Here is a 72,089-nt window from a genome sequence, read left to right on the forward strand (position 1 = left end):
TGAGGACATACTCAAGGAGTTCCCAACGCTCTTCACCGGCCTGGGAAAGCTGAAGGGCAAAAAGTTCAAGCTGCACATAGACACGTCTATACGGCCGGTAGCCCTAAGACATCGGAGGGTGCCGTTCAACCTGCGCCCCGCAAGTGGAAGAGGAGTTGCGGAAGCTCGAAGAGCTGGATGTCATTGAGAAAGTCTCCGGCCCCACTCCCTGGGTGTCCCCGCTGGTCGTGGCGCCCAAGCCCAAGCAACCAGGGGCCATCAGACTCTGTGTGGACATGCGGCTGCCCAACACAGCAGTGATGAGGGAGCGGCACATCACCCCCACGATGGACGACATCGTGGCGGACCTCAACGGGGCCAAATGGTTTTCGAAGCTGGACCTAAACGCTGGCTATCACCAGCTAGAACTAGACCCCAGCAGTCGGTACATCACCACGTTCTCGACCCCTGTCGGCCTCCGGAGGTACAAGCGGCTGAGTTTTGGTGTCTCCTCCGCGGCAGAGGTGTTCCAGAACGCCATCCGAGAGACTTTGTCCGGTTTGCAGGGCGTAATCAACCTCAGCGACGACATCTTAGTCTATTCCAACACTCTGGAGGAGCATCACGCACACCTGCGGGCCACACTGTGGAGACTGACAGAGTGTGGGCTGACGCTACACAAAGCGAAGTGCTCGTTCTACCAGGACAGTGTGGACTTCTTTGGATACACGTTCACTCGAGAGGGACTGCTGGTAGATACGAGAAAGGCGGAAGCCATCCGAGCGGCACCCACCCCGTGCAGTCCCACGGAGGTAAGAAGCTTTCTTGGGATGGCTACATATTGTGGGCGGTTCATCCCCAGGCTAGCTGCGATGGCTGAACCACTACGGGCCCTCACGCGCCACGATCACCCGTGGGAGTGGACCCAGGCGGCCAACAAGGCATTCCAAGAGATCAAAGAGGGGCTCCTCGACAAGACAATCATGGCCTACTTCCACCCCCGGAGGAAAACAGAGTTGGTGGTGGATGCCAGCCCGGTGGGCCTCGGTGCTGTTCTCCTGCAGGAACATGGGTACGAAGTATGAAAGCCGGTTGCGTACGCCAGCAAGGCGCTTACCGACACTGAGACGAGGTACACCCAGATAGAGAGAGAAGCGCTGGCCATCAAATGGGCCTGCCAGCACTTCCACCTGTACCTGTGCGGACAGGACTTCACCGTCGTGACGGATCACAAGCCGTTACTTCCCCTGTTCACGGGGTTGTCGAGGCTGGCACCACCGCGGATCGAACGCTGGGCCGTGCAGCTCCAGGCGTACCAGTTCAAGGTGGTCTATCGGCCGGGGGCTCACAATCCTGTGGACTACTTGTCCCGGCATCCGCGATCAACCCTCTCAGCTGCCACCCCGGAAGACACGTGCAACACAGAGGCTTTCGTCAGCATGATATCGCAAGGATCCTGCCCTTAAACTATGACCCTGGAGGAGATCGGTCAAGCCACTCGTAAAGACCCTACCCTCACCCGCGTCCGCCGGGCGCTAGACAGCAACGGATGGGCCCGTTTCCTAGATGGGGTTCGAGCCTTGCGACCAGAGGTCAGTCACGCTCGACAGCAACTGTGGCAGGCCAGGAGTGAACTCAGCATAGGAGGAGAAGGAGTTGTGCTGAGGGGACGGCTCATTGTAGTCACAGAAAGCCTCCAGCAGAAAATCCTGGCGCTTGCGCATGTAGGCCACCAAGGAATGGCCAAGACTAAGGCCCAGCTGCGGGACAAGGTGTGGTTCCCGGGGATGGATGTGCAAGTGGACCAAATGGTCCGACAGTGCCACGCTTGCACGATCACCGGAGGGGATCCGGCTCCAGCTCCAGTGATCACAGAAGAAGCGAGTCAGACGCCGTGGACCCATCTCAGCATCGACTTCGGGAGCTTCCCGGACGGCAGGCACATGCTGGTCATGGTCGATTCCTTCTCGAAGTTCCCGATAGTGGAGGTGATACCGTCCACTGCATTCCCGCTCGTCAAGAAGGTTCTGGATAGAACATTCGCAACGATGGGGTTGCCCGAAGAAGTCAAGAGGGTTAACGGGCCCCCATTCCAGGGGCGGGAGTTCCAGGAGTACCTGGCAAGTTTGGCGATCCGACACCGGAAAATCACCCCCCTCTGGCCTCAAGCCAATGGGGAAGTGGAGCGGCTGATGAGGACGCTCAATCGAGCATGCTCAATCGAGCGCTGCAGATCGCAGTGGATAACGAGGAAGATCTGGAAGCAGCTCTAGATCAATTCCTGGGAGTGTACCGCCAGACCCCCCACAGCACCACCAAGTGCGCTCCTGCTCAAATCCTGTTCAAGCAAGCCCCACGAGACAGCATTCCGGCGGATCCAGGCTGGGCCCCGGTGGAAAGAGATGGGGTGGCCATTCAGGAGCGGAGGTAGGCCACGAACAGGAAGGCTAGCGAGGCCCGTAGAGCCCAGGACATCATGGTCCGAATTGGAGACCGTGTGGTCATCAAAGATCGGCACCCCGGATGGAAGTTCCGAACTCCCTACGAGCCTGAAGTGTGGACGGTGACCGAGGTGCGAGGGACCATGGTCACGGCACAGAGAGGACACCAGACCATCACCAGAAATGTGTCAAGCTTCAAGGTGGTGCCAGAAACAGTCACGGATGGCGAAGGGCTCGAGTCACCAGGGGTTGTGACGGAGAGTGGTGCCCCGGTGTCTCCCGGCGGGGGGGTGTCACCTCTGCTAGGCGGACAGCCGGCGTCCCCCGGTGGAGAAGACTATCAGAGACTAACTGATTGGGGTCCCGATGCAGGGGCTTCTGGGGTTATCCTGCCGGACAGGTCTCCCGACCCCTCCACCAGGAGTCAACGATATGAACTACGCCCTAATCCTGCACCCAGTCAGAGACTAAAAGACTATGTATATACTTCCCCATGACGAGGTGTGTGAGGGGACAGTTAACTAAAAGAAGAAAGGGATGTAGAGAGCCACCCGGGCTCTCTTATACAATGTTGCGCTAAAACACGCATCCACACACCCCTCGGGGCGGGCTCGTCCCGAGGGGATAAATAAACGTGGGCAAGACCGCACGTGGTCTTTTTGAGCGGCCCAGTAATGCATACCAGTTTCACGTGTCCTTTAATTAGCATTCCCTAATTAACTGAGGCCGAGGCCTGCCGCGCTACACCTTCCAGCGCAACTTGTGGGGTTTCGATGCTCCAACGGGTCCTTCGTCACTTCGAACTGCGAGCTGAATGTGGATCCAATGTGGAAAACGGAAGCTGGTTCATTTAATTCACTGTGCTTCTGCTTGCGCGTGGAGCATTATGGGAAATGTGGTCCAAACCAAAAGACGTGTTAATTTGGAACAGGACGAACAATTGCCCATATAAATGTGCATACGTGTTGGCTTGCACAGATTGGGCCACCATGATTAAGACCCGATGTTTTTCAAAAAACGGGCTAATGAATACACACAATGTAAAAATCCCATTTTCCCGTTTATGTTTATGAATAGGAGCTCCGCTCAATCTAAAAAGGATCTGTTGTATCCTAGATTCATGTGTAATTGGAGCCCATATTTTTGGCTTCATAGGTGAATGAAGCTCCGTATGTCAAACACCAACCATCAACCAATGGTATCATTTTCATGTGTGTGGCAGGTAGAGGAACCAATGATACAATCGCCAGCTCAGGGGGCACCAAATTCAGGTGGATGTCAATGGTTCCTCTGCCTAATTTGTACATCTCTGAAAGTTCATTTAGCCCATCAATCGCTGTACAGGATAAAAGATTAAAGCGCCAGAAGCTTGGTCACCAAATCCTCCCTTCTGAAATTCCGCCCTCCGAACTTTTAAGTAAGTGTATGCCGGCATTTCATTTCCATCCAGCATCATATAGCCCCACATAAAAGTGTTAGACTAATGAGGGCTTGTTTGTGTCTCCGTTTCCAGGAAGGGGTTCCTGAAATTGAGAAAACAAACGGAATAACTCTCTATGAGAGTGTTTAACCACCACACAGAAAGTAAGATATGCTCCCTTTGATTGATTTTTTTCTGATATTCTACCTAGCTACATGTGGAGTGTTATTCATGGACATTCATTTGTTGATTTTCAGAGTCATGCTAACAGCATATGCTAGATCGGCTGATCTAGTGTAATTGAGGTAAGCATAAGAAGCCTGGAGAGGCTGAGAGTTTAGAGAGATGTTGTCGGTTTAATTGAAGTATGATCACAAAGATTTTTTGTATTTTCTCCTTTTGCAGCCCGTTGGTCCTGAGGATAACCCTGGCATTTGAAGGGGTTCGAAACACGTAGCCCTGTGTTTTGGCCATAAGAATGTTTTGATTTTGTGTTTATTTTGTTTGATTATTATATATACATACTATTTGAATCTGGATTTCTTTGGCCGGTTATGCAAAATATTTAATTTGTGGTTTTTTAAGGATTATTGGTGTGTAGTGGGATTGGTTGTTGTGCTGCTGGAGTGTTTGGTGATTGAATGATTTGTTTTACGAAGACTAATGTATGAGGAATGAATGGAGACAAGTGCGATGTAAGTGACTTGAAGAATGGTAGAGAGAGGTGTAGTTGAATTGGTGTTTTGTGATATGGGTGGTGTTAAAAAAGTATTTTAATGTTCTAGAAATCCTTATCTCAAATTTCATTAAAATGTGATGTGGATAAATAAACTTTGATTAATTCAGATGGAAAAAGAGGTCTTGAGACAACGTTGTTTGATTTCAATGTGCTGCCTTTGAAAAATTGTTGAACAAGTATCAGCACTGGCAGTTCTGTTGTTTTTTTGCAGTTGATGGAGGGCACTACTTTTGCTTTTAAGACTTTCAAGATCGGTTCAGCAGTCGGGCTGTGTAGTCTTCGGTTGAGACTTCTCAGACTACAGATAATACCGGCCCCCTTACTCCTTAAATGTTTCAGATGTGCTGCTGGTTTGGCCACTTCCGAAAGCCTGAGACCCAAATAATTATAGCTTTTGCAGGTTCTGATTTGCAGGTCACCTAGGCGCCATTGAACTCTCTTCTTTCACTGGTACTTCCTAAAGATTATTATCCTGGTCTGCTCCTGATTCACCAGCAGGTTATTCTTTTGATTAAATTTGTGAGGCGCTTCTAAGGTTTTCTGTAGGCCTGTCCTAGTGTGATCCATGATAACAAGGTCATCAGCATATTGGAGAATTTGGAGACTCACGTTCCCCAGCTTTGGTATGAGTAGATTTGTCCCCTCCAGGGCTTTTCACAAATCGGCTGTGTAGATATTAAAAAGTTAAGGGGCAAGAACGCACCCTTGTTTGAGGTCATTGTTGGTTGTCGTGCAAAGTGTCAAGGTTCTTTAGTACTCACTATGCCGACACTCCCAGGAGCAGAATGAAGAGATTTTTCAGATTCCAACAACAGACCTTCCCACAGTCACAAAAGGAAACTAGTGGCCGTTCGAACCCTGTCGGGGGAAAGGGGATTGGGACAGAGAAGAGACTGCCTGGCTTCCTTGATTTTCCACACTGCTTTCTACTTCCTTCTGTAAGCTCTTTCCTTTCTTACTTTCTCTTTCTCTTCTTAACGCTAAATGTGGAAATAACTGTAACAGAAAGCACACCGTTATAACTTCTCTTGCATCCCCTCCCCCAGTCTCTCTTAACACCTTTTCTCTCCTTCCTTCCTCACCCAATTTGCCTTAGGCTTTAGCTCCTCCTCTATTCTTCTATGCAAGATATTTACATCTGTGTCCTGTATTTACAAACAAACCCAATTATTCTCAATTACTGGTAATGTTTGATTCTTTAATTCATATAGTTCTTTCACACACTCTTTCTCTTCCTTACTTGTTTTCTTCTGAAATCTTCTTTTAATTTCTCCCATATGTGTTTTTGAGTGCCTTCCCAGCCGACTGGCCAGTGGAGAAAAAACAGGAACTGAAGTACTGGTTGGTGAGTATTTAACAATAGTTTTCTTATTAACTAAATTCCTATTTAAATGCCCTAAAAACCTATCTAACTGACGCTACGTGGTGCTCTGACCTACGCCTAAGCCTGGCATGAAAAACAAATCTATTTCCTGACTAACTGAATACCAAATACGAACGTCTACTCTCTGAAATTCCGTTGGTGAAGTGCGCGGTTTGGAAATCAACCGACACACTTCACAGCTGATCTAGTCCTCACCCCCATTTCCAGGTGCACGAAACTAGACCGGCGAATGCCAATGCTGTTCTCCCTTTTGGGAATACCCGGTAGACTGCTTTGTTGCGCACCATGATCACCCGTGGGTGATCTTTTCAGGACAGGCTCTTTCAAGGATACGGAGGCGCATTGGAAATTATGAACTCCCTTCCTCCGAACCCTGACACAAAGTTGTAGTTCTACATGTTTTTCAGAGAAAGGAGAAGTCCTGCGGAGCAGTAGCATTACATGTTTTTCAGAGGTAGTAGCAGTCCTGCGGAGCAGTAGTCCATCATGCTTTTCAGAGGTAGGAGCAGTTCTGCAGAGAAGTACTGCAAGATTTTCAGAGGTATGAGCAGTCCTGCAGGGGAAAAATACTGCTTGTTTTTTAGAGGTAGGAGCAGTCCTGTAGAGCAGTAGTACTGCATGTTTTTCAGAGGTAGGAGCAGTCCTGCTGAGCAGCAGTACTACATGTTTTTCAGCGGTAGGAGCAGTCCTGCGGAGCAGTGGTACTACATGTTTTTCAGAGGTATGAGCAGTCCTGCTGAGCAGTAGTACTACATGTTTTTCACAGGTACGAGCAGTACTGCAGAGCAGTAGCCCCACATGGATTTCAGAGGTAGGAGCAGTCTTGCAGAGAAGTACCGCATGTATTTCGGAGGTAGTAAAAGTCCTGCAGAGTAGTAGTCCCACAGATTTTTCAGAGGTATGAGCAGTCCAGCTGAGCAGTAGTATTACATGTTTTTCACAGGTATGAGCAGTCCTGTGGAACAGTAGTCCCGTATGTATTTCAGAGGTAGGAGCAGTCCTGCAGAGAAGTACTGCATGTTTTTCAGAGGTAGGAGCAGTCCTGGGCAGCAGTGGTACTTCATGTTTTTCAGAGTTAGGAGCAGTCCTGTGGAGCAGTAGTCCCAAGTGTTTTTCAGAGGTAGGAGCAGTCCTGCAGAGAAGAAGTACTGCATGTTTTTCAGAGGTAGGAGCAGTCCTGCAGAGCAGTGGTACTGCATGTTTTTCAGAAGTAGGAGCAGTCCTTCAGAGAAAAAGTACCGCATGTTTTTAGAGGTAGGAGTAGTCCTGTGGAGCTGTGGTACTACATGTTTTTCAGAGGTAGGAGCAGTAGTCGTACATGTTTTTCAGAGGTATGAGCAGTCCTGCTGTGCAGTTGTACTACATGTTTTTCAGAGGTAGGAGTAGTACTGCTGAGCAGTAGTACTACAAGTTTTTCAGAGGTAGGAGCAGTCCTGCAGAGAAGAAGTACTGCATGTTTTTCAGAGGTAGGAGCAGTCCTGCAGAGAAAAGGTACTGCATGTTTTTCAGAGGTAGAAGCAGTCCTGCTGGGCAGTGGTACTACATGTTTTTCACCAGCATGAGCAGTGCTGCTGAACAGTAGTCCCACATGGTTTTCAGAGGTATGAGCAGTCCTGAAGAGAAGAATTACTGCATGTTTTTCAGAGGTAGGAGCAGTCCTGTGGAGCAGCAGTACTGCATGTTTTTCAGAGGTAGGAGCAGTCTTGTGAAGCAGTAATACTACATATTTTTCAGAGGTAAGAGCAGTCCTGCAGAGAAGAAGTATTGAATGTCTTTCAGAGGTATTAGCAGTTCTGCTGAGCAGTGGTACTTCATGTTTTTCAGAAGTAGGAGCATTCCTGTGGAGCAGTAGTGTTGCATGGTTTTCAGAGGTAGGAGCTGTAGTCCCACATGTTTTTCAGAGGTAGGAGCAGTCCTGTGGAGCAGTAGTACTACATGTTTTCAGAGGTAGGAGCAGTCCTGCTGAGCAGTGCTACTGCATGTTTTTCAGAGGTAGCAGTCCTGCAGAGAAGAAGTTCTGCATGTTTTTAGAGGTAGGAGTATTCCTGCAGAGCAGTGGTACTACATGTTTTTCAGAGGTAGGAGCAGTCCTGTGGAGCAGTAGTGCTTCATGTTTCTCAGAGGTAGGAGCAGTCCTGCTGAGCAGTGGTACTACATGTTTTTTGAGGTAGAAGAAGTCCTGCAGAGATGAAGTACAGCATGTTTTTCAGAGGTATTAGCAGTTCTGCTGAGCAGTGGTACTTCATGTTTTTCAGAAGTAGGAGCAGTCCTGTGGAGCAGTAGTGCTGCATGTTTTTCAGAAGTAGGAGCAGTCCTGTGGAGCAGTAGTGCTGCATGTTTTTCAGACGTAGGAACAGTCCTGTGGAGCAGTAGTGCTGCATGTTTTCAGAGGTAGGAACAGTCCTGTGGAGCAGTGGTACTACATGTTTTTCAGCGGTAGGAGCAGTCCTGCAGAGATGAAGTACTGCATGTTTTTCAGAGGTATTAGCAGTTCTGCTGAGCAGTGGTACTTCATGTTTTTCAGAAGTAGGAGCAGTCCTGTGGAGCAGTAGTGCTGCATGTTTTTCAGAGGTAGGAGCTGTAGTCCCACATGTTTTCAGAGGTAGGAGCAGTCTTGCTGAGCAGTAGTACTACATGTTATTCAGAGGTAGGAACAGTCCTGCTGAGCAGTGGTACTGCATGTTTTTCAGAGGTACGAGCAGTCCTGCTGAGCAGTGGTACCTCATGTTTTTCAGAGGTAGCAGTCCTGCAGAGAAGAATTTCTGCATGTTTTTAGAGGTAGGAGTAGTCCTGGGGAGCAGTGGTACTGCATGTTATTCAGAGGTAGGAGCAGTCCTGTGGAGCAGTAGTGCCACATGTTTTTCAGAGGTAGGAGCAGTCCTTCAGAGAAAAAGTACCGCATGTTTTTAGAGGTAGGAGTAGTCCTGTGGAGCTGTGGTACTACATGTTTTTCAGAGGTAGGAGCAGTCCTGCTGAGCAGTGGTACTGCATGTTTTTCAGAGGTAGGAGCGGTCCTGCTGAACAGTAGTCCCACATGTTTTTCAGAGGTAGGAGCAGTCCTGCAGAGAAGAAGTACTACATGTTTTTCAGAGGTAGGAGCAGTCCTGCTGTGCAGTTGTACTACATGTTTTTCAGAGGTAGGAGCAGTACTGCTGAGCAGTTGTACTACAAGTTTTTCAGAGGTAGGAGCAGTCCAGCAGAGAAGTACAGCATGTTTTTCAGAGTTAGGAGCAGTCCTGCTGAGCAGTGGTACTACATGTTTTTCAGAGGTAGGAGCAGTAGTCCTACATGTTTTTCAGAGGTAGGAGCAGTCCCGCTGAGCAGCAGTACTGCATGTTTTTCAGAGGTAGGAGCGGTCCTGCTGAACAGTAGTCCCACATGTTTTTCAGAGGTAGGAGCAGTCCTGCAGAGAAGAAGTACTACATGTTTTTCAGAGGTAGGAGCAGTAGTCCTACATGTTTTTCAGAGGTATGAGCAGTCCTGCTGTGTAGTTGTACTACATGTTTTTCAGAGGTAGGAGCAGTACTGCTGAGCAGTAGTAATACAAGTTTTTCAGAGGTAGGAGCAGTCCTGCAGAGAAGAAGTACAGCATGTTTTTCAGAGGTGGGAGCAGTACTGCTGAGCAGTGGTACTGCATGTTTTTCAGAGGTAGGAGCAGTCATGCTGGGCAGTGGTACTACATGTTTTTCACCAGCATGAGCAGTGCTGCTGAACAGTAGTCCCACATGGTTTTCAGAGGTATGAGCAGTCCTGAAGAGAAGAATTACTGCATGTTTTTCAGAGGTAGGAGCAGTCCTGTGGAGCAGCAGTACTGCATGTTTTTCAGAGGTAGGAGCAGTCTTGTGAAGCAGTAATACTACATATTTTTCAGAGGTAAGAGCAGTCCTGCAGAGAAGAAGTATTGCATGTCTTTCAGAGGTATTAGCAGTTCTGCTGAGCAGTGGTACTTCATGTTTTTCAGAAGTAGGAGCATTCCTGTGGAGCAGTAGTGTTGCATGGTTTTCAGAGGTAGGAGCTGTAGTCCCACATGTTTTTCAGAAGTAGGAGCAGTCCTGTGGAGCAGTAGTGCTACATGTTTTCAGAGGTAGGAGCAGTCCTGCTGAGCAGTGGTACTACATGTTTTTCAGAGGTAGGAGCAGTCCTGTGGGGCAGTAGTGCTTCATGTTTCTCAGAGGTAGGAGCAGTCCTGCTGAGCAGTGGTACTACATGTTTTTTGAGGTAGAAGAAGTCCTGCAGAGATGAAGTACAGCATGTTTTTAGAGGTAGGAGTATTCCTGCGGAGCAGTGGTACTACATGTTTTTCAGAGGTAGGAGCAGTCCTGTGGGGCAGTAGTGCTTCATGTTTCTCAGAGGTAGGAGCAGTCCTGCTGAGCAGTGGTACTACATGTTTTTTGAGGTAGAAGAAGTCCTGCAGAGATGAAGTACAGCATGTTTTTCAGAGGTATTAGCAGTTCTGCTGAGCAGTGATACTTCATGTTTTTCAGAAGTAGGAGCAGTCCTGTGGAGCAGTAGTGCTGCATGTTTTTCAGAAGTAGGAGCAGTCCTGTGGAGCAGTAGTGCTGCATGTTTTTCAGAGGTAGGAACAGTCCTGTGGAGCAGTGGTACTACATGTTTTTCAGCGGTAGGAGCAGTCCTGCAGAGATGAAGTACTGCATGTTTTTCAGAGGTATTAGCAGTTCTGCTGAGCAGTGGTACTTCATGTTTTTCAGAAGTAGGAGCAGTCCTGTGGAGCAGTAGTGCTGCATGTTTTTCAGAGGTAGGAGCTGTAGTCCCACATGTTTTCAGAGGTAGGAGCAGTCTTGCTGAGCAGTAGTACTACATGTTATTCAGAGGTAGGAACAGTCCTGCTGAGCAGTGGTACTGCATGTTTTTCAGAGGTACGAGCAGTCCTGCTGAGCAGTGGTACCTCATGTTTTTCAGAGGTAGCAGTCCTGTAGAGAAGAATTTCTGCATGTTTTTAGAGGTAGGAGTAGTCCTGCGGAGCAGTGGTACTGCATGTTATTCAGAGGTAGGAGCAGTCCTGTGGAGCAGTAGTGCCACATGTTTTTCAGAGGTAGGAGCAGTCCTGCTGAGCAGTGGTACTACATGTTTTTCAGAAGTAGGAGCAGTCCTGTGGAGCAGTAGTGCTGCATGTTTTTCAGAGGTAGAAGCAGTCCTGCAGAGAAGAAGTACTGCATGTTTTTAGAGGTAGGAGTAGCCCTGTGGAGCTGTGGTACTACATGTTTTTCAGAGGTAGGAGCAGTCCTGCTGACCAGCAGTACTGCATGTTTTTCAGAGATAGGATCAGTCCTGTGGAGCAGCAGTACTACTTGTTTTTTAGAGGTATGAGCAGTCCTGCTGAGCAGTAGTACTACATGTTTTTCACAGGTATGAGTAGTCCTGCGGAGCAGAAGTCCCACATGTATTTCAGCGGTAGGAGCAGTCCTGCAGAGAAGAAGTTCTACATGTTTTTCAGAGCTAGGAGCAGTCCTGTGGAGCAGTAGTCCCACATGTTTTTCAGAGGTAGGAGCGGTCCTGCTGAGCAGTTGTACTGCAAGTTTTTGAGAGGTAGGAGCAGTCCTGTGGAGCAGTAGTACTGCATGTGTTTCAGAGGTATTAGCAGTTCTGCTGAGCAGTGGTACTTCATGTTTTTCAGAAGTAGGAGCAGTCCTGTGGAGCAGTAGTGCTGCATGTTTTTCAGAGGTAGGAGCTGTAGTCCCACATGTTTTCAGAGGTAGGAGCAGTCTTGCTGAGCAGTAGTACTACATGTTATTCAGAGGTAGGAACAGTCCTGCTGAGCAGTGGTACTGCATGTTTTTCAGAGGTACGAGCAGTCCTGCTGAGCAGTGGTACCTCATGCTTTTCAGAGGTAGCAGTCCTGCAGAGAAGACTTTCTGCATGTTTTTAGAGGTAGGAGTAGTCCTGCGGAGCAGTGGTACTGCATGTTATTCAGAGGTAGGAGCAGTCCTGTGGAGCAGTAGTGCCACATGTTTTTCAGAGGTAGGAGCAGTCCTGCTGAGCAGTGGTACTACATGTTTTTCAGAAGTAGGAGCAGTCCTGTGGAGCAGTAGTGCTGCATGTTTTTCAGAGGTAGAAGCAGTCCTGCAGAGAAGATGTACTGCATGTTTTTAGAGGTAGGAGTAGTCCTGTGGAGCTGTGGTACTACATGTTTTTCAGAGGTAGGAGCAGTCCTGCTGACCAGCAGTACTGCATGTTTTTCAGAGATAGGATCAGTCCTGTGGAGCAGCAGTACTACTTGTTTTTTAGAGGTATGAGCAGTCCTGCTGAGCAGTAGTACTACATGTTTTTCACAGGTATGAGTAGTCCTGCGGAGCAGAAGTCCCACATGTATTTCAGCGGTAGGAGCAGTCCTGCAGAGAAGAAGTTCTACATGTTTTTCAGAGCTAGGAGCAGTCCTGTGGAGCAGTAGTCCCACATGTTTTTCAGAGGTAGGAGCGGTCCTGCTGAGCAGTTGTACTGCAAGTTTTTGAGAGGTAGGAGCAGTCCTGTGGAGCAGTAGTACTGCATGTTTTTGAGAGGTAGGAGCAGTCCTGTGGAGCAGTAGTACTGCATGTTTTTGAGAGGTAGGAGCAGTCCTGTGGAGCAGTAGTACTGCATGTTTTTGAGAGGTATGAGCCGTCCTGCTGAGCAGTTGTACTACATGTTTTTGACAGGTAGGAGCAGTCCTGTAGAGCAGTAGTGCTACATGTTTTTCAGAGGTAGGAGCAATAATCCTACATGTTTTTCAGAGGTATGAGCAGTCCTGCGGAGCAGAAGTCCCACATGTATTTCAGCGGTAGGAGCAGTCCTGCAGAGAAGAAGTTCTAGATATTTTTCAGAGCTAGGAGCAGTCCTGTGGAGCAGTAGTACTCCATGTTTGTGAGAGGTATGAGCAGTCCTGCTGAGCAGTTGTACTGCATGTTTTTGAGAGGTATGAGCAGTCCTGTGGAACAGTAGTCCCGTATGTATTTCAGAGGTAGGAGCAGTCCTGCAGAGAAGTACTGCATGTTTTTCAGAGGTAGGAGCAGTCCTGGGCAGCAGTGGTACTTCATGTTTTTCAGAGTTAGGAGCAGTCCTGTGGAGCAGTAGTCCCACGTGTTTTTCAGAGGTAGGAGGAGTCCTGCAGAGAAGAAGTACTGCATGTTTTTCAGAGGTAGGAGCAGTCCTGCAGAGCAGTGGTACTGCATGTTTTTCAGACGAAGGAGCAGTCCTTCAGAGAAAAGTACCGCATGTTTTTAGAGGTAGGAGTAGTCCTGTGGAGCTGTGGTACTACATGTTTTTCAGAGGTAGGAGCAGTCCTGCTGAGCAGTGGTACTGCATGTTTTTCAGAGGTAGGAGCAGTCCTGCTGAGCAGTGGTACTGAATGTTTTTCAGAGGTAAGAGCAGTCCTTCAGAGAAAAAGTACTGCATGTTTTTCAGAGTTAGGAGCAGTCCCGCTGAGCAGCAGTACTGCATGTTTTTCAGAGGTAGGAGCGGTCCTGCTGAACAGTAGTCCCACATGATTTTCAGAGGTAGGAGCAGTCCTGCAGAGAAGAAGTACTACATATTTTTCAGAGGTAGGAGCAGTAGTCCTACATGTTTTTCAGAGGTATGAGCAGTCCTGCTGTGCAGTTGTACTACATGTTTTTCAGAGGTAGGAGCAGTACTGCTGAGCAGTAGTACTACAAGTTTTTCAGAGGTAGGAGCAGTCCTTCAGAGAAGAAGTACAGCATGTTTTTCAGAGGTAGGAGCAGTACTGCTGAGCAGTGGTACTGCATGTTTTTCAGAGGTAGGAGCAGTCCTGCAGAGAAAAGGTACTGCATGTTTTTCAGAGGTAGGAGCAGTCCTGTGGAGCAGCAGTACTGCATGTTTTTCAGAGGTAGGAGCAGTCCTGCGGAGCAGTAGTCCATCATGCTTTTCAGAGGTAGGAGCAGTTCTGCAGAGAAGTACTGCAAGATTTTCAGAGGTATGAGCAGTCCTGCAGGGGAAAAATACTGCTTGTTTTTTAGAGGTAGGAGCAGTCCTGTAGAGCAGTAGTACTGCATGTTTTTCAGAGGTAGGAGCAGTCCTGCTGAGCAGCAGTACTACATGTTTTTCAGCGGTAGGAGCAGTCCTGCGGAGCAGTGGTACTACATGTTTTTCAGAGGTATGAGCAGTCCTGCTGAGCAGTAGTACTACATGTTTTTCACAGGTACGAGCAGTCCTGCAGAGCAGTAGCCCCACATGGATTTCAGAGGTAGGAGCAGTCTTGCAGAGAAGTACCGCATGTATTTCGGAGGTAGTAACAGTCCTGCAGAGTAGTAGTCCCACAGATTTTTCAGAGGTATGAGCAGTCCTGCTGAGCAGTAGTATTACATGTTTTTCACAGGTATGAGCTGTCCTGTGGAACAGTAGTCCTGTATGTATTTCAGAGGTAGGAGCAGTCCTGCAGAGAAGTACTGCATGTTTTTCAGAGGTAGAAGCAGTCCTAGGCAGCAGTGGTACTTCATGTTTTTCAGAGTTAGGAGCAGTCCTGTGGAGCAGTAGTCCCACGTGTTTTTCAGAGGTAGGAGCAGTCCGGCAGAGAAGAAGTACTGCATGTTTTTCAGAGGTAGGAGCAGTCCTGCAGAGCAGTGGTACTGCATGTTTTTCAGAAGTAGGAGCAGTCCTTCAGAGAAAAAGTACCGCATGTTTTTAGAGGTAGGAGTAGTCCTGTGGAGCTGTGGTACTACATGTTTTTCAGAGGTAGGAGCAGTCCTGCTGAGCAGTGGTACTGCATGTTTTTCAGAGGTAGGAGCAGTCCTGCTGAGCAGTGGTACTTCATGTTTTTCAGAGGTAAGAGCAGTCCTTCAGAGAAAAAGTACTGCATGTTTTTCAGAGTTAGGAGCAGTCCTGCTGAGCAGTGGTACTACATGTTTTTCAGAGGTAGGAGCAGTAGTCCTACATGTTTTTCAGAGGAAGGAGCAGTCCCGCTGAGCAGCAGTACTGCATGTTTTTCAGAGGTAGGAGCGGTCCTGCTGAACAGTAGTCCCACATGTTTTTCAGAGGTAGGAGCAGTACTGCAGAGAAGAAGTACTACATGTTTTTCAGAGGTAGGAGCAGTAGTCCTACATGTTTTTCAGAGGTATGAGCAGTCCTGCTGTGCAGTTGGACTACATGTTTTTCAGAGGTAGGAGCAGTACTGCTGAGCAGTAGTACTACAAGTTTTTCAGAGGTAGGAGCAGTCCTGCAGAGAAGAAGTACAGCATGTTTTTCAGAGGTAGGAGCAGTACTGCTGAGCAGTGGTACTGCATGTTTTTCAGAGGTAGGAGCAGTCCTGCAGAGAAAAGGTACTGCATGTTTTTCAGAGGTAGAAGCAGTCCTGCTGGGCAGTGGTACTACATGTTTTTCACCAGCATGAGCAGTGCTGCTGAACAGTAGTCCCACATGGTTTTCAGAGGTATGAGCAGTCCTGAAGAGAAGAATTACTGCATGTTTTTCAGAGGTAGGAGCAGTCCTGTGGAGCAGCAGTACTGCATGTTTTTCAGAGGTAGGAGCAGTCTTGTGAAGCAGTAATACTACATATTTTTCAGAGGTAAGAGCAGTCCTGCAGAGAAGAAGTATTGAATGTCTTTCAGAGGTATTAGCAGTTCTGCTGAGCAGTGGTACTTCATGTTTTTCAGAAGTAGGAGCATTCCTGTGGAGCAGTAGTGTTGCATGGTTTTCAGAGGTAGGAGCTGTAGTCCCACATGTTTTTCAGAGGTAGGAGCAGTCCTGTGGAGCAGTAGTACTACATGTTTTCAGAGGTAGGAGCAGTCCTGCTGAGCAGTGCTACTGCATGTTTTTCACAGGTAGCAGTCCTGCAGAGAAGAAGTTCTGCATGTTTTTAGAGGTAGGAGTATTCCTGCGGAGCAGTGGTACTACATGTTTTTCAGAGGTAGGAGCAGTCCTGTGGAGCAGTAGTGCTCCATGTTTCTCAGAGGTAGGAGCAGTCCTGCTGAGCAGTGGTACTACATGTTTTTTGAGGTAGAAGAAGTCCTGCAGAGATGAAGTACAGCATGTTTTTCAGAGGTATTAGCAGTTCTGCTGAGCAGTGGTACTTCATGTTTTTCAGAAGTAGGAGCAGTCCTGTGGAGCAGTAGTGCTGCATGTTTTTCAGAAGTAGGAGCAGTCCTGTGGAGCAGTAGTGCTGCATGTTTTTCAGAGGTAGGAACAGTCCTGTGGAGCAGTAGTGCTGCATGTTTTCAGAGGTAGGAACAGTCCTGTGGAGCAGTGGTACATGTTTTTCAGCGGTAGGAGCAGTCCTGCAGAGATGAAGTACTGCATGTTTTTCAGAGGTATTAGCAGTTCTGCTGAGCAGTGGTACTTCATGTTTTTCAGAAGTAGGAGCAGTCCTGTGGAGCAGTAGTGCTGCATGTTTTTCAGAGGTAGGAGCTGTAGTCCCACATGTTGTCAGAGGTAGGAGCAGTCTTGCTGAGCAGTAGTACTACATGTTATTCAGAGGTAGGAACAGTCCTGCTGAGCAGTGGTACTGCATGTTTTTCAGAGGTACGAGCAGTCCTGCTGAGCAGTGGTACCTCATGTTTTTCAGAGGTAGCAGTCCTGCAGAGAAGAATTTCTGCATGTTTTTAGAGGTAGGAGTAGTCCTGGGGAGCAGTGGTACTGCATGTTATTCAGAGGTAGGAGCAGTCCTGTGGAGCAGTAGTGCCACATGTTTTTCAGAGGTAGGAGCAGTCCTTCAGAGAAAAAGTACTGCATGTTTTCAGAGGTAGGAGTAGTCCTGTGGAGCTGTGGTACTACATGTTTTTCAGAGGTAGGAGCAGTCCTGCTGAGCAGTGGTACTGCATGTTTTTCAGAGGTAGGAGCAGTCCTGCTGAGCAGTGGTACTGCATTTTTTTCAGAGGTAAGAGCAGTCCTTCAGAGAAAAAGTACTGCATGTTTTTCAGAGTTAGGAGCAGTCCTGCTGAGCAGTGGTACTACATGTTTTTCAGAGGTAGGAGCAGTAGTCCTACATGTTTTTCAGAGGTAGGAGCAGTCCCGCTGAGCAGCAGTACTGCATGTTTTTCAGAGGTAGGAGCGGTCCTGCTGAACAGTAGTCCCACATGTTTTTCAGAGGTAGGAGCAGTCCTGCAGAGAAGAAGTACTACATGTTTTTCAGAGGTAGGAGCAGTAGTCCTACATGTTTTTCAGAGGTATGAGCAGCCCTGCTGTGCAGTTGTACTACATGTTTTTCAGAGGTAGGAGCAGTAATGCTGAGCAGTAGTACTACAAGTTTTTCAGAGGTAGGAGCAGTCCAGCAGAGAAGTACAGCATGTTTTTCAGAGTTAGGAGCAGTCCTGCTGAGCAGTGGTACTACATGTTTTTCAGAGGTAGGAGCAGTAGTCCTACATGTTTTTCAGAGGTAGGAGCAGTCCCGCTGAGCAGCAGTACTGCATGTTTTTCAGAGGTAGGAGCGGTCCTGCTGAACAGTAGTCCCACATGTTTTTCAGAGGTAGGAGCAGTCCTGCAGAGAAGAAGTACTACATGTTTTTCAGAGGTAGGAGCAGAAGTCCTACATGTTTTTCAGAGGTATGAGCAGTCCTGCTGTGTAGTTGTACTACATGTTTTTCAGAGGTAGGAGCAGTCCTGCAGAGAAGAAGTACAGCATGTTTTTCAGAGGTAGGAGCAGTACTGCTGAGCAGTGGTACTGCATGTTTTTCAGAGGTAGGAGCAGTCCTGCAGGGCAGTGGTACTACATGTTTTTCACCAGCATGAGCAGTGCTGCTGAACAGTAGTCCCACATGGTTTTCAGAGGTATGAGCAGTCCTGAAGAGAAGAATTACTGCATGTTTTTCAGAGGTAGGAGCAGTCCTGTGGAGCAGCAGTACTGCATGTTTTTCAGAGGTAGGAGCAGTCTTGTGAAGCAGCAATACTACATATTTTTCAGAGGTAAGAGCTGTCCTGCAGAGAAGAAGTATTGCATGTCTTTCAGAGGTATTAGCAGTTCTGCTGAGCAGTGGTACTTCATGTTTTTCAGAAGTAGGAGCATTCCTGTGGAGCAGTAGTGTTGCATGGTTTTCAGAGGTAGGAGCTGTAGTCCCACATGTTTTTCAGAGGTAGGAGCAGTCCTGCTGAGCAGCAGTACTGCATGTTTTTCAGAGATAGGATCAGTCCTGTGGAGCAGCAGTACTACTTGTTTTTTAGAGGTATGAGCAGTCCTGCTGAGCAGTAGTACTACATGTTTTTCACAGGTATGAGTAGTCCTGCGGAGCAGAAGTCCCACATGTATTTCAGCGGTAGGAGCAGTCCTGCAGAGAAGAAGTTCTACATGTTTTTCAGAGGTAGGAGCGGTCCTGCTGAGCAGTTGTACTGCAAGTTTTTGAGAGGTAGGAGCAGTTCTGTGGAGCAGTAGTACTGCATGTTTTTGAGAGGTAGGAGCAGTCCTGTGGAGCAGTAGTACTGCATGTTTTTGAGAGGTATGAGCCGTCCTGCTGAGCAGTTGTACTACATGTTTTTGACAGGTAGGAGCAGTCCTGTAGAGCTGTGGTACTACATGTTTTTCAGAGGTAGGAGCAGTCCTGTAGAGCAGTAGTGCTACATGTTTTTCAGAGGTAGGAGCAATAATCCTACATGTTTTTCAGAGGTATGAGCAGTCCTGCGGAGCAGAAGTCCCACATGTATTTCAGCGGTAGGAGCAGTCCTGCAGAGAAGAAGTTCTAGATATTTTTCAGAGCTAGGAGCAGTCCTGTGGAGCAGTAGTACTCCATGTTTGTGAGAGGTATGAGCAGTCCTGCTGAGCAGTTGTACTGCATGTTTTTGAGAGGTATGAGCAGTCCTGTGGAACAGTAGTCCCGTATGTATTTCAGAGGTAGGAGCAGTCCTGCAGAGAAGTACTGCATGTTTTTCAGAGGTAGGAGCAGTCCTGGGCAGCAGTGGTACTTCATGTTTTTCAGAGTTAGGAGCAGTCCTGTGGAGCAGTACTCCCACGTGTTTTTCAGAGGTAGGAGGAGTCCTGCAGAGAAGAAGTACTGCATGTTTTTCAGAGGTAGGAGCAGTCCTGCAGAGCAGTGGTACTGCATGTTTTTCAGAGGAAGGAGCAGTCCTTCAGAGAAAAGTACCGCATGTTTTTAGAGGTAGGAGTAGTCCTGTGGAGCTGTGGTACTACATGTTTTTCAGAGGTAGGAGCAGTCCTGCTGAGCAGTGGTACTGCATGTTTTTCAGAGGTAGGAGCAGTCCTGCTGAGCAGTGGTACTGCATGTTTTTCAGAGGTAAGAGCAGTCCTTCAGAGAAAAAGTACTGCATGTTTTTCAGAGTTAGGAGCAGTCCCGCTGAGCAGCAGCACTGCATGTTTTTCAGAGGTAGGAGCGGTCCTGCTGAACAGTAGTCCCACATGTTTTTCAGAGGTAGGAGCAGTCCTGCAGAGAAGAAGTACTACATATTTTTCAGAGGTAGGAGCAGTAGTCCTACATGTTTTTCAGAGGTATGAGCAGTCCTGCTGTGCAGTTGTACTCCATGTTTGTGAGAGGTATGAGCAGTCCTGCTGAGCAGTTGTACTGCATGTTTTTGAGAGGTATGAGCAGTCCTGTGGAACAGTAGTCCCGTATGTATTTCAGAGGTAGGAGCAGTCCTGCAGAGAAGTACTGCATGTTTTTCAGAGGTAGGAGCAGTCCTGGGCAGCAGTGGTACTTCATGTTTTTCAGAGTTAGGAGCAGTCCTGTGGAGCAGTACTCCCACGTGTTTTTCAGAGGTAGGAGGAGTCCTGCAGAGAAGAAGTACTGCATGTTTTTCAGAGGTAGGAGCAGTCCTGCAGAGCAGTGGTACTGCATGTTTTTCAGAGGAAGGAGCAGTCCTTCAGAGAAAAGTACCGCATGTTTTTAGAGGTAGGAGTAGTCCTGTGGAGCTGTGGTACTACATGTTTTTCAGAGGTAGGAGCAGTCCTGCTGAGCAGTGGTACTGCATGTTTTTCAGAGGTAGGAGCAGTCCTGCTGAGCAGTGGTACTGCATGTTTTTCAGAGGTAAGAGCAGTCCTTCAGAGAAAAAGTACTGCATGTTTTTCAGAGTTAGGAGCAGTCCCGCTGAGCAGCAGCACTGCATGTTTTTCAGAGGTAGGAGCGGTCCTGCTGAACAGTAGTCCCACATGTTTTTCAGAGGTAGGAGCAGTCCTGCAGAGAAGAAGTACTACATATTTTTCAGAGGTAGGAGCAGTAGTCCTACATGTTTTTCAGAGGTATGAGCAGTCCTGCTGTGCAGTTGTACTACATGTTTTTCAGAGGTAGGAGCAGTACTGCTGAGCAGTAGTACTACAAGTTTTTCAGAGGTAGGAGCAGTCCTGCAGAGAAGAAGTACAGCATGTTTTTCAGAGGTAGGAGCAGTACTGCTGAGCAGTGGGACTGCATGTTTTTCAGAGGTAGGAGCAGTCCTGCAGAGAAAAGGTACTGCATGTTTTTCAGAGGTAGGAGCAGTCCTGTGGAGCAGCAGTACTGCATGTTTTTCAGAGGTAGGAGCTGTCTTGTGAAGCAGTAATACTACATATTTTTCAGAGGTAAGAGCAGTCCTGCAGAGAAGAAGTATTGCATGTCTTTCAGAGGTATTAGCAGTTCTGCTGAGCAGTGGTACTTCATGTTTTACAGAAGTAGGAGCATTCCTGTGGAGCAGTAGTGTTGCATGGTTTTCAGAGGTAGGAGCTGTAGTCCCACATGTTTTTCAGAGGTAGGAGCAGTCCTGTGGAGCAGTAGTACTACATGTTTTCAGAGGTAGGAGCAGTCCTGCTGAGCAGTGCTACTGCATGTTTTTCAGAGGTAGCAGTCCTGCAGAGAAGAAGTTCTGCATGTTTTTAGAGGTAGGAGTATTCCTGAGGAGCAGTGGTACTACATGTTTTTCAGAGGTAGGAGCAGTCCTGTGGGGCAGTAGTGCTTCATGTTTCTCAGAGGTAGGAGCAGTCCTGCTGAGCAGTGGTACTACATGTTTTTTGAGGTAGAAGAAGTCCTGCGGAGATGAAGTACAGCATGTTTTTCACAGGTATTAGCAGTTCTGCTGAGCAGTGGTACTTCATGTTTTTCAGAAGTAGGAGCAGTCCTGTGGAGCAGTAGTGCTGCATGTTTTTCAGAAGTAGGAGCAGTCCTGTGGAGCAGTAGTGCTGCATGTTTTTCAGAGGTAGGAGCAGTCCTTCAGAGAAAAAGTACTGCATGTTTTTAGAGGTAGGAGTAGTCCTGTGGAGCTGTGGTACTACATGTTTTTCAGAGGTAGGAGCAGTCCTGCTGAGCAGTGGCACTGCATGTTTTTCAGAGGTAGGAGCAGTCCTGCTGAGCAGTGGTACTGCATGTTTTTCAGAGGTAAGAGCAGTCCTTCAGAGAAAAAGTACTGCATGTTTTTCAGAGTTAGGAGCGGTCCTGCTGAGCAGTGGTACTACATGTTTTTCAGAGGTAGGAGCAGTAGTCCTACATGTTTTTCAGAGGTAGGAGCAGTCCCGCTGAGCAGCAGTACTGCATGTTTTTCAGAGGTAGGAGCGGTCCTGCTGAACAGTAGTCCCACATGTTTTTCAGAGGTAGGAGCAGTCCTGCAGAGAAGAAGTACTACATGTTTTTCAGAGGTAGGAGCAGTAGTCCTACATGTTTTTCAGAGGTATGAGCAGTCCTGCTGTGTAGTTGTACTACATGTTTTTCAGAGGTAGGAGCAGTACTGCTGAGCAGTAGTAATACAAGTTTTTCAGAGGTAGGAGCAGTCCTGCAGAGAAGAAGTACAGCATGTTTTTCAGAGGTAGGAGCAGTCCTGCTGGGCAGTGGTACTACATGTTTTTCACCAGCATGAGCAGTGCTGCTGAACAGTAGTCCCACATGGTTTTCAGAGGTATGAGCAGTCCTGAAGAGAAGAATTACTGCATGTTTTTCAGAGGTAGGAGCAGTCCTGTGGAGCAGCAGTACTGCATGTTTTTCAGAGGTAGGAGCAGTCTTGTGAAGCAGCAATACTACATATTTTTCAGAGGTAAGAGCTGTCCTGCAGAGAAGAAGTATTGCATGTCTTTCAGAGGTATTAGCAGTTCTGCTGAGCAGTGGTACTTCATGTTTTTCAGAAGTAGGAGCATTCCTGTGGAGCAGTAGTGTTGCATGGTTTTCAGAGGTAGGAGCTGTAGTCCCACATGTTTTTCAGAGGTAGGAGCAGTCCTGCTGAGCAGCAGTACTGCATGTTTTTCAGAGATAGGATCAGTCCTGTGGAGCAGCAGTACTACTTGTTTTTTAGAGGTATGAGCAGTCCTGCTGAGCAGTAGTACTACATGTTTTTCACAGGTATGAGTAGTCCTGCGGAGCAGAAGTCCCACATGTATTTCAGCGGTAGGAGCAGTCCTGCAGAGAAGAAGTTCTACATGTTTTTCAGAGCTAGGAGCAGTCCTGTGGAGCAGTAGTCCCACATGTTTTTCAGAGGTAGGAGCGGTCCTGCTGAGCAGTTGTACTGCAAGTTTTTGAGAGGTAGGAGCAGTCCTGTGGAGCAGTAGTACTGCATGTTTTTGAGAGGTAGGAGCAGTCCTGTGGAGCAGTAGTACTGCATGTTTTTGACAGGTAGGAGCAGTCCTGTAGAGCAGTAGTGCTACATGTTTTTCAGAGGTAGGAGCAATAATCCTACATGTTTTTCAGAGGTATGAGCAGTCCTGCGGAGCAGAAGTCCCACATGTATTTCAGCGGTAGGAGCAGTCCTGCAAAGAAGAAGTTCTAGATATTTTTCAGAGCTAGGAGCAGTCCTGTGGAGCAGTAGTGCTCCATGTTTGTGAGAGGTATGAGCAGTCCTGCTGAGCAGTTGTACTGCATGTTTTTGAGAGGTATGAGCAGTCCTGTGGAACAGTAGTCCCGTATGTATTTCAGAGGTAGGAGCAGTCCTGCAGAGAAGTACTGCATGTTTTTCAGAGGTAGGAGCAGTCCTGGGCAGCAGTGATACTTCATGTTTTTCAGAGTTAGGAGCAGTCCTGTGGAGCAGTAGTCCCACGTGTTTTTCAGAGGTAGGAGGAGTCCTGCAGAGAAGAAGTACTGCATGTTTTTCAGAGGTAGGAGCAGTCCTGCAGAGCAGTGGTACTGCATGTTTTTCAGAGGAAGGAACAGTCCTTCAGAGAAAAGTACCGCATGTTTTTAGAGGTAGGAGTAGTCCTGTGGAGCTGTGGTACTACATGTTTTTCAGAGGTAGGAGCAGTCCTGCTGAGCAGTGGTACTGCATGTTTTTCAGAGGTAGGAGCAGTCCTGCTGAGCAGTGGTACTGCATGTTTTTCAGAGGTAAGAGCAGTCCTTCAGAGAAAAAGTACTGCATGTTTTTCAGAGTTAGGAGCAGTCCCGCTGAGCAGCAGCACTGCATGTTTTTCAGAGGTAGGAGCGGTCCTGCTGAACAGTAGTCCCACATGTTTTTCAGAGGTAGGAGCAGTCCTGCAGAGAAGAAGTACTACATATTTTTCAGAGGTAGGAGCAGTAGTCCTACATGTTTTTCAGAGGTATGAGCAGTCCTGCTGAGCAGTGGTACTGCATGTTTTTCAGAGGTAGGAGCAGTACTGCTGAGCAGTGGTACTGCATGTTTTTCAGAGGTAGGAGCAGTCCTGCAGAGAAAAGGTACTGCATGTTTTTCAGAGGTAGGAGCAGTCCTGTGGAGCAGCAGTACTGCATGTTTTTCAGAGGTAGGAGCAGTCTTGTGAAGCAGTAATACTACATATTTTTCAGAGGTAAGAGCAGTCCTGCAGAGAAGAAGTATTGCATGTCTTTCAGAGGTATTAGCAGTTCTGCTGAGCAGTGGTACTTCATGTTTTACAGAAGTAGGAGCATTCCTGTGGAGCAGTAGTGTTGCATGGTTTTCAGAGGTAGGAGCTGTAGTCCCACATGTTTTTCAGACGTAGGAGCAGTCCTGTGGAGCAGTAGTACTACATGTTTTCAGAGGTAGGAGCAGTCCTGCTGAGCAGTGCTACTGCATGTTTTTCAGAGGTAGCAGTCCTGCAGAGAAGAAGTTCTGCATGTTTTTAGAGGTAGGAGTATTCCTGAGGAGCAGTGGTACTACATGTTTTTCAGAGGTAGGAGCAGTCCTGTGGGGCAGTAGTGCTTCATGTTTCTCAGAGGTAGGAGCAGTCCTGCTGAGCAGTGGTACTACATGTTTGTTGAGGTAGAAGAAGTCCTGCGGAGATGAAGTACAGCATGTTATTCACAGGTATTAGCAGTTCTGCTGAGCAGTGGTACTTCATGTTTTTCAGAAGTAGGAGCAGTCCTGTGGAGCAGTAGTGCTGCATGTTTTTCAGAAGTAGGAGCAGTCCTGTGGAGCAGTAGTGCTGCATGTTTTTCAGAGGTAGGAACAGTCCTGTGGAGCAGTGGTACTACATGTTTTTCAGCGGTAGGAGCAGTCCAGCAGAGATGAAGTACTGCATGTTTTTCAGAGATATTAGCAGTTCTGCTGAGCAGTGGTACTTCATGTTTTTCAGAAGTAGGAGCAGTCCTGTGGAGCAGTAGTGCTGCATGTTTTTCAGAGGTAGGAGCTGTAGTCCCACATGTTTTCAGAGGTAGGAGCAGTCTTGCTGAGCAGTAGTACTACATGTTATTCAGAGGTAGGAACAGTCCTGCTGAGCAGTGGTACTGCATGTTTTTCAGAGGTACGAGCAGTCCTGCTGAGCAGTGGTACCTCATGTTTTTCAGAGGTAGCAGTCCTGCAGAGAAGAATTTCTGCATGTTTTTAGAGGTAGGAGTAGTCCTGCGGAGCAGTGGTACTGCATGTTATTCAGAGGTAGGAGCAGTCCTGTGGAGCAGTAGTGCCACATGTTTTTCAGAGGTAGGAGCAGTCCTGCTGAGCAGTGGTACTACATGTTTTTCAGAAGTAGGAGCAGTCCTGTGGAGCAGTAGTGCTGCATGTTTTTCAGAGGTAGAAGCAGTCCTGCAGAGAAGAAGTACTGCATGTTTTTAGAGGTAGGAGTAGTCCTGTGGAGCTGTGGTACTACATGTTTTTCAGAGGTAGGAGCAGTCCTGCTGAGCAGCAGTACTGCATGTTTTTCAGAGATAGGATCAGTCCTGTGGAGCAGCAGTTCTACTTGTTTTTTAGAGGTATGAGCAGTCCTGCTGAGCAGTAGTACTAGATGTTTTTCACAGGTATGAGTAGTCCTGCGGAGCAGAAGTCCCACATGTATTTCAGCGGTAGGAGCAGTCCTGCAGAGAAGAAGTTCTACATGTTTTTCAGAGCTAGGAGCAGTCCTGTGGAGCAGTAGTCCCACATGTTTTTCAGAGGTAGGAGCGGTCCTGCTGAGCAGTTGTACTGCAAGTTTTTGAGAGGTAGGAGCAGTCCTGTGGAGCAGTAGTACTGCATGGTTTTGAGAGGTAGGAGCAGTCCTGTGGAGCAGTAGTACTGCATGTTTTTGAGAGGTAGGAGCAGTCCTGTGGAGCAGTAGTACTGCATGTTTTTGAGAGGTATGAGCAGTCCTGTAGAGCAGTAGTGCTACATGTTTTTCAGAGGTAGGATCAATAATCCTACATGTTTTTCAGAGGTATGAGCAGTCCTGCGGAGCAGAAGTCCAACATGTATTTCAGCGGTAGGAGCAGTCCTGCAGAGAAGAAGTTCTAGATATTTTTCAGAGCTAGGAGCAGTCCTGCTGAGCAGTTGTACTACATGTTTTTGAGAGGTAGGAGCAGTCCTGTGGAGCAGTAGTACTGCATGTTTTTGAGAGGTATGAGCAGTCCTGCTGAGCAGTTGTACTACATGTTTTTGACAGGTAGGAGCAGTCATTCAGAGAAGAAGTACTGCATATTTTTCAGAGGTAGGAGCAATCGTGCTGAGCAGTGGTACTACATGTTTTTCAGAGGTAGAAGCAGTCCTGTAGAGCAGTAGTGTTGCATGTTTTTCAGAGGTAGGAGTAGTCCTGTGGAGCAGTAATGCTACATGTTTTTCAGAGGTAGGAGCAGTCCTGCAGAGCAGTAGTACCACATGTTTTCAGAGGTTGGAGCACTCCTGCAGAGAAGAAGTACTGCATGTTTTTCAGAGGAAGGACCTGTCCTGCTGAACAGTAGACCCACATATTTTTATGAAGTAGAACCAGTCCTGCAGACTATTAGTACCACATGTTTTTCAGAGGTAGGAGCAGTTGCGCAAAGCAGTAGCATTACATGTTTTTCCGAGGTAGGAGCAGTCGTGCAAAGCAGTAGCATTACATGTTTTTCAGAGGTAAGAGCAGTCCTGCGGAGCAGTGGTACTGCATGTTTTTCAGAGGTAGGACCAGTCCTGCTGAACAGTAGACCCACATATTTTTAAGAAGTAGAACCAGTCCTGCAGACTATTAGTACTACATGTTTTTCAGAGGTAGGAGCAGTTGCGCAAAGCAGTAGCATTACATGTGTTTCAGAGGTTGTAGCAGTCATGCAAAGCAGTAGCATTACATGTTTTTCAGAGGTAGGAGCAGTCGTGCAAAGCAGTAGCATTACATGTTTTTCAGAGGTAGGAGCTGTTCTGTGAAGCACTGGTACTGCGTGTTTATCAGAGGTGGGAGATGTCCTCATGACTACATATGTTACAGACTGCAACAGCAATAACTTAATTTTATAGTCTCAAATTGCACCTGCTCAAGGAATGTGGGATGGGTGTGCAGAAAAGTCTCTGGAATTTAGATAAAATTCTGTAAACTGCACAGTAACCCAGTTCCCATACTATTCCCGATTCAGAGCCACATAAATGTAATGGTGTGTAAATGGGTCAGTAATACCACGTGGTTATGGTTATACACAAACTATTTGCTACAAATAAAACACAACACATCAGGAAGCCCAAAGTGTAAATGTGTTTAATGCAAAATAGCAAGAAGAAGAGCAAAATAATGAAAGACAATTGTCTTTTTAGCGGACTACAGGTCTTGCTAGAAAAGGATCAGTTGGAACATACTGCTAAGATACAGTCAATTTAGGAAAGTTTATATATGCTTCATCTTAATACAAGTCTATAGACCCTGATCATGTGATAGAAACATAATATGTTCAGCAAATAGTTATCAAATGAGAATGTGACCGGATTAGACGTCCTTGAAGAAAAGATATCATTCATGGATATTATACTGAGCTCAATATTTTCCAAAACTCCTGCGTCCAGCTGCCAGGACTGAAAGCAAGGTTATACTTTACTGAAATTTGCAAATGTACAACCTTGAATAACACGGCTTCTGAGTGCATTAGAGCCATGGAAATAAAAGCAAGTATATCTGAGGCTAAGAGATACTTCAAATCAATAAGAATGACATCCATATTTGTATTTAAAATATATTGCTATTCACTGAGTCACAAACATATCTCTTAAACAATAATAATGTAAAACTCACAATTGTGTATCCAGCACAACTAATGTGCTTAAAATTTAGACTCCAGACTTCAGCAGTTAATGTCCCAAGTCAACATTCATTAATCTACTTTTCAGCAAATGAGTGACCGTATGGCTTCTCTATGTGTCTCGCCTCTGCCTGTGTTTTCAATTTGGATAGTGCCTTTGTAACGTCATTCTGATATGCTTCATCACTGAGGTAGGAGTGGACTTTGCCCCAAATGTCCTACGGTTAACGTGTGTGAACAGAGCATTGACAATAGACAATATTTCAGATTGTTGACTAGAGAATGTAAGATCTTTGACCAATCCTCAATGTTCAGACCGGACCCCTCGCCACCACATGGCTATCCCTCTCTTCGCCATTAGCAGGGCAAGCCCAAGGAGTTTCCTGTGTGCTGTAAGGAATGCTTTCCTAAAACTCAGCAATGCATGGCTTTACAACGCAGTCGTTACAACTGTGGAAATGAGCCTTTTTAAGGGCCTACCGGTGCAGGGGTTCCCCCTTATCTGTCCACGGGTCCTTAAACCAACAAAGAAGAAATTGGCACTGAAGCTGAAATATCAAATAACAAGTTTATTCATCACTCATGAGTAGGACTACATCAATACAGAGCCCTCAGGAACTGTATGAGGTAGTACATTGAAGTCACAGAACACAGGCCTTATATACAGCTTTTTCTGCACTGTAAGCATTGAGACTCAAAGAGGAGGTACAGGCATATACAAGAATAGTTATTGACTAACATGAGCAGACAGGAATCACTTAGCCAGCAGAGTGGGAGGAGAAACAAAACTGCTTACATCAGTTAAAATAGCCTGACAGTTACACTCTAAGACAGGTACATTCTAGCAGCTACAGGCCTTTCGGAGCATACATTGCTCTGGCCCAGTGCTGAAGGAGTTAACTAAAGTTGATGACTCAAGCTGAATAGAAAGGCAGGCAACAGTAAAGACGGAAGAAGCACATGGCTAGCATGTGGCTAACTAAAATGGCTGCCACAACTAAAATGGCTTCAGCTCATGCTAACAGTGATTTCTGTTGATTCCCACAGATGACCCTTTTAGCATTAGCTGAAGACATCACTATGATGTAGAAGGAACATGGAAAATATCTTGCACATTTATTCTCATCAGGTTTTTGATCTCCTGGTCTATTAATGGTTGGGCATTTACATCGTTAACATTTCTTTTAACGGGGGTACACGAAGTACAAGCAGAAACACAAAGGGAACAAAGTATCAGGCCACATTGTATACATGAACAGCATATAAAGAGGATTGCAATGAATATACATACAACTGTTAACAGTTTCCAGCCCCAGGTAGTAATCATTGTCCAAAGCCAGCTAGTCCAAGTCCAATTTCCTGAATCCTGATGGACTTCAGTGGTTATTTTATGCAGCTTATAAATTGCTTTGAAAACTGAAGGGGCATGGTCAGGGATATAGACACAACAACTGCTCCCAATGATGCGGCATGCTCCACCACGGTCCGCGAGGACAACATCAAGCACCATACGGTTTTAGAGTACCACAATTCTCGCAATTTGTAGTTCTTCTGTGATGTCCCCAAGTGCCATAGCTGTCTGCTTGGTTACAGCCTCTACAACACGTGTCAAGCGCCTGATCTTTCTGCTTTTTAAGGCGGCACCAAGAAAGAACAGTCCCAAATTGAAGTCAACATACTGTTGCAATGCAGTGTCAGTTTGATCCACCTCATCATGATTTATTGTCCTCTTAAATCTGTTTTTAGAAATGTCATTAAACAGTTTATAGTCTTTATGATAGGATGCAGATGCCAAAAACAGAGGTGGTAGCAAAAAGGACACAAAACAAGTTCCGTACCAACCAATGGGTAAATTATAGTATTCCTTATTTCCGCATATGAAATAGGTGTTATGTGATGACGTAAAACTGCTGTTATTTACTCCAGTAATATTTAACACCAAAGAACAATCACTTTTCCCCACAGGAATACTACCAACACTGTTTACACACAGGTCTGCTCGAGCTCTAGTAACATCTATAACAAAAGGTCCATTACCCTTGGCAGTTCGAGTGTTTGGGAAAACATAATGTGGGGAGGAATTTCCTCGGCGATACTCTTCCATTTCCCCACACGGTTCCTTTAGCTTGTGGATCTCCTTCCTCGTCAGGGTAACAGTCTCTATTTAGCTGAAAGTTCAGTCTTCCTACGCCAAAGTCAGTGATGTTAGCAACATGAGTAGCCCATAGCAGTGCAAACCAGGCTCTGCAGGAGCCATTATGTGAAAATGACAGAGGAATAAAAGGCGTTCCTCTTTTTTTCTGATGAGCTGGCATCATTCCACACACCCAGCAGTTGGTAATGTTCGTAGCATTATGGGTGTGATGTAACATTTGAATGAACGTATTGTTGACATAAGACTGTATGTTTCTGCTCATGATAAGGGAGGAGCAGTCAGTAGATTTCGAGCAGGAGCTACTCCCTCTACAACTCATGTAATCGTAGCAATGATGATAACAATGGAAGTAAGCCTAATAATGAACACAATCTTTCGATCGCAAATTCTCGTAGCAGTTGACTTCTTCTCCGTCGGCATATCCCTCTCGACGTTGAACAACAAAGCAGATATCAAGCCGTTGGGTTTCTTCACTGAGGTTGAGATGGGTATCACTAGTAGGGTCCCCCCCTTTGCTACTCTGGCTTTCACTAACCCAGGGCAAGGACTCAATCAGTCTTTTTCAACAATGAGGTCTCTCTTCCGGGGTTGCAGCTGATATCGAGATGTAACAGGGATCATGTGGACCGGGAAAACTTCCTCAGGTCCTTCAGCTGTCACGGCTTGGCCTTTCTTGGTGTCCAGGATGTTGCGGTGGTCCGTAATCACAGCTGGGCTCACTAGGTCCGGCAACACTTTCCGACAGTGTGTAGCATGGACCCAGTTCTTCCGATTGATCACTAGCACCGCAATCCTGGTGGCCAAGAGCACCTGCTCAGGGCCGCGCCACCTCGGGGCTAGGGAACTGGCTCTCTGGAAGGACTTTGTCACCACATAGTCCCCAGGCCATAGATCATGGCCCTCACCCTTCGACCTGTCTGGAAGAGTTTCCCAAACCTGTTTATAAATAGAAAGCAAGCTGTCAATCAACTGAGACAAATAGTCGTTCATCAATACACAAGGTACATTATGTATAGGGCATGGCTTAGGAATTCCCCAAATGTTCATTGGCCTTCCAAATACCACCTCATATGGTGTGAGGCCAGATCGTGTATGTGGTATTGATCTGATGGACAATAAGGCCAAGGGCAGTGCATCAGGCCATTTCAGAGATGTGGAAGCCTGAATTTTGCCAAGTTTCAGTTTCAACGTGGAGTTGTAGCGCTCCACCAGCTCTGCTGATTATGTGTGGAAGGCAGCATGGAACTTCTGCTTGATTCCCAATCTTTTCATAAGATACTCAACCACTTGCCCAATGAAATGGGGTCCGTTGTCACTCCACAAAACTCGGCAAATGCCGAATCTGGGGAAAATCTCCTTTAGGAGCACCTTTTCTGTAGTAAGAGATGTATTATCTTTCGTAGCGTATGCCTCTATCCATTTACTAAAGGCACAGACCACTACTAGAACATACTTCAGGTTATTACAGCGTTCCAGCTGAATATAATCCATTTGCAGAACCTCAAAAGGTGCAGTTGGTATTGCAAACCCTCCTGTTGGAGTTTGTGTTCCCTTTCCAGGATTATACTGGAGACAAATCAAACAAGACTGGACTATCTTTTTAGCTGTGCCAGCAATATCTGGATGATCCCAAACTTGCATAAGTAACTTTGCCATTGAGGATGCTCCAACATGTGCCGGCCCATGTGCCATGTGAATCATGGGGTGTAAATGAGCTGTGGGTAATTTCCACTAGTCATATCTTTATTCCTCCAACAACCCTCATCATCCAGTGTTCCCTCCTTGGACCATTGGTCTAGTTCATCAGCAGAGGCAGATCGCTGCATGTCCAGCACCTCTTGCCTGACATCATGCCAACGTTCAGCCTGTGACTTGACCACATACATAGATGTAGTACTTCACTGCATTGCAGTCTCAAGAGCTGTACAGTCCGCAAAGGCATTCCCCGCTCCTATTTTGTCAGTTACTTTCTTGTGGGTGCTACACTTAACAATTGCTACTTTCTTAGGATATGTCAAGGCAGTAAGGAGATTATGTACTAATTCCCCATGCACTATTTGTGTCCCATGTGATGCAAGGAAGCCTCTTTCCTTCCAGAGTTGCCCAAAGTCATGAGCCACTCCAAAAGCAAATCGACTATCAGTGTAGATGGTAACAGACAGATCTGTGCTAAGCTCACATGCTCATGTTAATGCTATCAACTCAGCTGCTTGAGATGACTTCTGTGGGATGCGAGCTGTCTCAACTACCGTCTGAAGTGTTGTAATTGCATAAGCAGCTGATGTCATGCCATCGGGCAACTTCAAGCAAGAGCCATCAACCCACAATTCCCTATCAACTTCAGAAAGGGGTGTATCTTGTAGGTCAACTCGACCCTTTGTTTGTTCTTCAGTAAGGAATATACAATCATGAGACTCTTGTGACTGAGACTGAGTACCTGGGAATGGCAATAGTGTAGCAGGGTTAAGAGTCGAACATCTTTTCAGTGTGATATGAGGGGCCAAGAGTGTCTATCCATATCCTGTTAGGTGAGCACTAGTCATGTGTTATGTTTTCATCTGATTTAAAAGGGTGTTGAATGAATAGGGCACTAACACAAGCAATCTGTGTGACAAGACTATTCTCTCACTTTGACGTATGGACATAGCTGTTGCCGCCACCGCTCAAAAGCACCCAGGCAATGCACGGGCGACTGGATCAAGGACAGCTGAGAAATATGCACAAGGACGCTGCTTATCACCGTGTGTCTGCAATAAAACTGAGAGAGCGCAACCATCCCTCTCGTGTACAAAGAGTGTAAAGGGCTTAGTGTAGTCTGGAGTTCCTAATACTGGTGCAGAGCAAAGAGCTTGGTGTAACTGCTGGAAAGCATACTGACATTCAGTAGTCCATGGGAGGGGCGTCGGAGTGTTGTTAGTCAAAAGGGCCAACAAGGGTTTAACAATGTAAGAAAAGCTAGGAATCCACTGCCTACAGAAGGAAGTAAGACCAAGCAGTGCATGAACATCCTTCTGAGTACAGGGCACAGGTGTGAGAAGTTGGCCTGATATATGTTGTCCACTAGTTCTAGTGGGTACCTTGTATCAGTCCAAACAACCCCTTATGGTGATTGGTTAAAGACAACCGTTATTGAAAGCTATCCTAGTGGTAGCTATGGAGAGCAGCCTTCAGGCTCAGTATTGAAGAAATGTAAAGCAGCTTGTTTTACCAGTCTATAATCTCTTGAATGATCAAATTAAAGGACAACCACACCAGGTATATATTCAAAATATATGTATTTAAGATAGAACACACCCCTCTAGTCTCTTTATGAGACTGGAGTTCGAAGTACTTAATTTACAAGTTAGCAATCACTAGTATTAGTGCTTCAGGTGAGTTGACGGGTGTCTTGACTCTTCAGCCACGAGGTCCAGGAGGCGTCGACGATGTCCACGAGCCGGATTCAAGCTGTCCCACAAAGTCTGTCGAGTGCTGCGGTGTCGGCGACCAAGGCTTGTTGGACCCAACAAGCCTTGGCAACGGCAAGTCTCATGGAAATAGAAGGACGTCGGTGCAGACGAGCAAGGTCTGAGAGACTCACCCAGCAAGGGTAAGTCAGGGCACGTCTGGAGCAACCAGGGAAGCCCAAGCAGAAGAGGAGTTGCCTTCGTGGGGACCCACTAGCCAACGGGCTAGTGATCGTGAAGGAGCCTCGAGCGGTCGCACTGGAACCTGGTCCACGGGTCACTTGTAGAGTGGATGCCAGAGATCTTCGGTGCAGTCTGTGCCTAAGGCTGGGGCTATTCAGAGCCCAAAGCAGAACTTCAAGGATGAACAGGAAGTTGATGTACCAGGAATAGTACGTGGTGCCCAGGGGTCACGGTTCCTCGTCACCCACGATAGCCACGGGCCTCAGCTTTGCTGTGGACTCAGGATAGCCTCGGGGAAGTCAGTAAATCCCCCTCTGGTGATGCAGAGACTTTGGCGTCCAACAGGAGCTTCAGAATTGCAGACCGGACAGTTGCTTCTTTGGTGCCTGCCAAGCAGGGGAGTCACTCCTTGACCCCAAGGGAGATTTCTTCCGTCTTCTAGTCGAAATAGAAAGTCGAAGGTCCAGGATATATGTTGCAGAGTTTCGTCCAGGGTAATCTAAAGTCGCAAGGACTGGGTTCCCATACTTATACTAAGTTTGGGAGTTGGACATACTCTAGGGACCCACCTATGGGAGGGTTTGGAAAGAGGGGTGGTTACAACCATTTCCTTTGTCCAGTTTCGCACCAGAGCAGGGGCAGGTAGCCCCTGCAACCAGTTTGAACTAGATTATGCACAGGGACACCAAGTGTGCCCCCAGTGCAGGACTTCAAAGCACCAGAGAGTGCTCCTGCCCAGCCCCAATATGTTATAGGGTTTTTATATAGCGCCTATCACCGCCGGTCTCTAAGCGCTCAACAGAAAAACCACAAACATACTGACGCCTCAGTGCCCTCTGCCTGCTCCAATTAGACTGAAGATATTACCTTTCCAAAAAGATGTGTCTTCAGTTTTTTCCTAAAGGAGAGTAACTGTGAGTCTTCCTTCAGACTGGCCGGAAGGTCATTCCAAAGTTGGGGAATGAGTACTAAGGAAGCACAGCCTCCTTTGGTTTTTAAATTAAATCTGGGTTGAGCCAGATTGGAGATAAAACCAGAGCGTAGGGGTCTGCCGGGAACATACTTCCTCAGGCGTTGCTTGATATGCTCTGGGGCGTTGCCGAAGAGAACCTTGTAGGCCATGCAGAGACATTTAAATTGGACCCTAAACTTCATGGGCAGCCAATGCAGCTTACGAAGAAGTATGGTTGCATGTGAGCTTCTCGGGAGAGAGAAGATCAGCCTGGCTGCGTCATTCTGCACAACCTGCAGTTTCCTCAGCCACTTCTGCGATAAGCCCAGATACAAAGCAGTACCATAATCAAGCCTCGAAATAACAGTCGCTGAGACAATAGTTTGTAACGTGGAAGCTGAAAGAATGGTGGTAAGCTTACGTAACTGCCGCATCACGGCCATGCAGGAGCCCACCACAGCCGACACTTGAGGGGCCATGGTAAGATCCGCATCGATCTTTAGGCCAAGACTCTTCACCACTGTGCCGGGAATGGGAGTTTTACCAAGTTCTGGGGGCCAGTACAGATCATCCCAAGGGTTGGCCTTGTTGGTAAGCACCAACACCTCAGTTTTCTAAGCATTCACCTTGAGGAAATTACTGGTCATCCAGTTGACCGTAAATCTAAGCAAGTTCCTTACCGATTCCTGGGCTTGTTTTGTTTCTTCCAGCTGAACCAGTAGCTGCGTGTCATCAGCTTAGTTAAAAATCTCACAATTTCTACGCGTGAGTTCTTCCATCAGAGGTTGCAGGTAGATGTTGAGTAGTAAGGGAGATAGTGCGGACCCCTGAGGCACCCCCATGTCACATCCTTAATCCCGGACAACTGATCCCCCATCTGAACCCTCTGAGTACGGCCTGATAGGAAGGATTCTAACCACTTGAACGCCTGGCCAGCTATCCCCAGCTTCGCGATACGATCCAGCGAGATGGTACGGCTGACCGTATCGAAGGCTGCCGACAGGTCTAGCAGAATCAGGGCACATGGTTGTTTGTTTTCTGCTCTGATTCGTAACTCATCGGTGACCGTAGCCATAACCAGTTCTGTACTGTGCTGTGGCCGGAAACCCGCCTGCCTGGCATGAAGTAGATGGTGTTTTTCCAGATAGCTGGCCAAGGTGTTCAAGACATGTTTTTCCAAGATCTTACTAAGAAAAGGCAGTTGGGAGATAGGCCTGTAATTTTTCAATGCCTTAGTGTCAACACCCGCTTTCTTTAGAAGTGGGGAAACTCTGGCCTCCTTCAGAGAAACTGGAAGGTAGCCCGCTTCTAGAGAGGCATTCAGTAGGTGCAGCAGTTGGGGCTGAATACCTGGCAGAGCCAGTTTAAAGATTTTCGGGGGACAAGGATCTATAGTAGATCCCGATTTGATATAGCTGACAAGTTCTGTCAGATGCTTACCATCAATATCAGGGAAGCTATTCAAAGTCCCAGCTGGCTGCTGAGTGTCTAGGCACGATGGCAGTGGCAGACTATCTGAAAGCGTGGCAATGTCCATCAGAATATCCTGTACCTTCTGAAGGAAGAAGCCTTGAAAGGTATCACAGTCGGGTTGGTCCAACCCGAGACTTTTATCACTTAGCTGCGTGAGTTCCCTTAGAATCACAAAGATATCTCTTTGTTTGTTTGTGGCCTCCCTGATTCTATTCTCATAGAAGGCGGATTTCCTTGCCAGGATAGCCAGTTTATAGCTGGCCAGAAGTGATTTAAACGTTAGTGACTCTGCTGGCCCATAATTCAGTCTCCACCTACGCTCCGCCTTACGGAGAGCTTGCTTCTTTTCTTTAAGTGAAGCATCAAACCAGGGAGCACCCTTTCCTTTTTTCTGAGTGAGCTCCAGTCGTTCTGGGGCAAGCTTATCTAAAGCAGATCGGATCCAGGTCGTAAGGGTCATAGTATATGAGTCCAGATTCACCTGCTTCATCTTAGGAGGGGGGGAGGAGAGTAGAGTCGACACTAAGGAATCAGCCTCAATCTTCTTCCAAGAGCGGACTTTCCTCCTTATTTGTAGAGGGGCCGCTAATAAGGGGTCTCCCGGAACCCAGCACTTGATCAGATAATGATCTGACCAGATGCAAGGGCTAACTTCCAGAATTTTCATCAGTGACAGAGAGGACCAAACAAGGTCAAGAGTGTGGCCCTTCACATGGGTGGGGCCCTCTACAAGTTGGTTTAAATGGAGAGCAGAGAGGTTAGTTTCGAACTCTGTCACAGTGGGCCCCCTGGGGACCTTGTCCCACTGATAGTTAAAATCCCCAGCCACTATAAGGGACTTATATCTGGAGGCCAGATCCATCAGTAGTTCAAAAAAAGTATCATTAAATTCTGGTGAACTCTGAGGTGGACGATCTACTAGCAGTAACAGGATGCATGAGGATTTTAATGATATTTTTATCCCTAATAATTCTGCGCAATCACAGTTTTCTGCAATAATCTGTGTCACCTTAAGATTCTTCTTGAACACGATTGCTACCCCTCCCCCTCTGCTGTCCTTAGGGCGGTTATACCACAGAGCATCAAAATTAGGAGGTAGGGCTGCTAAAATGTCCGGTGTTGATGAGGTACCTAGCCATGTTTCTGAGAGTGCAAGGATGTCTATCTCGCCCTCACCCAGAAGTGTAAATACCTCAAGATGGTGCTTCTGCAAAGAGCGTGTGTTAAGCGTTCTGCCTGTCTGGGGAGGTGGTTACACCTCCCTGGTACAGGAACCCAATTGTCCAGTCCTCCCCTGACGGAGTTTCGGTCAGCAGCAGGAGGCCAGACCCGTGTCTGTGGCAGAGGCATCCATTTTGTGATGCCAGGGCTCAAGAAAGTCCTAACGGGTTAGACCAGTGTGAACATGTCTCTCCCTCTAGAAGGGTGGAATGCTACCCCCACCGCCAGAACTGGTGGGGGGGTAGTATTCCAAAGCGTTTGACACAAAACACGACATGTTTCCGTGCAGCCATCCCAAAGTTAGCATTTACCGCGAGGTTATAATACACTTAAGAGTATATGGTCAGGTTGCACCACAAACAGCATCAGAGGAGGTACTCCGAATGCTGCAGAGGGGCTTTGCTCATGCAGGGGCACCCTCTCACATAAAAACCAAGCACTCTGCCTTCGGGATTGTTAAGGCCTGACATAGGAGTGACTTATAGGTTTTATATGTGTGTGCAATGGTAGTGATATAGGTAGCCTATACCACTGTAAGGGGTGCAAGCACACCCTTACCCAGGCTGCAGTAGCAGACCTGTGGTGCTATTTTGGAGTGCTTCCCAGGGGTGGCATAATACATGTTTCAGCCCCTGGTAGGCCTCTGAGGTACCAATGCCCTAGGTACATAGTATACCATAAGCTAGGGGCGTATAAGGCACTCCAGAATCCAATTAGATATGTACCTAATGTACATGGAAACCATTTTAGAGAGGAAGCAGCTAGGCTGTGGTCCTGATTAGCAGGACCACAGCCAGACTAAGGTCGAAAAACAGTGAAACACCAACAAAAGGTGCGGGTACCCATGTGAAGCAGATCCTACTCTCCTACAACAGGCGTGTCTAAAATGGCTTGAATGTGGACTGGTGTGAGTGCACGTCCCTCCTTAGACAGTAGGTGACCTAAATAGGTAAACTGCTGTCTACAATATTGCAATGTCTTCCGAGAGACTTTGTGATGATGAGATGCAAGGAATGAGAGCAATGACAGTGTCCCTTCTTCACACTGTTCAGGGGTATCGGCAGCCAACAAGATATTATCAACATATTGAATAAGAGCCACCCCGTTCGGTACAGAGAAAGAATCAAGCTGCCTTTTCAATGCCTGACTATAAATGCTAGGACTCTCTGTATACCCTTGTGGAGCTCTACAAAATCTAAAGGATCGATTATTCAAAGTGAAGCCGAACAAAATCCGGTTGTCAGGATGAATAGGGATGGAGGAAAATGCATTTTTCAAATCTACTACGCTGAATGTAGTCGCAGTAGGAGGAATCATTGTAAGAAGTGTTGTGATATCAGAAACAACCGGGTATTGAGGCACTACTATCTTATTGATCTCTCGTAAGTCAATGATGAATCTATAGATTTTAGAATCAGTGTCTTTTTTCAAAATGGGAAGAATAGGGCTATTACAGGTATTATAGGGGACTTCTTCCACAACTTCCACTCTAATCAAATCCTGAACAATGTGTATCAATGCCTCTTCACCTTCTCGAGAGATTTTATATTGGGGCAATCGAGGCAATAAAAAGAACCAAATCAAAATCTTGGCCAAGCAAATCCAAAATCAAGAGTGTCGCTTCAACGACCTTACCAGATAAAAGTCTCCAGCCTCCAACAGCCAATCTCTTGTGTGACCTAATGGTCTCTGTAAACATGCGCCAAAGGAAGTCTCAGTCGGGACCTGGCCTCCACCTGAAGGGTCAAATCAGGAAAACTGCAAAAACACATCGGTCTTCAAAGACAAAGTGTCTCCTCATTCAGGGTACCTCCTCAGTAGATTCCTATTCTCTGTCAAGACCACTCCTTCGGGCAGCCACGCCTCCGATGAGCCCCACGAGTTGGGTGTCAAACTGTGGAAATGAGCCTTTATAGGGGCCCACCGGTGCAGGGGTTCACCCTTATCTGTCCACGGGTCCTTAAACCAACAAAGGAGAAATTGGCACTGAAGCTGAAATATCAAATAACTAGTTTATTCATCACTAATGAGTGGGACTACATCAATACAGAGCCCTCAGGAACTGTATGAGGTAGTACTTTGAAGTCACAGAACACAGGCTTTATATACAGCTTTTTCTGCACTGTAAGCATTGAGACTCAAAGGGGAGGTACAGGCATATACAAGAATAGTTATTCACTAACATGGGCAGACAGCAATCACTTAGCCAGCAGAGTGGGAGGAGAAACCAAACTGCTTACATCAGTTAAAATAGCCTGACAGTTACACTCTAAGACAGGTGCATTCTGGCAGCTACAGGCCTTTCTGAGCATACATTGCTCTGGCTCAGTGCTGAAGGAGTTAACTAAAGTTGATGACTCAAGCAGAATAGAAAGGCAAGCATCAGTAAAGACGGAAGAAGCACATGGCTAGCACGTGGCTAACTAAAATGGCTGCCGCAACTAAAATGGCTTCAGCTCATGTTAACAGCGATTTCTGTCGATTTCCACACAATGACCACATTGTTACCACGCGTGCCGTTACATAGCATGTTATATCAACGACTTGCTGTAGGAGGCGTGCAACACTAGGGAATGTGTTGGATTTTTACATCCAACACCTTCCCTGCTGTTGCACAAACTGGAGTAGTAATAGTAATTAATACTATTCCTAAGTCCAGCGCGCCCCCTACAGCAAGTCGTTGATACAACTTGCGATGTAATGGCATGCGTGGTAACAACGCGGTCGTTGTAACGACTGCGTTGTAAAGCCATGAGTTGTGAATGTATGCATTGAAACGTCATACATTTTATGTAGATGTGGAATTAAGAATAGTAAATCTATATGTAGCTAATTACACTTACCTTCTCAATATGTTGGTCCTCGATATTTTAGACATATTCTGTCTGGACAATAAATTTAGGTCTGATATTCTGCCAGTGATCCCAATTCTGACATTGGTGCAAAGCCATCCTAATGGCAGGGCAGGGTTTTACAGATCCCTGTTAACATAACTTAAAATAACATAATAAATGGACAATAAGCTAAGGCTGTGCAGGACTTCATGTCCTAATAAAAAACAAATTGCTAATCCCATTTAGGTTTTAGGTTTTATGTGGTCCTAGGTTTCTACAGTGATTGCCTCTAAAGCCATCTATCCTGCTAATAAACTGGACATGAGAACAATAGCAAGTGTATCTTTCTTACTGAAAAGGTCGCACCTTACGGGAACACCAAGGTGGTGGACTCATGATATACTCATGGCGCCCTGGCATCTCACCATTGATGTTGCTTTTGTAGGCGATGACAGAATGAGGGTGAGGGGATTTGTAGCCTTTTAATGCTTCCTCCTGCTGCTCTCCATGCCTTTCCATAGTCCATTGGTATGCCTCCTTCTACTGCCACATGTTCTCCCTTCTGGGGAAAAAACACAAGTCTTCTTGCGAGTTTTTGGCATTCTTGTTGATTCTAAACACGTGTATCTAAAAATGTGTCGGTGACTAAAACCTAATCTACATATTTATATGTGTACGAAAATAAAGTTAATAACAAACCATCAGCGTAGTTTATATCTTATCAGAGAAGTAGACTGAAATAACTGTCAGAGTGTCTGAGGCTGAAACCAGGATTTCCTCTCTGGAAGATGAAGTTGCTACTTATAAAAAAGAACTTGTCCTGGCTAAGGCTCAACGGGATGATGTCAGCTCCAAGCTCGCCGAATTGGAAAACCACTCGAGGAGGAATAATTTACGTATTTTAGGTATCCCCGAGAATCTTGGGGGAACAGATACTCGAAAATACATCTGTGATCTTTTTTCTTCTGCATTCCCGGAACTTACCTCTTGGGACTGGCCTCTCGTGATTGAACGTGCCCATCGGTTTCCATTTCAAAGCAAACCCAAATCCAAAGATGGAGAATTTCCAAGAGCTATTCTGGTCAGATTTAACAACTTTCTGGCCCGAGAAGCTATTTTTGATTTGGCCAGACCCAACAAAAAACGCTCTGCTAATGGCTGCTGCTTCTTTGCTAGGCCGGATTTTTGTCAATCAACGGTTACCAAGCGATGGCAGCTACGACAATTAATTGCTGGCTTCCAAGAAAAAGGTGCTACTGTTTACCTGCAAAATCCAGCCAAACTTAAAGTTATTTTCAAGAATCAAACCAGATTTTTTGTTTCTGAAATTTTGGCCAAGGAATACTTGGACTCTATATAACCATATCTTAACTTTATCTGAGTACTGTTTTCGTGTATTTCTTTTTCCTGTATTTTTCATGTTTATCATGTATTAGGTTCTTCTTTGGCCAATTAGTCCATTCGGTATTGTTTGAAGACTTTTTTTTTTTTTTTTGCTGGACTACTTAGATTTTTGCACTGTTTTTTCTCTTTGGGTCATTTGGGAGGGGGGTGGGATGGCACTCGCTGATCCCAGGGACTGGCTGTCCCTGTGCCTCATAAGGTGGGTTAGGGTGGGGGGTTTGTCCTAGGGGAGGGTTTGTTGGGGTGGTGGGGGTGGTGGTGGTGGTGGGGGGGTGGTGGGGTGTAATTCAACATCAGTCAGAGCTGAGCAAGATTGCTTAATAGGACTTTTTTTGTTTATGGAGCCTAATTTAGATTGGTTGTATATTAATGTAGCATCAGGAAAAATTCTGGAATGCCACTATGTCTTATCTGATTTTCAATATTATAGGAAACTTTCTGTGTCAGAATATAACTTTCATAATTCTATAGCTTCTATATTGTCTTTTTTTTTCTCTTTTCAATGCAGAAGATAATTAAAATTTGTACACTTAATATCAATGGGCTTAATGACTTAAAAAAAGGGCTATGTTGATGAGAATGATGTATTTATCACAGATTGACATACTCTGTCTCCAAGAGACACATTTATCCTGGGAGAAAAAAGACTTGCTCAAGTTTCCTGGATTCGAATTGCTTATTGCTTCCAGGCAGACAGGCATCAAACGGGGCGTAGCCATACTTATGCGTCGGAATCTGGGTACAGTTCTTAAAACCTCTGCTGATAACTGGGGCAGATGGGCAAGGGTAGAACTCCTTGTCTCTCAATGTAGATTTTTACTTTATTCAATTTATGGCCCCAATTTAGATGATTCCGAATTATTTAATTATCTAAGCCAAGAGTTAGCTCTTAACGATATTCCTATTATTCTCTGTGGGGATTTTAATATCCACCTTGACGCTGATTGTAATTTTCGACAAAATTCAAGATATAGTGGTTTGAAACCACGGTCCTTCCGGGCGTTAAGGTCTTTATTGTTAGATAATGCTTTATTTGATGCCTGGTATATGACTCACCCCAATGAGCCTGGTTTTACTTTTTTTTCTGCCCCACATACGAAATGTGTTCGTATTGATTACTTTTTTTTATCCCAATTTTTTTGGGATAAAATCGAGATTGAAGTTTCACCCAGATTGTTATCTGATCATAATCCTCTCTGTCTAAAGCTTAGTTTGCCGTTAGCTGCTCAAACTCCGAAATCAACTTGGACGTTTCAACGGAATTTACTAACTCAACCTGATTATGTTAAATTTATGTCTAATATCATCCAGGAATTTTTTAATTTAAATAACGGCACGGCTTCAATTCCAATAGTATGGGATACGTTTAAATCAGTTGTACGGGGTGAGACTTTAAAATTTGCTAATTTTCAATTAAAGAATAAACGCAATAAATTTAAAAGCGATTGTAATTTGGTTTTGAATGCAGAGAAACGTCTTGCGGAGAATATTAAATTGAATCAAGACATAGAGGAAGCCCAACAAAATCTCTCAATTAAGCGCAGCTTGGTGTACGCTCATATAGCTGATCATGTTGCTCTACAACACAATCAATATCGGACCGAAAGCTATGAACTCAGTGAGCAAACTGGGAAGGTGCTAGCCCAAAGATTACGTCAAAGATCCTCGGCTAATGAAATCTTTAAAATCCAAGATCTTCATGGTGAGTTTAAAACTGCTAAAGCCGACATATTAGCAGCATTCAATGAATTTTACCAACAACTATACCATCAATCCAACATAGCGTCTGGCTCTGAGATTAAAAACTTTCTTGACCAGATTAATGTTCCTAGAATGCCATCAGATTTTTTCAAATGTCTTAGTATCCCAATTACATGGGAAGAGATTGAATTAGCTATTAATGGTGTTGCGGTTGGAAAAGCCATGGGCCCGGATTCTATTCCTTTAGAATTCTATCTTAAATTTAAAGGAATCCTAAAGCTGGAGCTGATTAAGATTTTTTGCTCGGCTTTTAGAGGTAACTCACCGGATTCTTGGTCTCATGCTACTATTGTAATCTTTAAAAAAAAAGGCAAAAACAGCGAAGAACTAGGTTCGTATCGACCTATTTCTCTTATTTCTACCGATAGTCAAATCTATTCTAAAATTCTCGCCAACAGACTTAATCCCTTAATGTCGACTCTTGTCTCCCCTAGACAACATGGTTTTATATCGAAAAGAGATACCACCGACCATGTTAAAAAGATAATAGCCATATTAGATTGGGCTCAGATTTCTGAATCACCCGCTGCGGTGGCCCTGCTGGACGCTGAAAAAGCGTTCGACAGGGTCTCCTGGGAGTTTTTATGGTCTGTTATGCTTTGGATGGGTTTTCCTAATGTATTCATTAATGCTGTAAAATCTTTATATACTCATCCTAAAGCTGTTATTAGAATTACTAACTCTCTATCTAGGGGTTTTATAATAACAAGGGGGACCAGACAAGGTTGTCCTTGTTCGCCTCTCTTGTTTGCTTTATACCTCGAACCATACCTTCGTAATCTCTCTTCCGCCCTGGATATTATGCCTGTACAAATTAATGCTACTTTTTTAAAAAGTTTTTGCATACGCAGACGATGTAGCCGTTACCACTACAGATATAAGACGAGCTTTACCGAAAATTATTTCTCTGGCAGAAGAATTTGGCCATCTATCCGGTTACAAGCTAAATGTGGCAAAAACCCAACTAATTCATTCTGATTTTGCTCGTCCTAATGAATTGGTATTTGATGCTCAGGCTCAATATTTAGGGATTACTATATCTCCTAGGGTTGATGAGATCATACGATTGAATATCGAGCCTGTCTTGAATTCTTCTAATAAAACTTTAGAGAGATTAAATAATTTACATTTTTCCCTGTATGGCCGAGTTAATATAATCAAAATGTTAATTTTTCCTAAGTTTTTATATTTATTTCGAACAATACCTCTTTTGTTTCCTGCTCTCTATTTTACGAAAAAAATTGATAGGATGATTTCTAGATTCCTATGGGGGTATCGTCGCTCTCGTCGAGCGCTTAAGTGGTGTCATTTACCTATGCTGAAAGGAGGCTGGGGAGTCCCGAATTTCCGGCTGTATTATTGGCTCATTTCTATAAGATCAATGGGTATACTTATTTTTCCAGATATTATCACTGAAAATTTCCTCTATCCATCTGTTTATGAATTATTATTAGGTGAAATGGCCCCTCAATGTTTAGTTAAAATTATTGAACCCAGCTATTATAAAAAAAAACAAATTTAAGATTATTATAGCATGTGCTGCAATCTGGCGACAATTTAAGGGAAAAATTCTTGGTTTGGCCTCAATTAGTTATTACTCTCCTATGCTAAATAATCCTGCGTTACCATCTGTGTTTCACGATCGAATTATAAGAGTTTGGTCCTCATTAGGTATACAGACTATTGGTGATTTATATCAAGACTCTCAATTTTCCTCATTCACTGTCCTCCAGAACCAATTTGGCCTATCACAACATCATTTCTTTAAATATCTCCAGATTCGGAGTTTTCTAGCATCAAAAGGCTTACTTATGCATCCCTGTATGAATGCTAATAAGATACTGGAGGCCATAAGGAAAACAAAGGAAGTTGGCTCAGTTTATCAAATGACAACTAATATAATTGAAGATGATCTTGCTCTAGTCGAGAACAGGTGGCAAAGGAAGCTAGATTTATCTAATATTGATATCGCTAGTTCTATTGCAATGTCTATGAAAGTACTCTTCAATGGATCCCTTCAAAGCCAACACTTCATGTCTATTTTTGATCTCTATTACTCCCCTGTTAAGATAGCTAAATGGAAGGCTGGGGGAGACTCAAGATGTAATCGTTGCGCGGAGGAGGATGCGGACTCTATTCATATGTTTTTTAGATGGAACAGACTTTCTCGCTTTATTATTGATATTGAATATTTTATCAATTATACCTTAGGTATTGTCGTTAAATTGACGCCCGAATTGGTAATTTTTGGTATCCAAACTGATCAATCTGGGTTAAGACCCAGGGCTGAAGAAGCATTTCTTTTTATTTGTATGTCTGTCTTTCGGTTCTGTATTACCTCCCGCTGGATTGATAACGAACCCCCAACTTTTCATCAGTGGCAATGTAAATTATTGTTTGTCTATCATATTGAAATAGCTATGTATAAACTTAAAGGGATAAGAAAAAAAATGTTAGGCTTAAAAATCTGGGACCCAATCACGAACTGGATTTGATACTTTATGTCTGTAGTATACCCATTATGTAAAGGGTCCTGAATTTTTTTTTTTTTTTTCTTCTCTTCGCTTTCTTATGTTGATTAAGTCTGACTGATTGTTGAAATAAAATCAATAAAAACATTTTAAAAACAAAAAGAGAAGTAGACATGTTGGAGCCCACTAGTCCTGTGACTTCTAAAAGGCTTGTGTTCTTGAGGCCACCTAACGCTTCGGTATTCTCCACAACCCTAATATACAGAGAGAAGAGAATGCAAAAAAGCATTCCCATCAATAATGAGTATATGAGAATCAGTTACCGGATCTACAAACCCTTTGGAGCACATGGACACTACCTCCTAGAGGACTTGTGATCTATGTAGCCAAAATCCACACCTCACCCTTCCATATCATGTACGAGGCAGAAATCGTGCTCATAATGTTTAAATAAACCTGTTACCATATCCCTTTGGAGAAAAGAAGGATACACATTGTTTTCTAGGAATCACCTTCATTTTCCAGTTTTTCATAATCAGTTGCCACCCAAATGGTCAGTGAAAAATGGAAACCAAGGGCCAGATGTATGACACATTTTACCGGTCGCGCCAGGTAAAATACATTTTTCTATGTACAAACTATTATGTGAGTCGGTAAACTATTACCAACACACAAAATAAGGTTTGCGAGTCGCTATTAGGAAGGGGAGTGCCAAGGACGCCCCCTCCTAATAGCGAGTCTCAAGCCACGTACGATTGTTTTGAGACCGGAATGTGGTTGCAAAACAATTGCAGTTTACCGCCTACTTCAAATAGGTGGGAAATCCAGTCGCAAACGGGAAGGGAAGCGAAAATGTATTTTAAGAGCAGTCAGTGGTCCTACAGACCACTACCTACTCTTAAAAAATGAAACAAACTTTCATTTTTCTTTTTGAAACGCATCCGTTTTCCTTTACGGAAAATGGGCTGCATTTCAAAAAAAGAATGTTGCTTTGTTTAAAAGTCAACACAGACATGGTGGTCCGCTGTCCTCAGCAGGCCACCATCCCTATGTTATTACGAATTCTCAGTGGATCGCATATTGCGACCAGCCTCATGAATATTGATGAGGCAGGTTCATTGCGACCCTATTGGGAATCGCTATTGTATCCGAGACACAACAGTACATTTCATTTTGGCAGAATCTTATTGCGAGTAGCAAAAGTTCGCAGCTAGAGACTCGCAGAATGAAATGGTCGTACATGTGGCCCCAAATGTCTACATTTTGTGGATGGGTGATGGCGCCAGTAAATGGGCCTAATTGTATGGGAAAACAGGAAGCTTGCACCATTGTTAAATTAAGGGGTCATCCTCCATAACTCTCAGGCTCGCCACAAATCATAGTCGTACACCAAATGTGCTCACACCTTAATGTGGGTGTTCAGACGCGTACGTGCTTCATAAGGTACTCATCAACTAGTAGACCATGTCGACTGTGGTTTTTGCAACATGGTCACCATGTTGGAATTTTGTACATCTGATACACCTCTTCGGTGACCCCCAATCATCCCCTGGCAGGCTTCCAAAGAGACCTCAGGCGCCAGCACACCGCCAAAGATGCACTCACTGTTGGCACCTAAATGACAAAAGCAGTGCAGCCAGCACCCGACACATCTCCCATCTCCTTTCAGCCGCGAGAGAGCCCCAGTTAGCCCTCTAGGAACCACCTGCCACCGAGGAGCCCCCCTGCCACAAGGTGTGTGGAAAGGCAGGGAAAAGAGACTGGTTACAGATCACTTTGGGGGTGCAGCAGCATGGCATGAGACAACCAGAAAAACTGCCAATTCAGTTCAAGAGGAGATATAATGTGTTAAAGGAAGGATAATGTATGATTTACTTATACCCTATTTATTAATCTTTGATCCTAACTACATAGCATACGTGGTATCTATGAACACAATTGTAAACCTTGCATTGATTCTGCTTTTCCTCACAGGATAACTTAACACCCAGCAGATCATAGCGATAGACTATCTCAAATACAACCAACATTGCACAGATATTCCTAAGGACATACATTAACATCACTCCAGTCAACGAGACTGCCAAGAAGTTGCAACTCAAAGCAAAATATATTTTATGTAAGCCATGCCCCAACAAACGCTCCGATACGCCTATGCATGACATAGCACCAACGCTCTATATTGGGCTACGAGTTGCCACATCAACAGCACAACCATCTGTAAGTCAATTCACTCTAGGCCAGGGGTCTCCAACCTTTTCTGTAATAAGAGCTGCTTATGATAAATAAAAATCCTCCCCAGCCACTAATGTTATTAGAGATATAATAGTAACTGCATCAGACGAGATTACATTAGTGGCCACCATATGCAAGATGATCAGCAACGATCACCTCTGCGCATCAGGCGCGGTCGCCAGTAGTAAGAGCTGCTTATGATAAATAAAAATCCTCCCCAGCCACTAATGTTATTAGAGATATAATAGTAACCGTATCAGACGAGATTACATTAGTGGCCACCATATGCAAGATGATCAGCAACGATCACCTCTGCGCATCAGGCGCGGTCGCCAGTAGTAAGAGCTGCTTATGATGAATAAAAATCCTTCCCAGCCACTAATGTTATTAGAGATATAATAGTAACTGCATCAGACGAGATTACATTAGTGGCCACCATATGCAAGATGATCAGCAATGATCACCTCCGCGCATCAGGCGCGGTCGCCAGTAGTAAGAGCTGCTTATGATAAATAAAAATCCTCCCCAGCCACTAATATTATTAGAGATATAATAGTAACCGTATCAGACGAGATTACATTAGTGGCCACCATATGCAAGATGATCAGTAACGATCAACTCTGCGCATCAGGCGCGGTCGCCAGTAGTAAGAGCTGCTTATGATGAATAAAATTCCTCCCCAGCCACTAATATTATTAGAGATATAATAGTAACCGCATCAGACGAGATTACATTAGTGGCCACCATATGCAAGATGATCAGCAACGATCACCTCCGCGCATCAGGCGCGGTCGCCAGTAGTAAGAGCTCCTTATGATAAATAAAAATCCTCCCCAGCCACTAATATTATTAGAGATATAATAGTAACCGCATCAGACGAGATTACATTAGTGGCCACCATATGCAAGATGATCAGTAACGATCACCTCTGCGCATCAGGCGCGGTCGCCAGTAGTAAGAGCTGCTTATGATGAATAAAAATCCTCCCCAGCCAATAATATCATTAGAGATATAATAGTAACCGCATCAGACGAGATTACATTAGTGGCCACCATATGCAAGATGATCAGTAACGATCACCTCTGCGCATCAGGCGCGGTCGCCAGTAGTAAGAGCTGCTTTTGATAAATAAAAATCCTCCCCAGCCACTAATATTATTAGAGATATAATAGTAACCGCATCAGACGAGATTACATTAGTGGCCACCATATGCAAGATGATCAGCAACGATCACCTCTGCGCATCAGGCGCGGTCGCCAGTAGTAAGAGCTGCTTATGATGAATAAAAATCCTCCCCAGCCACTAATATTATTAGAGATATAATGGTAACCGCATCAGACGAAATTACATTAGTGGCCACCATATGCAAGATGATCAGTAACGATCACCTCCGCGCATCAGGCGCGGTCGCCAGTAGTAAGAGCTGCTTATGATAAATAAAAATCCTCCCCAGCCACTAATATTATTAGAGATATAATAGTAACCGCATCAGACGAGATTACATTAGTGGCCACCATATGCAAGATGATCAGGAACGATCACCTCTGCGCATCAGGCGCGGTCGCCAGTAGTAAGAGCTGCTTATGATGAATAAAAATCCTCCCCAGCCACTAATATTATTAGAGATATAATAGTAACCGCATCAGACGAGATTACATTAGTGGCCACCATATGCAAGATGATCAGGAACGATCACCTCTGCGCATCAGGCGCGGTCGCCAGTAGTAAGAGCTGCTTATGATGAATAAAAATCCTCCCCAGCCACTAATATCATTAGAGATATAATAGTAACCGCATCAGACGAGATTACATTAGTGGCCACCATATGCAAGATGATCAGTAACGATCACCTCTGCGCATCAGGCGCGGTCGCCAGTAGTAAGAGCTGCTTATGATGAATAAAAATCCTCCCCAGCCACTAATATCATTAGAGATATAATAGTAACCGCATCAGACGAGATTACATTAGTGGCCACCATATGCAAGATGATCAGTAACGATCACCTCTGCGCATCAGGCGCGGTCGCCAGTAGTAAGAGCTGCTTATGATAAATAAAAATCCTCCCCAGCCACTAATATTATTAGAGATATAATAGTAACCGCATCAGACGAGATTACATTAGTGGCCACCATATGCAAGATGATCAGCAACGATCACCTCTGCGCATCAGGCGCGGTCGCCAGTAGTAAGAGCTGCTTATGATGAATAAAAATCCTCCTCAGCCACTAATACTATTAGAGATATAATAGTAACCGCATCAGACGAAATTACATTAGTGGCCACCATATGCAAGATGATCAGTAACGATCACCTCTGCGCATCAGGCGCGGTCGCCACTAGTAAGAGCTGCTAATGATAAATAAAAATCCTCCCCAGCCACTAATATTATTAGAGATATAATAGTAACCGCATCAGACGAGATTACATTAGTGGCCACCATATGCAAGATGATCAGCAACGATCACCTCTGCGCATCAGGCGCGGTCGCCAGTAGTAAGAGCTGCTTATGATGAATAAAAATCCTCCCCAGCCACTAATGTTATTAGAGATATAATAGTAACCGCATCAGACGAAATTACATTAGTGGCCACCATATGCAAGATGATCAGCAACGATCACCTCTGCGCATCAGGCGCGGTCGCCAGTAGTAAGAGCTGCTTATGATGAATAAAAATCCTCCCCAGCCACTAATATCATTAGAGATATAAAAGTAACCGCATCAGACGAGATTACATTAGTGGCCACCATATGCAAGATGATCAGCAACGATCACCTCTGCGCATCAGGCGCGGTCGCCAGTAGTAAGAGCTGCTTATGATCAATAAAAATCCTCCCCAGCCACTAATATTATTAGAGATATAATAGTAACCGCATCAGACGAGATTACATTAGTGGCCACCATATGCAAGATGATCAGCAACGATCACCTCTGCGCATCAGGCGCGGTCGCCAGTAGTAAGAGCTGCTTATGATGATTAAAAATCCTCCCCAGCCACTAATATTATTAGAGATATAATAGTAACCGCATCAGACGAAATTACATTAGTGGCCACCATATGCAAGATGATCAGCAACGATCACCTCTGCGCATCAGGCGCGGTCGCCAGTAGTAAGAGCTGCTTATGATGAATAAAAATCCTCCCCAGCCACTAATATTATTAGAGATATAATAGTAACCGCATCAGACGAAATTACATTAGTGGCCACCATATGCAAGATGATCAGTAACGATCACCTCTGCGCATCAGGCGCGGTCGCCACTAGTAAGAGCTGCTAATGATAAATAAAAATCCTCCCCAGCCACTAATATTATTAGAGATATAATAGTAACCGCATCAGACGAGATTACATTAGTGGCCACCATATGCAAGATGATCAGCAACGATCACCTCTGCGCATCAGGCGCGGTCGCCACTAGTAAGAGCTGCTAATGATAAATAAAAATCCTCCCCAGCCACTAATATTATTAGAGATATAATAGTAACCGCATCAGACGAGATTACATTAGTGGCCACCATATGCAAGATGATCAGGAACGATCACCTCTGCGCATCAGGCGCGGTCGCCAGTAGTAAGAGCTGCTTATGATGAATAAAAATCCTCCCCAGCCACTAATATTATTAGAGATATAATAGTAACCGCATCAGACGAGATTACATTAGTGGCCACGATATGCAAGATGATCAGGAACGATCACCTCTGCGCATCAGGCGCGGTCGCCAGTAGTAAGAGCTGCTTATGATGAATAAAAATCCTCCCCAGCCACTAATATCATTAGAGATATAATAGTAACCGCATCAGACGAGATTACATTAGTGGCCACCATATGCAAGATGATCAGTAACGATCACCTCTGCGCATCAGGCGCGGTCGCCAGTAGTAAGAGCTGCTTATGATGAATAAAAATCCTCCCCAGCCACTAATATCATTAGAGATATAATAGTAACCGCATCAGACGAGATTACATTAGTGGCCACCATATGCAAGATGATCAGTAACGATCACCTCTGCGCATCAGGCGCGGTCGCCAGTAGTAAGAGCTGCTTATGATAAATAAAAATCCTCCCCAGCCACTAATATTATTAGAGATATAATAGAAACCGCATCAGACGAGATTACATTAGTGGCCACCATATGCAAGATGATCAGCAACGATCACCTCTGCGCATCAGGCGCGGTCGCCAGTAGTAAGAGCTGCTTATGATGAATAAAAATCCTCCTCAGCCACTAATACTATTAGAGATATAATAGTAACCGCATCAGACGAAATTACATTAGTGGCCACCAAATGCAAGATGATCAGTAACGATCACCTCTGCGCATCAGGCGCGGTCGCCACTAGTAAGAGCTGCTAATGATAAATAAAAATCCTCCCCAGCCACTAATATTATTAGAGATATAATAGTAACCGCATCAGACGAGATTACATTAGTGGCCACCATATGCAAGATGATCAGCAACGATCACCTCTGCGCATCAGGCGCGGTCGCCAGTAGTAAGAGCTGCCTATGATGAATAAAAATCCTCCCCAGCCACTAATGTTATTAGAGATATAATAGTAACCGCATCAGACGAAATTACATTAGTGGCCACCATATGCAAGATGATCAGCAACGATCACCTCTGCGCATCAGGCGCGGTCGCCAGTAGTAAGAGCTGCTTATGATGAATAAAAATCCTCCCCAGCCACTAATATCATTAGAGATATAAAAGTAACCGCATCAGACGAGATTACATTAGTGGCCACCATATGCAAGATGATCAGCAACGATCACCTCTGCGCATCAGGCGCGGTCGCCAGTAGTAAGAGCTGCTTATGATCAATAAAAATCCTCCCCAGCCACTAATATTATTAGAGATATAATAGTAACCGCATCAGACGAGATTACATTAGTGGCCACCATATGCAAGATGATCAGCAACGATCACCTCTGCGCATCAGGCGCGGTCGCCAGTAGTAAGAGCTGCTTATGATGAATAAAAATCCTCCCCAGCCACTAATATTATTAGAGATATAATAGTAACCGCATCAGACGAAATTACATTAGTGGCCACCATATGCAAGATGATCAGCAACGATCACCTCTGCGCATCAGGCGCGGTCGCCAGTAGTAAGAGCTGCTTATGATGAATAAAAATCCTCCCCAGCCACTAATATTATTAGAGATATAATAGTAACCGCATCAGACGAAATTACATTAGTGGCCACCATATGCAAGATGATCAGTAACGATCACCTCTGCGCATCAGGCGCGGTCGCCACTAGTAAGAGCTGCTAATGATAAATAAAAATCCTCCCCAGCCACTAATATTATTAGAGATATAATAGTAACCGCATCAGACGAGATTACATTAGTGGCCACCATATGCAAGATGATCAGCAACGATCACCTCTGCGCATCAGGCGCGGTCGCCAGTAGTAAGAGCTGCTTATGATGAATAAAAATCCTCCCCAGCCACTAATGTTATTAGAGATATAATGGTAACCGCATCAGACGAAATTACATTAGTGGCCACCATATGCAAGATGATCAGCAACAATCACCTCTGCGCATCAGGCGCGGTCGCCAGTAGTAAGAGCTGCTTATGATGAATAAAAATCCTCCCCAGCCACTAATATCATTAGAGATATAATAGTGACCGCATCAGACGAGATTACATTAGTGGCCACCATATGCAAGATGATCAGCAACGATCACCTCTGCGCATCAGGCGCGGTCGCCAGTAGTAAGAGCTGCTTATGATGAATAAAAATCCTCCCCAGCCACTAATATTATTAGAGATATAATAGTAACCGCATCAGACGAGATTACATTAGTGGCCACCATATGCAAGATGATCAGCAACGATCACCTCTGCGCATCAGGCGCGGTCGCCAGTAGTAAGAGCTGCTTATGATGAATAAAAATCCTCCCCAGCCACTAATATTATTAGAGATATAATAGTAACCGCATCAGACGAAATTACATTAGTGGCCACCATATGCAAGATGATCAGTAACGATCACCTCTGCGCATCAGGCGCGGTCGCCAGTAGTAAGAGCTGCTTATGATAAATAAAAATCCTCCCCAGCCACTAATATTATTAGAGATATAATAGTAACCGCATCAGACGAGATTACATTAGTGGCCACCATATGCAAGATGATCAGCAACGATCACCTCTGCGCATCTGGCGCGGTCGCCAGTAGTTAGAGCTGCTTATGATGAATAAAAATCCTCCCCAGCCACTAATGTTATTAGAGATATAATAGTAACCGCATCAGACGAAATTACATTAGTGGCCACCATATGCAAGATGATCTGCAACGATCACCTCTGCGCATCAGGCGTGGTCGCCAGTAGTAAGAGCTGCTAATGATGAATAAAAATCCTCCCCAGCCACTAATATTATTAGAGATATAATAGTAACCGCATCAGACGAGATTACATTAGTGGCCACCATATGCAAGATGATCAGCAACGATCACCTCTACGCATCAGGCGCGGTCGCCAGTAGTAAGAGCTGCTTATGATGAACAAAAATCCTCCCCAGCCACTAATATCATTAGAGATATAATAGTAACCGCATCAGACGAGATTACATTAGTGGCCACCATATGCAAGATGATCAGCAACGATCACCTCTGCGCATCAGGCGCGGTCGCCAGTAGTCAGAGCTGCTTATGATGTATAAAAATCCTGCCCAGCCACTAATATTATTAGAGATATAATAGTAACCGCATCAGACGAGAATACATTAGTGGCCACCATATGCAAGATGATCAACAATGATCACCTCTGCGCATCAGGCGCGGTCGTTAGTAGTAAGAGCTGCTTATGATGAATAAAAATCATCCCCAGCCACTAATATTATTAGAGATATAATAGTAACCGCATCAGACGAGATTACATTAGTGGCCACCATATGCAAGATGATCAGCAACGATCACCTCTGGGCATCAGGCGCGGTCGCCAGTAGTAAGAGCTGCTTATGATGAATAAAAATCCTCCCCAGCCACTAATATCATTAGAGATATAATAGTAACCGCATCAGACGAGATTACATTAGTGGCCACCATATGCAAGATGATCAGCAATGATCACCTCTGCGCATCAGGCGCGGTCGCCAGCAGTAAGAGCTGCTTATGATGAATAAAAATCCTCCCCAGCCACTAATGTTATTGGAGATATAATAGTAACCGCATCAGACGAAATTACATTAGTGGCCACCATATGCAAGATGATCAGTAACGATCACCTCTGCGCATCAGGCGCGGTCGCCAGTAGTAAGAGCTGCTTATGATAAATAAAAATCCTCCCCAGCCACTAATATTATTAGAGATATAATAGTAACCGCATCAGACGAGATTACATTAGTGGCCACCATATGCAAGATGATCAGCAACGATCACCTCTGCGCATCAGGCGTGGTCGCCAGTAGTAAGAGCTGCTTATGAGGAATAAAAATCCTCCCCAGCCACTAATATTATTAGAGATATAATAGTAACCGCAACAGACGAGATTACATTAGTGGCCACCATATGCAAGATGATCAGCAACGATCACCTCTGCGCATCAGGCGCGGTCGCCAGTAGTAAGAGCTGCTTATGATGAATAAAAATCCTCCCCAGCCACTAATGTTATTAGAGATATAATAGTAACCTCATCAGACGAAATTACATTAGTGGCCACCATATGCAAGATGATCAGTAACGATCACCTCTGCGCATCAGGCGCGGTCGCCAGTAGTAAGAGCTGCTTATGATGAATAAAAATCCTCCCCAGCCACTAATATTATTATAGATATAATAGTAACCGCATCAGACGAGATTACATTAGTGACCACCATATGCAAGATGATCAGCAATGATCACCTCTACGCATCAGGCGCGGTCACCAGTAGTTAGAGCTGCTTATGATGAATAAAAATCCTCCCCAGCCACTAATATCATTAGAGCTATAATAGTAACCGCATCAGACGAGATTACATTAGTGGCCACCATATGCAAGATGATCAGCAACGATCACCTCTGCGCATCAGGCGCGGTCGCCAGTAGTAAGAGCTGCTTATGATGAATAAAAATCCTCCCCAGCCACTAACGTTATTAGAGATATAATAGTAACCGCATCAGACGAAATTACATTAGTGGCCACCATATGCAAGATGATCAGTAACGATCACCTCTGCGCATCAGGCGCGGTCGCCAGTAGTAAGAGCTGCTTATGATAAATAAAAATCCTCCCCAGCCACTAATATTATTAGAGATATAATAGTAACCGCATCAGACGAGATTACATTAGTGGCCACCATATGCAAGATGATCAGCAACGATCACCTCTGCGCATCAGGCGCGGTCGCCAGTAGTTAGAGCTGCTTATGATGAATAAAAATCCTCCCCAGCCACTAATGTTATTAGAGATATAATAGTAACCGCATCAGACGAAATTACATTAGTGGCCACCATATGCAAGATGATCAGTAACGATCACCTCTGCGCATCAGGCGCGGTCGCCAGTAGTAAGAGCTGCTTATGATAAATAAAAATCCTCCCCAGCCACTAATATTATTAGAGATATAATAGTAACCGCATCAGACGAGATTACATTAGTGGCCACCATATGCAAGATGATCAGCAACGATCACCTCTGCGCATCAGGCGCGGTCGCCAGTAGTAAGAGCTGCTTATGATGAATAAAAATCCTCCCCAGCCACTAATATTATTAGAGATATAATAGTAACCGCATCAGACGAGATTACATTAGTGGCCACCATATGCAAGATGATCAGCAACGATCACCTCTGCGCATCAGGCGCGGTCGCCAGTAGTAAGAGCTGCTTATGATGAATAAAAATCCTCCCCAGCCACTAATATCATTAGAGATATAATAGTAACCGCATCAGACGAGATTACATTAGTGGCCACCATATGCAAGATGATCAGCAACGATCACCTCTGCGCATCAGGCGCGGTCGCCAGTAGTAAGAGCTGCTTATGATGAATAAAAATCCTCCCCAGCCACTAATGTTATTAGAGATATAATAGTAACCGCATCAGACGAAATTACATTAGTGGCCACCATATGCAAGATGATCAGTAACGATCACCTCTGTGCATCAGGCGCGGTCGCCAGTAGTAAGAGCTGCTTATGATAAATAAAAATCCTCCCCAGCCACTAATATTATTAGAGATATAATAGTAACCGCATCAGACGAGATTACATTAGTGGCCACCATATGCAAGATGATCAGCAACGATCACCTCTGCGCATCAGGCGCGGTCGCCAGTAGTAAGAGCTACTTATGATGAATAAAAATCCTCCCCAGCCACTAATATTATTAGAGATATAATAGTAACCGCATCAGACGAGATTACATTAGTGGCCACCATATGCAAGATGATCAGCAACGATCACCTCTGCGCATCAGGCGCGGTCACCAGTAGTAAGAGCTGCTTATGATGAATAAAAATCCTCCCCAGCCACTAATGTTATTAGAGATATAATAGTAACCTCATCAGACGAAATTACATTAGTGGCCACCATATGCAAGATGATCAGTAACGATCACCTCTGCGCATCAGGCGCGGTCGCCAGTAGTAAGAGCTGCTTATGATGAATAAAAATCCTCCCCAGCCACTATTATTATTATAGATATAATAGTAACCGCATCAGACGAGATTACATTAGTGGCCACCATATGCAAGATGATCAGCAATGATCACCTCTGCGCATCAGGCGCGGTCACCAGTAGTTAGAGCTGCTTATGATGAATAAAAATCCTCCCCAGCCACTAATATCATTAGAGATATAATAGTAACCGCATCAGACGAGATTACATTAGTGGCCACCATATGCAAGATGATCAGCAACGATCACCTCTGCGCATCAGGCGCGGTCGCCAGTAGTAAGAGCTGCTTATGATGAATAAAAATCCTCCCCAGCCACTAATGTTATTAGAGATAAAATAGTAACCGCATCAGACAAAATTACATTAGTGGCCACCATATGCAAGATGATCAGTAACGATCACCTCTGCGCATCAGGCGCGGTCGCCAGTAGTAAGAGCTGCTTATGATAAATAAAAATCCTCCCCAGCCACTAATATTATTAGAGATATAATAGTAACCGCATCAGACGAGATTACATTAGTGGCCACCATATGCAAGATGATCAGCAACGATCACCTCTGCGCATCAGGCGCGGTCGCCAGTAGTAAGAGCTGCTTATGATGAATAAAAATCCTCCCCAGCCACTAATATCATTGGAGATATAATAGTAACCGCATCAGACGAGATTACATTAGTGGCCACCATATGCAAGATGATCAGCAACGATCACCTCTGCGCATCAGGCGCGGTCGCCAGTAGTAAGAGCTGCTTATGATGAATAAAAATCCTCCTCAGCCACTAATACTATTAGAGATATAATAGTAACCGCATCAGACGAAATTACATTAGTGGCCACCAAATGCAAGATGATCAGTAACGATCACCTCTGCGCATCAGGCGCGGTCGCCACTAGTAAGAGCTGCTAATGATAAATAAAAATCCTCCCCAGCCACTAATATTATTAGAGATATAATAGTAACCGCATCAGACGAGATTACATTAGTGGCCACCATATGCAAGATGATCAGCAACGATCACCTCTGCGCATCAGGCGCGGTCGCCAGTAGTAAGAGCTGCCTATGATGAATAAAAATCCTCCCCAGCCACTAATGTTATTAGAGATATAATAGTAACCGCATCAGACGAAATTACATTAGTGGCCACCATATGCAAGATGATCAGCAACGATCACCTCTGCGCATCAGGCGCGGTCGCCAGTAGTAAGAGCTGCTTATGATGAATAAAAATCCTCCCCAGCCACTAATATCATTAGAGATATAAAAGTAACCGCATCAGACGAGATTACATTAGTGGCCACCATATGCAAGATGATCAGCAACGATCACCTCTGCGCATCAGGCGCGGTCGCCAGTAGTAAGAGCTGCTTATGATCAATACAAATCCTCCCCAGCCACTAATATTATTAGAGATATAATAGTAACCGCATCAGACGAGATTACATTAGTGGCCACCATATGCAAGATGATCAGCAACGATCACCTCTGCGCATCAGGCGCGGTCGCCAGTAGTAAGAGCTGCTTATGATGAATAAAAATCCTCCCCAGCCACTAATATTATTAGAGATATAATAGTAACCGCATCAGACGAAATTACATTAGTGGCCACCATATGCAAGATGATCAGCAACGATCACCTCTGCGCATCAGGCGCGGTCGCCAGTAGTAAGAGCTGCTTATGATGAATAAAAATCCTCCCCAGCCACTAATATTATTAGAGATATAATAGTAACCGCATCAGACGAAATTACATTAGTGGCCACCATATGCAAGATGATCAGTAACGATCACCTCTGCGCATCAGGCGCGGTCGCCACTAGTAAGAGCTGCTAATGATAAATAAAAATCCTCCCCAGCCACTAATATTATTAGAGATATAATAGTAACCGCATCAGACGAGATTACATTAGTGGCCACCATATGCAAGATGATCAGCAACGATCACCTCTGCGCATCAGGCGCGGTCGCCAGTAGTAAGAGCTGCTTATGATGAATAAAAATCCTCCCCAGCCACTAATGTTATTAGAGATATAATGGTAACCGCATCAGACGAAATTACATTAGTGGCCACCATATGCAAGATGATCAGCAACAATCACCTCTGCGCATCAGGCGCGGTCGCCAGTAGTAAGAGCTGCTTATGATGAATAAAAATCCTCCCCAGCCACTAATATCATTAGAGATATAATAGTGACCGCATCAGACGAGATTACATTAGTGGCCACCATATGCAAGATGATCAGCAACGATCACCTCTGCGCATCAGGCGCGGTCGCCAGTAGTAAGAGCTGCTTATGATGAATAAAAATCCTCCCCAGCCACTAATATTATTAGAGATATAATAGTAACCGCATCAGACGAGATTACATTAGTGGCCACCATATGCAAGATGATCAGCAACGATCACCTCTGCGCATCAGGCGCGGTCGCCAGTAGTAAGAGCTGCTTATGATGAATAAAAATCCTCCCCAGCCACTAATATTATTAGAGATATAATAGTAACCGCATCAGACGAAATTACATTAGTGGCCACCATATGCAAGATGATCAGTAACGATCACCTCTGCGCATCAGGCGCGGTCGCCAGTAGTAAGAGCTGCTTATGATAAATAAAAATCCTCCCCAGCCACTAATATTATTAGAGATATAATAGTAACCGCATCAGACGAGATTACATTAGTGGCCACCATATGCAAGATGATCAGCAACGATCACCTCTGCGCATCTGGCGCGGTCGCCAGTAGTTAGAGCTGCTTATGATGAATAAAAATCCTCCCCAGCCACTAATGTTATTAGAGATATAATAGTAACCGCATCAGACGAAATTACATTAGTGGCCACCATATGCAAGATGATCTGCAACGATCACCTCTGCGCATCAGGCGTGGTCGCCAGTAGTAAGAGCTGCTAATGATGAATAAAAATCCTCCCCAGCCACTAATATTATTAGAGATATAATAGTAACCGCATCAGACGAGATTACATTAGTGGCCACCATATGCAAGATGATCAGCAACGATCACCTCTACGCATCAGGCGCGGTCGCCAGTAGTAAGAGCTGCTTATGATGAACAAAAATCCTCCCCAGCCACTAATATCATTAGAGATATAATAGTAACCGCATCAGACGAGATTACATTAGTGGCCACCATATGCAAGATGATCAGCAACGATCACCTCTGCGCATCAGGCGCGGTCGCCAGTAGTCAGAGCTGCTTATGATGTATAAAAATCCTGCCCAGCCACTAATATTATTAGAGATATAATAGTAACCGCATCAGACGAGAATACATTAGTGGCCACCATATGCAAGATGATCAACAATGATCACCTCTGCGCATCAGGCGCGGTCGTTAGTAGTAAGAGCTGCTTATGATGAATAAAAATCATCCCCAGCCACTAATATTATTAGAGATATAATAGTAACCGCATCAGACGAGATTACATTAGTGGCCACCATATGCAAGATGATCAGCAACGATCACCTCTGGGCATCAGGCGCGGTCGCCAGTAGTAAGAGCTGCTTATGATGAATAAAAATCCTCCCCAGCCACTAATATCATTAGAGATATAATAGTAACCGCATCAGACGAGATTACATTAGTGGCCACCATATGCAAGATGATCAGCAATGATCACCTCTGCGCATCAGGCGCGGTCGCCAGCAGTAAGAGCTGCTTATGATGAATAAAAATCCTCCCCAGCCACTAATGTTATTGGAGATATAATAGTAACCGCATCAGACGAAATTACATTAGTGGCCACCATATGCAAGATGATCAGTAACGATCACCTCTGCGCATCAGGCGCGGTCGCCAGTAGTAAGAGCTGCTTATGATAAATAAAAATCCTCCCCAGCCACTAATATTATTAGAGATATAATAGTAACCGCATCAGACGAGATTACATTAGTGGCCACCATATGCAAGATGATCAGCAACGATCACCTCTGCGCATCAGGCGTGGTCGCCAGTAGTAAGAGCTGCTTATGAGGAATAAAAATCCTCCCCAGCCACTAATATTATTAGAGATATAATAGTAACCGCAACAGACGAGATTACATTAGTGGCCACCATATGCAAGATGATCAGCAACGATCACCTCTGCGCATCAGGCGCGGTCGCCAGTAGTAAGAGCTGCTTATGATGAATAAAAATCCTCCCCAGCCACTAATGTTATTAGAGATATAATAGTAACCTCATCAGACGAAATTACATTAGTGGCCACCATATGCAAGATGATCAGTAACGATCACCTCTGCGCATCAGGCGCGGTCGCCAGTAGTAAGAGCTGCTTATGATGAATAAAAATCCTCCCCAGCCACTAATATTATTATAGATATAATAGTAACCGCATCAGACGAGATTACATTAGTGACCACCATATGCAAGATGATCAGCAATGATCACCTCTACGCATCAGGCGCGGTCACCAGTAGTTAGAGCTGCTTATGATGAATAAGAATCCTCCCCAGCCACTAATATCATTAGAGCTATAATAGTAACCGCATCAGACGAGATTACATTAGTGGCCACCATATGCAAGATGATCAGCAACGATCACCTCTGCGCATCAGGCGCGGTCGCCAGTAGTAAGAGCTGCTTATGATGAATAAAAAACCTCCCCAGCCACTAACGTTATTAGAGATATAATAGTAACCGCATCAGACGAAATTACATTAGTGGCCACCATATGCAAGATGATCAGTAACGATCACCTCTGCGCATCAGGCGCGGTCGCCAGTAGTAAGAGCTGCTTATGATAAATAAAAATCCTCCCCAGCCACTAATATTATTAGAGATATAATAGTAACCGCATCAGACGAGATTACATTAGTGGCCACCATATGCAAGATGATCAGCAACGATCACCTCTGCGCATCAGGCGCGGTCGCCAGTAGTTAGAGCTGCTTATGATGAATAAAAATCCTCCCCAGCCACTAATGTTATTAGAGATATAATAGTAACCGCATCAGACGAAATTACATTAGTGGCCACCATATGCAAGATGATCAGTAACGATCACCTCTGCGCATCAGGCGCGGTCGCCAGTAGTAAGAGCTGCTTATGATAAATAAAAATCCTCCCCAGCCACTAATATTATTAGAGATATAATAGTAACCGCATCAGACGAGATTACATTAGTGGCCACCATATGCAAGATGATCAGCAACGATCACCTCTGCGCATCAGGCGCGGTCGCCAGTAGTAAGAGCTGCTTATGATGAATAAAAATCCTCCCCAGCCACTAATGTTATTAGAGATATAATAGTAACCTCATCAGACGAAATTACATTAGTGGCCACCATATGCAAGATGATCAGTAACGATCACCTCTGCGCATCAGGCGCGGTCGCCAGTAGTAAGAGCTGCTTATGATGAATAAAAATCCTCCCCAGCCACTATTATTATTATAGATATAATAGTAACCGCATCAGACGAGATTACATTAGTGGCCACCATATGCAAGATGATCAGCAATGATCACCTCTGCGCATCAGGCGCGGTCACCAGTAGTTAGAGCTGCTTATGATGAATAAAAATCCTCCCCAGCCACTAATATCATTAGAGATATAATAGTAACCGCATCAGACGAGATTACATTAGTGGCCACCATATGCAAGATGATCAGCAACGATCACCTCTGCGCATCAGGCGCGGTCGCCAGTAGTAAGAGCTGCTTATGATGAATAAAAATCCTCCCCAGCCACTAATGTTATTAGAGATAAAATAGTAACCGCATCAGACAAAATTACATTAGTGGCCACCATATGCAAGATGATCAGTAACGATCACCTCTGCGCATCAGGCGCGGTCGCCAGTAGTAAGAGCTGCTTATGATAAATAAAAATCCTCCCCAGCCACTAATATTATTAGAGATATAATAGTAACCGCATCAGACGAGATTACATTAGTGGCCACCATATGCAAGATGATCAGCAACGATCACCTCTGCGCATCAGGCGCGGTCGCCAGTAGTAAGAGCTGCTTATGATGAATAAAAATCCTCCCCAGCCACTAATATCATTGGAGATATAATAGTAACCGCATCAGACGAGATTACATTAGTGGCCACCATATGCAAGATGATCAGCAACGATCACCTCTGCACATCAGGCGTGGTCGCCAGTAGTAAGAGCTGCTTATGATGAATAAAAATCCTCCCCAGCCACTAATGTTATTAGAGATATAATAGTAACCGCATCAGACGAAATTACATTAGTGGCCACCATATGCAAGATGATCAGTAACGATCACCTCTGCGCATCAGGCGCGGTCGGCAGTAGTAAGAGCTGCTTATGATAAATAAAAATCCTCCTCAGCCACTAATATTATTAGAGATATAATATTAACCGCATCAGACGAGATTACATTAGTGGCCACCATATGCAAGATGATCAGCAACGATCACCTCTGCGCATCAGGCGCGGTCGCCAGTAGTCAGAGCTGCTTATGATGTATAAAAATCCTGCCCAGCCACTAATATTATTAGAGATATAATAGTAACCGCATCAGACGAGAATACATTAGTGGCCACCATATGCAAGATGATCAACAATGATCACCTCTGCGCATCAGGCGCGGTCGTTAGTAGTAAGAGCTGCTTATGATGAATAAAAATCATCCCCAGCCACTAATATTATTAGAGATATAATAGTAACCGCATCAGACGAGATTACATTAGTGGCCACCATATGCAAGATGATCAGCAACGATCACCTCTGGGCATCAGGCGCGGTCGCCAGTAGTAAGAGCTGCTTATGATGAATAAAAATCCTCCCCAGCCACTAATATCATTAGAGATATAATAGTAACCGCATCAGACGAGATTACATTAGTGGCCACCATATGCAAGATGATCAGCAATGATCACCTCTGCGCATCAGGCGCGGTCGCCAGCAGTAAGAGCTGCTTATGATGAATAAAAATCCTCCCCAGCCACTAATGTTATTGGAGATATAATAGTAACCGCATCAGACGAAATTACATTAGTGGCCACCATATGCAAGATGATCAGTAACGATCACCTCTGCGCATCAGGCGCGGTCGCCAGTAGTAAGAGCTGCTTATGATAAATAAAAATCCTCCCCAGCCACTAATATTATTAGAGATATAATAGTAACCGCATCAGACGAGATTACATTAGTGGCCACCATATGCAAGATGATCAGCAACGATCACCTCTGCGCATCAGGCGTGGTCGCCAGTAGTAAGAGCTGCTTATGAGGAATAAAAATCCTCCCCAGCCACTAATATTATTAGAGATATAATAGTAACCGCAACAGACGAGATTACATTAGTGGCCACCATATGCAAGATGATCAGCAACGATCACCTCTGCGCATCAGGCGCGGTCGCCAGTAGTAAGAGCTGCTTATGATGAATAAAAATCCTCCCCAGCCACTAATGTTATTAGAGATATAATAGTAACCTCATCAGACGAAATTACATTAGTGGCCACCATATGCAAGATGATCAGTAACGATCACCTCTGCGCATCAGGCGCGGTCGCCAGTAGTAAGAGCTGCTTATGATGAATAAAAATCCTCCCCAGCCACTAATATTATTATAGATATAATAGTAACCGCATCAGACGAGATTACATTAGTGACCACCATATGCAAGATGATCAGCAATGATCACCTCTACGCATCAGGCGCGGTCACCAGTAGTTAGAGCTGCTTATGATGAATAAAAATCCTCCCCAGCCACTAATATCATTAGAGCTATAATAGTAACCGCATCAGACGAGATTACATTAGTGGCCACCATATGCAAGATGATCAGCAACGATCACCTCTGCGCATCAGGCGCGGTCGCCAGTAGTAAGAGCTGCTTATGATGAATAAAAATCCTCCCCAGCCACTAACGTTATTAGAGATATAATAGTAACCGCATCAGACGAAATTACATTAGTGGCCACCATATGCAAGATGATCAGTAACGATCACCTCTGCGCATCAGGCGCGGTCGCCAGTAGTAAGAGCTGCTTATGATAAATAAAAATCCTCCCCAGCCACTAATATTATTAGAGATATAATAGTAACCGCATCAGACGAGATTACATTAGTGGCCACCATATGCAAGATGATCAGCAACGATCACCTCTGCGCATCAGGCGCGGTCGCCAGTAGTTAGAGCTGCTTATGATGAATAAAAATCCTCCCCAGCCACTAATGTTATTAGAGATATAATAGTAACCGCATCAGACGAAATTACATTAGTGGCCACCATATGCAAGATGATCAGTAACGATCACCTCTGCGCATCAGGCGCGGTCGCCAGTAGTAAGAGCTGCTTATGATAAATAAAAATCCTCCCCAGCCACTAATATTATTAGAGATATAATAGTAACCGCATCAGACGAGATTACATTAGTGGCCACCATATGCAAGATGATCAGCAACGATCACCTCTGCGCATCAGGCGTGGTCGCCAGTAGTAAGAGCTGCTTATGAGGAATAAAAATCCTCCCCAGCCACTAATATTATTAGAGATATAATAGTAACCGCAACAGACGAGATTACATTAGTGGCCACCATATGCAAGATGATCAGCAACGATCACCTCTGCGCATCAGGCGCGGTCGCCAGTAGTAAGAGCTGCTTATGATGAATAAAAATCCTCCCCAGCCACTAATGTTATTAGAGATATAATAGTAACCTCATCAGACGAAATTACATTAGTGGCCACCATATGCAAGATGATCAGTAACGATCACCTCTGCGCATCAGGCGCGGTCGCCAGTAGTAAGAGCTGCTTATGATGAATAAAAATCCTCCCCAGCCACTAATATTATTATAGATATAATAGTAACCGCATCAGACGAGATTACATTAGTGACCACCATATGCAAGATGATCAGCAATGATCACCTCTACGCATCAGGCGCGGTCACCAGTAGTTAGAGCTGCTTATGATGAATAAAAATCCTCCCCAGCCACTAATATCATTAGAGCTATAATAGTAACCGCATCAGACGAGATTACATTAGTGGCCACCATATGCAAGATGATCAGCAACGATCACCTCTGCGCATCAGGCGCGGTCGCCAGTAGTAAGAGCTGCTTATGATGAATAAAAATCCTCCCCAGCCACTAACGTTATTAGAGATATAATAGTAACCGCATCAGACGAAATTACATTAGTGGCCACCATATGCAAGATGATCAGTAACGATCACCTCTGCGCATCAGGCGCGGTCGCCAGTAGTAAGAGCTGCTTATGATAAATAAAAATCCTCCCCAGCCACTAATATTATTAGAGATATAATAGTAACCGCATCAGACGAGATTACATTAGTGGCCACCATATGCAAGATGATCAGCAACGATCACCTCTGCGCATCAGGCGCGGTCGCCAGTAGTTAGAGCTGCTTATGATGAATAAAAATCCTCCCCAGCCACTAATGTTATTAGAGATATAATAGTAACCGCATCAGACGAAATTACATTAGTGGCCACCATATGCAAGATGATCAGTAACGATCACCTCTGCGCATCAGGCGCGGTCGCCAGTAGTAAGAGCTGCTTATGATAAATAAAAATCCTCCCCAGCCACTAATATTATTAGAGATATAATAGTAACCGCATCAGACGAGATTACATTAGTGGCCACCATATGCAAGATGATCAGCAACGATCACCTCTGCGCATCAGGCGCGGTCGCCAGTAGTAAGAGCTGCTTATGATGAATAAAAATCCTCCCCAGCCACTAATGTTATTAGAGATATAATAGTAACCTCATCAGACGAAATTACATTAGTGGCCACCATATGCAAGATGATCAGTAACGATCACCTCTGCGCATCAGGCGCGGTCGCCAGTAGTAAGAGCTGCTTATGATGAATAAAAATCCTCCCCAGCCACTATTATTATTATAGATATAATAGTAACCGCATCAGACGAGATTACATTAGTGGCCACCATATGCAAGATGATCAGCAATGATCACCTCTGCGCATCAGGCGCGGTCACCAGTAGTTAGAGCTGCTTATGATGAATAAAAATCCTCCCCAGCCACTAATATCATTAGAGATATAATAGTAACCGCATCAGACGAGATTACATTAGTGGCCACCATATGCAAGATGATCAGCAACGATCACCTCTGCGCATCAGGCGCGGTCGCCAGTAGTAAGAGCTGCTTATGATGAATAAAAATCCTCCCCAGCCACTAATGTTATTAGAGATAAAATAGTAACCGCATCAGACAAAATTACATTAGTGGCCACCATATGCAAGATGATCAGTAACGATCACCTCTGCGCATCAGGCGCGGTCGCCAGTAGTAAGAGCTGCTTATGATAAATAAAAATCCTCCCCAGCCACTAATATTATTAGAGATATAATAGTAACCGCATCAGACGAGATTACATTAGTGGCCACCATATGCAAGATGATCAGCAACGATCACCTCTGCGCATCAGGCGCGGTCGCCAGTAGTAAGAGCTGCTTATGATGAATAAAAATCCTCCCCAGCCACTAATATCATTGGAGATATAATAGTAACCGCATCAGACGAGATTACATTAGTGGCCACCATATGCAAGATGATCAGCAACGATCACCTCTGCACATCAGGCGTGGTCGCCAGTAGTAAGAGCTGCTTATGATGAATAAAAATCCTCCCCAGCCACTAATGTTATTAGAGATATAATAGTAACCGCATCAGACGAAATTACATTAGTGGCCACCATATGCAAGATGATCAGTAACGATCACCTCTGCGCATCAGGCGCGGTCGGCAGTAGTAAGAGCTGCTTATGATAAATAAAAATCCTCCTCAGCCACTAATATTATTAGAGATATAATATTAACCGCATCAGACGAGATTACATTAGTGGCCACCATATGCAAGATGATCAGCAACGATCACCTCTGCGCATCAGGCGCGGTCGCCAGTAGAAAGAGCTGCTTATGATGAATAAAAATCCTCCCCAGCCACTAATGTTATTAGAGATATAATAGTAACCGCATCAGACGAAATTACATTGGTGGCCACCATATGCAAGATGATTAGTAACGATCACCTCTGCGCATCAGGCGCGGTCGCCAGTAGTAAGAGCTGCTTATGATAAATAAAAATCCTCCCCAGCCACTAATATTATTAGAGATATAATAGTAACCGCATCAGACGAGATTACATTAGTGGCCACCATATGCAAGATGATCAGCAACGATCACCTCTGCGCATCAGGCGCGGTCGCCATTAGTAAGAGCTGCTTATGATGAATAAAAATCCTCCCCAGCCACTAATATTATTAGAGATATAATAGTAACCGCATCAGACGAGATTACATTAGTGGCCACCATATGCAAGATGATCAGCAACGATCACCTCTGCGCATCAGGCGCGGTCGCCAGTAGTAAGAGCTGCTTATGATGAATAAAAATCCTCCCCAGCCATTAATATTATTAGAGATATAATAGTAACCGCATCAGACGAAATTACATTAGTGGCCACCATATGCAAGATGATCAGTAACGATCACCTCTGCGCATCAGGCGCGGTCGCCAGTAGTAAGAGCTGCTTATGATGAATAAAAATCCTCCCCAGCCACTAATATTATTAGAGATATAATAGTAACCGCATCAGACGAGATTACATTAGTGGCCACCATATGCAAGATGATCAGCAATGATCACCTCTGCGCATCAGGCGCGGTCGCCAGTAGTTAGAGCTGCTTATGATGAATAAAAATCCTCCCCAGCCACTAATGTTATTAGAGATATAATAGTAACCGCATCAGACGAAATTACATTAGTGGCCACCATATGCAAGATGATCAGTAACGATCACCTCTGCGCATCAGGCGCGGTCGCCAGTAGTAAGAGCTGCTTATGATAAATAAAAATACTCCCCAGCCACTAATATTATTAGAGATATAATAGTAACCGCATCAGACGAGATTACATTAGTGGCCACCATATGCAAGATGATCAGCAACGATCACCTCTGCGCATCAGGCGCGGTCGCCAGTAGTTAGAGCTGCTTATGATGAATAAAAATCCTCCCCAGCCACTAATGTTATTAGAGATATAATAGTAACCGCATCAGACGAAATTACATTAGTGGCCACCATATGCAAGATGATCAGTAACGATCACCTCTGCGCATCAGGCGCGGTCGCCAGTAGTAAGAGCTGCTTATGATAAATAAAAATCCTCCCCAGCCACTAATATTATTAGAGATATAATAGTAACCGCATCAGACGAGATTACATTAGTGGCCACCATATGCAAGATGATCAGCAACGATCACCTCTGCGCATCAGGCGCGGTCGCCAGTAGTAAGAGCTGCTTATGATGAATAAAAATCCTCCCCAGCCACTAATATTATTAGAGATATAATAGTAACCGCATCAGACGAGATTACATTAGTGGCCACCATATGCAAGATGATCAGCAACGATCACCTCTGCGCATCAGGCGCGGTCGCCAGTAGTAAGAGCTGCTTATGATGAATAAAAATCCTCCCCAGCCACTAATATCATTAGAGATATAATAGTAACCGCATCAGACGAGATTACATTAGTGGCCACCATATGCAAGATGATCAGCAACGATCACCTCTGCGCATCAGGCGCGGTCGCCAGTAGTAAGAGCTGCTTATGATGAATAAAAATCCTCCCCAGCCACTAATGTTATTAGAGATATAATAGTAACCGCATCAGACGAAATTACATTAGTGGCCACCATATGCAAGATGATCAGTAACGATCACCTCTGCGCATCAGGCGCGGTCGCCAGTAGTAAGAGCTGCTTATGATAAATAAAAATCCTCCCCAGCCACTAATATTATTAGAGATATAATAGTAACCGCATCAGACGAGATTACATTAGTGGCCACCATATGCAAGATGATCAGCAACGATCACCTCTGCGCATCAGGCGCGGTCGCCAGTAGTAAGAGCTACTTATGATGAATAAAAATCCTCCCCAGCCACTAATATTATTAGAGATATAATAGTAACCGCATCAGACGAGATTACATTAGTGGCCACCATATGCAAGATGATCAGCAACGATCACCTCTGCGCATCAGGCGCGGTCACCAGTAGTAAGAGCTGCTTATGATGAATAAAAATCCTCCCCAGCCACTAATGTTATTAGAGATATAATAGTAACCTCATCAGACGAAATTACATTAGTGGCCACCATATGCAAGATGATCAGTAACGATCACCTCTGCGCATCAGGCGCGGTCGCCAGTAGTAAGAGCTGCTTATGATGAATAAAAATCCTCCCCAGCCACTAATATTATTATAGATATAATAGTAACCGCATCAGACGAGATTACATTAGTGGCCACCATATGCAAGATGATCAGCAATGATCACCTCTGCGCATCAGGCGCGGTCACCAGTAGTTAGAGCTGCTTATGATGAATAAAAATCCTCCCCAGCCACTAATATCATTAGAGATATAATAGTAACCGCATCAGACGAGATTACATTAGTGGCCACCATATGCAAGATGATCAGCAACGATCACCTCTGCGCATCAGGCGCGGTCGCCAGTAGTAAGAGCTGCTTATGATGAATAAAAATCCTCCCCAGCCACTAATGTTATTAGAGATATAATAGTAACCGCATCAGACAAAATTACATTAGTGGCCACCATATGCAAGATGATCAGTAACGATCACCTCTGCGCATCAGGCGCGGTCGCCAGTAGTAAGAGCTGCTTATGATAAATAAAAATCCTCCCCAGCCACTAATATTATTAGAGATATAATAGTAACCGCATCAGACGAGATTACATTAGTGGCCACCATATGCAAGATGATCAGCAACGATCACCTCTGCGCATCAGGCGCGGTCGCCAGTAGTAAGAGCTGCTTATGATGAATAAAAATCCTCCCCAGCCACTAATATCATTAGAGATATAATAGTAACCGCATCAGACGAGATTACATTAGTGGCCACCATATGCAAGATGATCAGCAACGATCACCTCTGCACATCAGGCGTGGTCGCCAGTAGTAAGAGCTGCTTATGATGAATAAAAATCCTCCCCAGCCACTAATGTTATTAGAGATATAATAGTAACCGCATCAGACGAAATTACATTAGTGGCCACCATATGCAAGATGATCAGTAACGATCACCTCTGCGCATCAGGCGCGGTCGGCAGTAGTAAGAGCTGCTTATGATAAATAAAAATCCTCCTCAGCCACTAATATTATTAGAGATATAATATTAACCGCATCAGACGAGATTACATTAGTGGCCACCATATGCAAGATGATCAGCAACGATCACCTCTGCGCATCAGGCGCGGTCGCCAGTAGTAAGAGCTGCTTATGATGAATAAAAATCCTCCCCAGCCACTAATGCTATTAGAGATATAATAGTAACCGCATCAGACGAAATTACATTGGTGGCCACCATATGCAAGATGATCAGTAACGATCACCTCTGCGCATCAGGCGCGGTCGCCAGTAGTAAGAGCTGCTTATGATAAATAAAAATCCTCCCCAGCCACTAATATTATTAGAGATATAATAGTAACCGCATCAGACGAGATTACATTAGTGGCCACCATATGCAAGATGATCAGCAACGATCACCTCTGCGCATCAGGCGCGGTCGCCATTAGTAAGAGCTGCTTATGATGAATAAAAATCCTCCCCAGCCACTAATATTATTAGAGATATAATAGTAACCGCATCAGACGAGATTACATTAGTGGCCACCATATGCAAGATGATCAGCAACGATCACCTCTGCGCATCAGGCGCGGTCGCCAGTAGTAAGAGCTGCTTATGATGAATAAAAATCCTCCCCAGCCATTAATATTATTAGAGATATAATAGTAACCGCATCAGACGAAATTACATTAGTGGCCACCATATGCAAGATGATCAGTAACGATCACCTCTGCGCATCAGGCGCGGTCGCCAGTAGTAAGAGCTGCTTATGATGAATAAAAATCCTCCCCAGCCACTAATATTATTAGAGATATAATAGTAACCGCATCAGACGAGATTACATTAGGGGCCACCATATGCAAGATGATCAGCAATGATCACCTCTGCGCATCAGGCGCGGTCGCCAGTAGTTAGAGCTGCTTATGATGAATAAAAATCCTCCCCAGCCACTAATGTTATTAGAGATATAATAGTAACCGCATCAGACGAAATTACATTAGTGGCCACCATATGCAAGATGATCAGTA

Source organism: Triturus cristatus, chromosome 11 (assembly GCF_964204655.1).
Source record: "Triturus cristatus chromosome 11, aTriCri1.1, whole genome shotgun sequence".
NCBI lineage: Eukaryota > Metazoa > Chordata > Amphibia > Caudata > Salamandridae > Triturus > Triturus cristatus.